Source organism: Procambarus clarkii, chromosome 33 (genome assembly GCF_040958095.1).
Source record: "Procambarus clarkii isolate CNS0578487 chromosome 33, FALCON_Pclarkii_2.0, whole genome shotgun sequence".
NCBI classification, from domain to species: Eukaryota; Metazoa; Arthropoda; class Malacostraca; order Decapoda; family Cambaridae; genus Procambarus; species Procambarus clarkii.
In genome coordinates this window covers 20,658,092-20,730,180 of record NC_091182.1, presented here as the reverse complement: position 1 = coordinate 20,730,180, position 72,089 = coordinate 20,658,092, and positions in this window count along the sequence as shown.

Here is a 72,089-nt window from a genome sequence, read left to right as displayed (position 1 = left end):
CTGGGTACTGTGGTATACCTGACACTCACTCTTGGTACTGTAGTATACCTGACACTCACTCTAGGTCCTGTAATATACCTGACACTCACTCTGGGTCCTGTAGTATACCTGACACTCACTCTGGGTACTGTAGTATACCTGACACTCACTCTGGGTAATGTATTATACCTGAAACTCACTCTGGGTAATGTAGTATACCTGACACTCTGGGTACTGCAGTATACCTGACACTCCCTCAAGGTACCGGAGTATACCTGACACTCTGGGTATTGTAGTATACCTAACACTCCCTCCGGGTACTGTAGTATACCTGACACTCACTTTGGGTACTGTAGTATACCTGACACTCACTCTGGGTACTGTAGTATACCTGACACTCACTCTGTGTCCTGTAGGATACCTGACACTCACTCTGGGTCCTGTACTATACCTGACACTCACTCTGGGTACTGTAGTATACATGACACTCTGGGTCCTGTAGTATACCTGACACTCACTCTGGGTACTGAAGTATACCTGACACTCACTCTGGGTACTGTAGTATACCTGACACTCATTCTGGGTACTGTAGTATACCTGATACTCACTCTATGTCCTGTAGTATACCTGACACTCACTCTGGGTACTGTAGTATACCTGACACTCTGGGTACTGTAGTATACCTGACACTCACTCTGGGTCCAGTAGCATACCTGAAACTCACTCTGGGTACTGTAGTATACCTGACACTCTGGGTACTGTACCATACCTGACACTCACTCTGGGTACTGCAGTATACCTGACACTCTGGGTACTGTAGTATACCTGACACCCACTCTGGGTCTTGTAGTATACCTGACACTCACTCTGGGTTCTGTAGTATACCAGACACTCACTCTGGGTCCTGCAGTATACCTGACACTCTGGGTACTGTAGCATACCTGACACTCACTCTGGGAACTGTAGTATACCTGACACTCTGGGTACTGTAGCATACCTGACACTCACTCTGGGTCCAGTAGCATACCTGAAACTCACTCTGGGTACTGTAGTATACCTGACACTCACTCTGGGTCTTGTAGTATACCTGACACTCTGGGTCCTGTAGTATACCTGACACTCTGGGTACTGTAGCATACCTGACACTCACTCTGGGTACTGTAGTATACCTGACACTCTGGGTACTGTAGTATACCTGACACCCACTCTGGGTCCTGTAGTATACCTGACACTCACTCTGGGTATTGTAGTATACGTGACACTCTGGGTACTGTAGTATACCTGACACTCACTCTGGGTACTGTAGTATACCTGACACTCACTCTGGGTCTTGTAGTATACCTGACACTCACTCTGGGTCCTGTAGTATACCTGACACTCACTCTGGGTCATGTAGTATACCTGACACTCACTCTGGGTCTTGTAGTATACCTGACACTCACTCTGGGTCCTGTTATCTTGAGGTTATCTTGAGATGATTTCGGGGCTTTAGTGTCCCCGCGGCTCGGTCCTCGACCAGGCCTCCACCCCCAGGAAGCAGCCCGTGACAGCTGACTAACACCCAGGTACCTATTTTACTGCTAGGTAACAGGGGCATAGGGTGAAAGAAACTCTGCCCAATGTTTCTCGCCGGCACCTGGGATCGAACCCCGGACCACAGGATCACAAGTCCAGCGTGCTGTCTGCTCGGCCGACCGGCTCCCCGGTACTATAGTATACCTGACACTCACTCTTGGTCCAGTAGCATACCTGAAACTCACTCTGGGTACTGTAGTATACCTGACACTCACTCTGGGTCTTGTAGTATACCTGACACTCTGGGTCCTGTAGTATACCTGACACTCTGGGTACTGTAGCATACCTGACAATCACTCTGGGTACTGTAGTATACCTGACACTCTGGGTACTGTATTATACCTGACACCCACTATGGGTCCTGTAGTATACCTGACACTCACTCTGGGTCCTGTAGTATACCTGACACTCACTCTGGTTACTGTAGTATACCTGACACTCACTCTCGGTACTGTAGTATACCTGACACTCACTCTGGGTACTGTAGTATACCTGACACTCTGGGTACTGTAGTATACCTGACACTCACTCTGGGTACTGTAGTATACATGACACTCTGGGTACTGTAGTATACCTGACACTCACTCTGGGTACTGTAGTATACCTGGCACTCTGGGTACTGTAGTATACCTGACACTCTGGGTACTGTAGTATACCTGACACTCTGGGTACTGTAGTATACCTGACACTCTGGGTACTGTAGTATACCTGACACTCTGGGTACTGTAGTATACCTGACACTCTGGGTACTGTAGTATACCTGACACTCTGGGTACTGTAGTATACCTGACACTCTGGGTACTGTAGAATACCTGACACTCTGGGTACTGTAGTATACCTGACACTCTGGGTACTGCAGTATACCTGACCTGAGCTTCCGCACAGGTCTTGACGTCATTAACTGTACTTCGCTCCATCACCCTCTCCTCCCTCTCACTAGCTTCTCTCACCTCCCTCTCACTAGCTTCCCTCACCTCCCTCTCACTAGCTTCCCTCACCTCCCTCTCTTTGCCTTCCATCGCGTCCCTCCGACTAGCTCTTTTCACTACCTACTATCACCACCACCACCCCTTCACTATAACCATCACCACCATCACCACCACCAACAGTATCACCATCACTTCCACAACCACCACCATCACTACCTTCACCACCATCATCACCCTCACTACCACCACCACCACCATTACCACCTCCACCATAACCACCATCATCACTCCCACAACCACCATCACCATCTCCACCACTATCATCACCTAAACAATGACCACCATCATCACCATCAACACCACTATCATCACCATCACCTCCTCCTCCATAACCACCATCATCACAATGACCACTATCATCACCATCACCTCCTCCACCATAACCACCATCATCACAATGACCACCATCATCACCATCAACACCACTATCATCACCATCACCACCTCCACCATAACCACTATCATCACAATGACCACTATCATCACCATCACCACCTCCACCATAACCCCCACTACCACCATCACCATCTCCACCACTATCATCACCTCCACAATGACCACTATCATCACCATCATCACCATCAACACCACTATCATCACCATCACCTCCTCCACCATAACCACCATCAACCATCACCACCACTATCACTATCACCACCTCCACCATAAACACCATCATCACAATGACCACCATCAACATCACTATCATCACCATCACCACCTCCACCATAACCACCATCATCACAATGACCACTATCATCACCATCACCAACACTATCACTATCACCATAACCACCATCATCTCAATGGCCACTATCATCACCACTATCATCACCATCACCTCCTCCACCATCATCACAATGACCACCATCATCACCATCAACACCACTATCATCACCATCACCACCTTCACCATAACCACCATCATCACATTGACCACCATCATCACCATCAACACCACTATCATCACCATCACCACCTCCACCATAACCACCATCATCACAATGACCACTATCATCACCATCACCACCTCCACCATAACCTCCATCATCACAATGACCACCATCATCACCACTATCATCACCATCACTATCTCCACCATAACCACCATCATCACAATGACCACCATCATCACCATCAACACCACTATCATCACCACCACTATCACCATCTCCTCCACCATAACCACCATCATCACAATGACCACCATCATCAACACCACCACCTCCACCATAACCACCATCATCCCAATGACCATCATCAACACCAACACAACTAACACCACTACTCTCACCTATACCCTCTACCATGACTGGTCAGTATTAATATATAACCAGTTAACTATTTTATTTGTTATCTAGGATATAATTATGGCTGGACAAGTTGGGTGTGCGTGGTAGGTTACACCAGACCGGCATCATGAGCAGTGTTCCTGTCACAAGCTCCTCCTCCCTCTCCTCTCCCTCCTCCATCGACATCAACTATGCCAAGGACATGAGGAGGATCGCAAAGGCACAGGCTACTATGACCGCAAAAATGGGAGAGAAGATGGTGATCAAAAACGCAATGAGGAAGTTACCCAAGCATAGAGCTGAGGCTGTGAAGCGAGCTGTTGCTGCCGAAGAGAGATTTAAGTGTGAGGCAGCAGCATACCTCAATAATGAGGATGTTCCCCTCCGCCACCACCCACCCCCCTCCCGCGCCCTCTACTCCTTCTGAGGAGAAAGATGTGTTATTGTTGTGTTGTGTATAGTAGCAGCTAGCCGTCACTTCCCTGGGGTTAGGGAGTTGTGCCCGGCGTGTCCAGTTAACTGCTCTTTGTATAAATGTTAAATGTTTCTTGAGTACGTAATAATAAAGTGTGTGTGTGTGTGTGAGTACTCACGTATTTGTGCCTGCTGGATCGAGCTCTAGCTCATGGACCCCTCATTTCTAGCCGATGATTGTCTAATGCAATGACTCCCGGCCTATTTCCTTATAAGAACACTGTTTTTCCCAAAAACGGTGGGTTTTCTGAGGGGAAGAGAAAACGTACGTCTGGAAGCTGATTGTAACCGCCCCAAGCTGCGCGCGCAACGAGCCGAGGTTATATAAACTCGGACGCAGACTGCGTGGCCCTCTTCCCGACAAGCCAACAGCTGCTCTCTTACAAAACGCTGCTCACTGCTGCTCAGCGAGTCGTAAACACAGAAGTTTAGCATGCTCAACTTTTCCCCCAGCATTGACCCTACACCAGTTCCTATCAACAACGACTCGGAGCAACCCGTCAGGGGCGTCCTACCCTTCTCAACATTTAAGGTAGTGTTTGTGTTGTTGGCGCGCCGGACCAGTGTTTGTGTTGTTGGCGCGCCTGACCAGTGTTTGTCTGTGTTGGCGCGCGCGCCCCTGAAGCACGCCTGTTGGTTCAGCCTTGGTGACCAATGCAGGTGCAGTGGACCTTGAGGGGGAGGTGACCCTCGGTGTTATAGGGCACTGGTTTTTCTCCAGTAGGTGGCTGTTATTTGAAGCACAATCGGGAGGAGGCCTGTCCACCCCCCATCACGATATGTGATTTGGCCTTCATATCTCAGAATTTCGCATAATATTGCATTTTAAGCAAGTTTTTTTGCATTTTGTTTCGTACTAAAAATCATCGAATTTAGCAATATTTTGACGTTTATCATCCCCTTTTCCATTATGTGATTTAATCAAAATATCATCGAATTAGGCAATATTTTGCCGTTTTTCCTCGTTTTTCTGAATTTTCAGTTTATTGTTATTAATTCATTAAATATACAATAAAAATGATGCAAACACATAATTGATTAGAAATTAACCTTAAACACTTAATTTTCAATCAACTATTTGTTTCTCGTTAAAATACCGAGTAAGATATTGAAAAGGGGAGAAGTTATGTTTATATTGCATATATCGACGTTTCAGCCAGATTAGAGCGGTTTTACGTGTACTTCTTCCATCGGTAATATAAACGGAAAATCAGGAACATTTTAGTTAATTGTAATGAAAACATATTGATTTTTATCATTTGTATTGGAAACAACATTGTCATATGTCTTTTTTTGGACCGAACTTTTCCTCTTTTCAATATCTTACTCAGTATTTCAACGAGAAACAAATAGATGATTGAAAATAAAGTATTTAAGGTTATCATCTAATCAATTATGTGTTTGTATCATTTTTATCGTAAATTTAATGAATTAGTAACAATAAACTGGAAATTCACAAAAATGTGGAAAAACAGCAAAATATTGCCTAATTCGATGATATTTTGTTTATATCACATAAAGGAAAAGGGGGATGATAAACGTCAAAATATTACTAAATTTGATGATTTATAGTACGAAACAAAATGCAAGAAAACTTGCTTAAAATGCAATATTATGCGAAATTCTGAGATTTGAAGGCCAAATCACATATCGTGATACTACATATAAAAGTATCGAAATATTGGTAAAAATGAATATATTTACGAAATATCAAACTACATGAAAAACGTGAAAAAAGTCACTATTAAACCAAATTTAAGAATTTGAACTTCGAATCATAAAGCGAGGTTTCGTATTATTTAGATCCAAGAAAAAACATATGACAATGTTGTTTCCAATACAAATGATAAAAATCAATGTGTTTTCATTAGAATGAACTAAAATGTTCCTGATTTTCCGTTTATATTACAGATGGAAGATGTACACGTAAAACCGCACAATTCCGGCTGTAACGTCGATATATGCAATAAAAACCGAATTTCTCCCCTTTTCAATATCTTACTCAGTATTTACACGAGAAACAAATAGATGACTGAAGATGAAGTTTTTAAGTTTATTATCTAATCAATTACGTGTTTGCATCAGTTTTATCGTATATTTAATGAATTAATACAAATAAACTGAAAATTCACAAAAACGTGGAAAAACGGCAAAATATTGCCTAATTCGATGATATTTTGTTTAAAGTACATAATGGAAAAGGGGATGATAAACGTCAAAATATTGCTAAATTCGATGATGTTTAGTACGACACAAAATGCAAGAAAATTTGCTTAAAATGCAATATTATGCGAAAATCTGAGATATGAAGGCCAAATCACATATCGTGATACTACATGAAATAGTATCGAAATATTGGTAAAAATGAATATATTTACGTAATATCAAACTACATGAAAAACGTGAAAAAAGTCAATATTATTCCAAATTTAAGGATTTTAACTACGAATCATAAGGCGAGGTTTCGTATTATTTAGATCCAAGAAAAGACATATGACAATGTTGTTTCCAATGAAAATGACAAAAATCAATGTGTTTTCATTAGAATTAACTAAAATGTTCCTGATTTTCGGTTTATATCACCGATGGATATAAATCTGAGATATGTACACGTAAAACCGCTCTAATCCGGCTGAAACGTCGATATATGCAATAAAAACAGAAATTATCCCCTTTTCAATATCTTATCAAGTATATTAACGAGAAATAAATAGTTGATTTAAAATGAAGTATTTAAGGTTAATTTCTAATCAATTATGTGTTTGCATCATTTTTATCGTATATTTATTGAATTAATACCAATAAACTGAAAATTCACAGACACGTGGAAAAACGGCAATAAATTGCCTAATTCGATGATATCTTGTTTATATCACATTAAGGAAAAGGGAGATGTTAAACGTCAAAATATTACTAAATTCGATGATTTTTAGTACGAAACAAAATGCAAGAAAACTTGCTTAAAATGCAGTATTATGCAATATTCTGATATATGAAGGCCAAATCACATATAGTGATACTACATGAAATAGCATCGAAATATTGGTGAAATGAATATATTTACGTAATATCAAACTACATGAAAAACGTGAAAAAAATCACTATTATGCCAAATTTGAGAATTTTAACTTCGAATCATAAAGCGAGGTTTGGTATTATTTAGATTCAAGAAAAGACATATGACAATGTTGTTTCCAATACAAATGATAAAAATCAAGGTGTTTTCGTTGGAATGAACTAAAATGTTCCTGATTTTCCGTTAATATTACCTACGGAGGATGTACACGTAAAAGCGCTCTAATCCGGCTGAAACGTCGATATATGCAATAAAAACAGAAATTCTCCCCTTTTCAATATCTTATCAAGTATTTTAACGAGAAATAAATGGTTGATTTAAAATGAAGTATTTAAGGTTAATTTCTAATCAATTATGTGTTTCATCATTTTTATCTTATATTTAATAAATTAATAACAATAAACTGAAAATTTACAATAACGTGGAAAAACAGCAAAATATTGCCTAATTCGATAATATTTTGTTTATATCACATAAAGGAAAAGGGAGATGATAAACGTCAAAATATTACTAAATTCGATGATTTTTAGTACGAAACAAAATGCAAGAAAACTTGCTTAAAATGCAATATTATGCGAAATTCTGAGATTTGAAGGCCAAATCACATATCGTGATACTACATGAAATAGCATCGAAATATTGGTGAAAATGAATATATTTACGTAATATCAAACTACATGAAAAAGGTGAAAAAAGTCACTATTGAACCACTAAGTCACTAAGGATTTTAACTTCGAATCATAAAGCGAGGTTTCGTATTATTTAGATCCAAGAAAAGACATATGACAATGTTGTTTCGAATGCAAATGATAAAAATCAATGTGTTTTCATTAGAATGAACTAAAATGTTCCTGATTTTCCGTTTATATTAATGATGGAAGATGTACACGTAAAACCGCACAATTCCGGCTGAAACGTCGATATATGCAATAAAAAGCGAACCTTCCACATTTTCAATATCTTACTCAGTATTTCAACGAGAAACAAATAGACGATTGAAGATGAAGTATTTAAGTTTATTATCTAATTAATTACGTGTTTGCATCATTTTTATCGTATATTTAATGAATTAATACCAATAAACTGAAAATTCACAAAAACGTGAAAACACGGCAAAATATTGCCTAATTCAATGGTATTTTGTTTATATCACATAAAGGAAAAGGGGATGATCAACGTCAAAATATTGCTAAATTCGATGATTTTTAGTTCGAAACAAAATGCAAGAAAACTTGCTTAAAATGCAATATTATGCGAAAATCTGGGATATGAAGGACAAATCACATATCGTGATACTACATGAAATAGTATTGAAATATTGATTACTATTGTATTAGATACTACATGAAATAGTATTGAAATATTGATAAACAAAATATCATCGAATTAGGCAATATTTTGATATAATTTTGTCATGTAATTTTAATAATATGTCATATGTCTTTTCTTGGATATATACGAAACCTCGAATTATATATCTAATTACGAAAATTACGAAAAATTACGAAAAATAATACGAAACCTCGCTTTATGATTCGAAGTTAAAATCCTCAAATTTGGTATAATACTGACTTTTTTCACGTTTTTCATGTAGTTTGGTATTACGTAAATATATTCATTTTCACCAATATTTCGATACTATTTCATGTAGTATCACGATATGTGATTTGGCCTTCATATATTTCAGAATATCACATAATATTGCATTTTAAGCATGTTTTCTTGCATTTTGTTTCGTACTAAAAATAATCGAATTTAGCAATATTTTGACGTTTATCATCCCCTTTTCATTTATGTGATTTAAACAAAATACCATCGAATTAGGCAATATTTTGCCGTTTTTCCACGTTTTTGTGAATTTTAAGTTTTTGGTATTAATTCATTAAATATTCGATAAAAATGATGCAAACACGTAATTGATTAGATAATGAACTTAATTACTTCATCTTCAATCATCTATATGTTTCTCGTTGGAATACTGAGTTAGATATTGAAAATGGGAGAAGTTCGCTTTTTATTGCATATATCGACGTTTCAGCCGGAAATGTGCGGTTTTACGTATACATCTTCCATCAGTAATATAAGCGGAAAATTAGGAACATTTTAGTTCATTCTAATGGAAACACATTGATTTTTATCATTTGTATTGAAAACAACATTGTCATATGTCTTTTCTTGGATCTAAATAATACGAAACCTCGCTTTATGATTCGAAGTTAAAATCCTTAGTGACTTAGTAGTTCAATAGTGACTTTTTTCACCTTTTTCATGTAGTTTGATATTACGTAAATATATTCATTTTCACCAATATTTCGATACTATTTCATGTAGTATCACGATATGTGATTTGGCCTTCAAATCTCAGATTTTTGCATAATATTACATTTTAAGCAAGTTTTCTTGCATTTTGTTTCGTACTAAAAATCATCGAATTTAGTAATATTTTGACGTTTATCATCTCCCTTTTCTTTTATGTGATACAAACAAAATATCATCGAATTAGGCAATATTTTGCCGTTTTTCCACGTTTCTGTGAATTTTCAGTTTATTGGTATTAATTCATTAAATATACGATAAAAATTATGCAAACAGATAATTGATTAGATAATAACCTTAAGTACTTCATTTTCAATCGCCTAATTGTTTCTCGTTGAAATACTCAGTAAGATATTGAAAACGGAAGAAGTTCGGTTTTTATTGCATATATCGACGTTTCAGCCGGAATAGAGCGGTTTTACGTGTACATCTTCCATCATTAATATAAACGGAAAATCAGGAACATATTAGTTCATTCTAATGAAAACACATTGATTTTTATCATTTGCATTCGAAACAACATTGTCATATGTCTTTTCTTTGATCTAAATAATACGAAACCTCGCTTTATGATTCGAAGTTAAAATCCTTAGTGACTTAGTGGTTCAATAGTGACTTTTTTCACCTTTTTCATGTAGTTTGATATTACGTAAATATATTCATTTTTTCCAATATTTCGATACTATTTCATGTAGTATCACGATATGTGATTTGGCCTTCATATCTCAGATTTTCGCATAATATTGCATTTTAAGCAAGTTTTCTTGCATTTTGTTTCGTACTAAACATCATCGAATTTAGCAATATTTTGACGTTGATCATCCCCTTTTCCTTTATGTGATTTAAACAAAATATCATTGAATTAGGCAATATTTTGCCGTGTTTTCACGTTTTTGTGAATTTTCAGTTTATTGGTATTAATTCATTAAATATACGATAAAAATGATGCAAACACGTAATTAATTAGATAATAAACTTAAATACTTCATCTTCAATCGTCTATTTGTTTCTCGTTGAAATACTGAGTAAGATATTGAAAATGTGGAAGGTTCGCTTTTTATTGCATATATCGACGTTTCAGCCGGAATTGTGCGGTTTTACGTGTACATCTTCCATCATTAATATAAACGGAAAATCAGGAACATATTAGTTCATTCTAATGAAAACACATTGATTTTTATCATTTGCATTCGAAACAACATTGTCATATGTCTTTTCTTTGATCTAAATAATACGAAACCTCGCTTTATGATTCGAAGTTAAAATCCTTAGTGACTTAGTGGTTCAATAGTGACTTTTTTCACCTTTTTCATGTAGTTTGATATTACGTAAATATATTCATTTTCACCAATATTTCGATACTATTTCATGTAGCATCACGATATGTGATTTGGCCTTCAAATCTCAGAATTTCGCATAATATTGCATTTTAAGCAAGTTTTCTTGCATTTTGTTTCGTACTAAAAATCATCGAATTTTGTAATATTTTGACGTTTATCATCTCCCTTTTCCTCTATGTGATATAAACAAAATATTATCGAATTAGGCAATATTTTGCTGTTTTTCCACGTTATTGTAAATTTTCAGTTTATTGTTATTAATTCATTAAATATACGATAAAAATGATGAAACACATAATTGATTTGAAATTAACCTTAAATACTTCATTTTAAATCAAGTATTTATTTCTCGTTAAAATACTTGATAAGATATTGAAAAGGGGAGAATTTCTGGTTTTATTGCATATATCGACGTTTCAGCTGGATTAGAGCGGTTTTACGTGTACATCCTCCGTAGGTAACATTAACGGAAAATCAGGAGCATTTTAGTTCATTCTAACGAAAACACCTTGATTTTTATCATTTGTATTGGAAACAACATTGTCATATGTCTTTTCTTGAATCTAAATAATGCCAAACCTCGCTTTATGATTCGAAGTTAAAATTCTCAAATTTGGCATAATAGTGATTTTTTTCACGTTTTTCATGTAGTTTCATATTACGTATATATATTCATTTCACCAATATTTTGATGCTATTTCATGTAGTATCACGATATGTGATTTGGCCTTCATATATCAGAATATTGCATAATACTGCATTTTAAGCAAGTTTTCTTGCAATTTGTTTCGTACTAAAAATCATCGAATTTAGTAATATTTTGACGTTTAACATCTCCCTTTTCCTTAATGTGATATAAACAAGATATCATCGAATTAGGCAATTTTTTGCCGTTTTTCCACGTTTCTGTAAATTTTCAGTTTATTGGTATTAATTCAATAAATATACGATAAAAATGATGCAAACACATAATTGATTAGAAATTAACCTTAAATACTTCATTTTAAATCAACTATTCATTTCTCGTTAAAATACTTGATAAAATATTGAAAAGGGGAGAATTTCTGTTTTTATTGCATATATCGACGTTTCAGCCGGATTAGAGCGGTTTTACGTGTACATATCTCAGATTTATATCCATCGGTGATATAAACCGAAAATCAGGAACATTTTAGTTAATTCTAATGAAAACACATTGATTTTTGTCATTTGTATTGGAAACAACAGTGTCATATGTCTTTTCTTGGATCTAAATAATACGAAACCTCGCCTTATGATTCGTAGTTAAAATCCTTAAATTTGGAATAATATTGACTTTTTTCACGTTTTTCTTGTAGTTTGATATTACGTAAATATATTCATTTTTACCAATATTTCGATACTATTTCATGTAGTATCACGATATGTGATTTGGCCTTCATATCTCAGATTTTCGCATAATATTGCATTTTAAGCAAGTTTTCTTGCATTTTGTGTCGTACTAAACATCATCGAATTTAGCAATATTTTGACGTTTATCATCCCCTTTTCCATTTTGTGATTTAAACAAAATATCATCGAATTAGGCAATATTTTGCCGTTTTTCCACGTTTTTGTGAATTTTCAGTTTATTTGTATTAATTCATTTAATATACGATAAAAATGATGCAAACACGTAATTGATTAGATAATAACCTTAAATACTTCATTTTCAATCGTCTATTTGTTTCTCGTTGAAATACTGAGTAAGACATTGAAAAGGGGAGAAGTTCGGTTTTTATTGCATATATTGACGTTTCAGCCGGAATAGAGCGGTTTTACGTGTACATCTTCCATCGGTAATATAAACGAAAAATCAAGAACATTTTACTTAATTTTTAATGAAAACACATTGATTTTTATCATTTGTATTGGAAACAACATTGTCATGTGTCTTTTCTTGGATCTAAATAATACGAAACCTCGCTCTATGATTGGAAGTTAAAATCCTCAAATTTGGAATAATATTGATTTTTTTCACGTTTTTCATTTAGTTTGTTATTACGTATATATATTCATTTTTACTAATATTTCGAAACTGTTTCATGTAGTATCACGATATGAGATTTGGCCTTCATATCTCAGATTTTCGCATAATATTGCATTTTAAGCAAGTTTTCTTGCATTTTGTTTCGTACTAAATTTCATCGAATTTAGCTTTTGACGTTTATCATCCCCTTTTCATTTATGTGATTTAAACAAAATACCATCGAATTAGGCAATATTTTGCCGTTTTTCAATGTTTCTGTAAATTTTCAGTTTATTGGTATATTCATTAAATATACGATAAAAATGATGCAAACACGTAATTGATTAGATAATAACCTTAAATACTTCATTTTCAATCATCTATTTGTTTCTCGTTGAAATACTGAGTAAGATATTAAAAAGGGGAGAAGTTCGGTTTTTATTGCATATATCGACGTTTCAGCCAGAATAGAGCGGTTTTACGTGTACATCTTCCATCGGTAATATAAACGAAAAATAAGGAACATTTTAGTTAATTCTAATGAAAACACATTGATTTTTATCATTTGTATTGGAAACAACATTGTCATATGTCTTTTCTTTAGTCTAAACAATACGAAACCTCGTTCTATGATTTGAAGTTAAAATCCTCAAATATGGTTAAATAGTGACGTTTTTCACGTTTTTCATGTGGTGTGATTTTACGTAAATATATTCGTTTTTACCAATATTTCAATACAACTTCAAGTTTTCTCACGGTATGTGATTTGGCCATCAAATCTCAGAATTTCGCATAATATTGCATTTTAAGCAAGATTTCTTGCATTTTGTTTCGTACTAAAAATCATCGAATTTAGTAATATTTTGACGTTTATCATCCCCTTTTCATTTATGTGATTTAAACAAAATACCATCGAATTAGGCAATATTTTGCCGTTTTTCCACGTTTTTGTGAATTTTAAGTTTTTGGTATTAATTCATTAAATATTCGATAAAAATGATGCAAACACGTAATTGATTAGATAATGAACTTAATTACTTCATCTTCAATCATCTATATGTTTCTCGTTGGAATACTGAGTAAGATATTGAAAATGGGAGAAGTTCGCTTTTTATTGCATATATCGACGTTTCAGCCGGAAATGTGCGGTTTTACGTATACTTCTTCCATCAGTAATATAAGCGGAAAATTAGGAACATTTTAGTTCATTCTAATGGAAACACATTGATTTTTATCATTTGTATTGAAAACAACATTGTCATATGTCTTTTCTTGGATCTAAATAATACGAAACCTCGCTTTATGATTCGAAGTTAAAATCCTTAGTGACTTAGTGGTTCAATAGTGACTTTTTTCACCTTTTTCATGTAGTTTGATATTACGTAAATATATTCATTTTCACCAATATTTCGATACTATTTCATGTAGTATCACGATATGTGATTTGGCCTTCAAATCTGAGATTTTTGCATAATATTACATTTTAAGCAAGTTTTCTTGCATTTTGTTTCGTACTAAAAATTATCGAATTTAGTAATATTTTGACGTTTATCATCTCCCTTTTCTTTTATGTGATACAAACAAAATATCATCGAATTAGGCAATATTTTGCCGTTTTTCCACGTTTCTGTGAATTTTCAGTTTATTGGTATTAATTCATTAAATATACGATAAAAATTATGTAAACACATAATTGATTAGATAATAACCTTAAATACTTCATTTTCAATCGCCTAATTGTTTCTCGTTGAAATACTCAGTAAGATATTGAAAAGGGAAGAAGTTCGGTTTTTATTGCATATATCGACGTTTCAGCCGGAAAAGAGCGGTTTTACGTGTACATCTTCCATCAGTAATATAAACGAAAAAAGAGGAACATTTAAGATAATTCTAATGAAAACATATTTATTTTTATCATTTGTATTGGAAACAACATTGTCATATGTCTTTTCTTGGATCTAAATAATACGAAACCTCGCTCTATGATTCGAAGTTAAAATCCTCAAATTTGGAATAATATTGACTTTTTTCACGTTTTTCATGTAGTTTAATATTACGTAAATATATTCATTTTTTCCAATATTACGATACTATTTCATGTAGTATCACGATATGTGATTTGGCCTTCATATCTCAGATTTTCGCATAATATTGCATTTTAAGCAAGTTTTCTTGCATTTTGTTTCGTACTAAACATCATCGAATTTAGCAATATTTTGACGTTGATCATCCCCTTTTCCTTTATGTGATTTAAACAAAATACCATTGAATTAGGCAATATTTTGCCGTGTTTTCACGTTTTGTGAATTTTCAGTTTATTGGTATTAATTCATTAAATATACGATAAAAATGATGCAAACACGTAATTAATTAGATAATAAACTTAAATACTTCAGCTTCAATCGTCTTTTTGTTTCTCGTTGAAATACTGAGTAAGATATTGAAAATGTGGAAGGTTCGCTTTTTATTGCATATATCGACGTTTCATCCGGAATTTTGCGGTTTTACGTGTACATCTTCCATCATTAATATAAACGGAAAATCAGGAACATATTAGTTCATTCTAATGAAAACACATTGATTTTTATCATTTGCATTCGAAACAACATTGTCATATGTCTTTTCTTTGATCTAAATAATACGAAACCTCGCTTTATGATTCGAAGTTAAAATCCTTAGTGACTTAGTGGTTCAATAGTGACTTTTTTCACCTTTTTCATGTAGTTTGATATTACGTAAATATATTCATTTTCACCAATATTTCGATACTATTTCATGTAGCATCACGATATGTGATTTGGCCTTCAAATCTCAGAATTTCGCATAATATTGCATTTTAAGCAAGTTTTCTTGCATTTTGTTTCGTACTAAAAATCATCGAATTCATTAAATATACGATAAAAATGATGAAACACATAATTGATTTGAAATTAACCTTAAATACTTCATTTTAAATCAAGTATTTATTTCTCGTTAAAATACTTGATAAGATATTGAAAAGGGGAGAATTTCTGGTTTTATTGCATATATCGACGTTTCAGCCGGATTAGAGCGGTTTTACGTGACCATCCTCCGTAGGTAACATTAACGGAAAATCAGGAACATTTTAGTTCATTCTAACGAAAACACCTTGATTTTTATCATTTGTATTGGAAACAACATTGTCATATGTCTTTTCTTGAATCTAAATAATGCCAAACCTCGCTTTATGATTCGAAGTTAAAATTCTCAAATTTGGCATAATAGTGATTTTTTTCACGTTTTTCATGTAGTTTCATATTACGTAAATATATTCATTTCACCAATATTTTGATGCTATTTCATGTAGTATCACGATATGTGATTTGGCCTTCATATATCAGAATATTGCATAATACTGCATTTTAAGCAAATTTTCTTGCAATTTGTTTCGTACTAAAAATCATCGAATTTAGTAATATTTTGACGTTTAACATCTCCCTTTTCCTTAATGTGATATAAACAAGATATCATCGAATTAGACAATTTTTTGCCGTTTTTCCACGTTTCTGTAAATTTTCAGTTTATTGGTATTAATTCAATAAATATACGATAAAAATGATGCAAACACATAATTGATTAGAAATTAACCTTAAATACTTCATTTTAAATCAACTATTTATTTCTCGTTAAAATACTTGATAAAATATTGAAAAGGGGAGAATTTCTGTTTTTATTGCATATATCGACGTTTCAGCCGGATTAGAGCGGTTTTACGTGTACATATCTCAGATTTATATCCATCGGTGATATAAACCGAAAATCAGGAACATTTTAGTTAATTCTAATGAAAACACATTGATTTTTGTCATTTGTATTGGAAACAACAGTGTCATATGTCTTTTCTTGGATCTAAATAATACGAAACCTCGCCTTATGATTCGTAGTTAAAATCCTTAAATTTTGAATAATATTGACTTTTTTCACGTTTTTCTTGTAGTTTGATATTACGTAAATATATTCATTTTTACCAATATTTCGATACTATTTCATGTAGTATCACGATATGTGATATGGCCTTCATATCTCAGATTTTCGCATAATATTGCATTTTAAGCAAGTTTTCTTGCATTTTGTGTCGTACTAAACATCATCGAATTTAGCAATATTTTGACGTTTATCATCCCCTTTTCCATTTTGTGATTTAAACAAAATATCATCGAATTAGGCAATATTTTGCCGTTTTTCCACGTTTTTGTGAATTTTCAGTTTATTTGTATTAATTCATTTAATATACGATAAAAATGATGCAAACACGTAATTGATTAGATAATAACCTTAAATACTTCATTTTCAATCGTCTATTTGTTTCTCGTTGAAATACTGAGTAAGATATTGAAAAGGGGAGAAGTTCGGTTTTTATTGCATATATTGACGTTTCAGCCGGAATAGAGCGATTTTACGTGTACATCTTCCATCGGTAATATAAACGAAAAATCAAGAACATTTTACTTAATTTTTAATGAAAACACATTGATTTTTATCATTTGTATTGGAAACAACATTGTCATGTGTCTTTTCTTGGATCTAAATAATACGAAACCTCGCTCTATGATTGGAAGTTAAAATCCTCAAATTTGGAATAATATTGACTTTTTTCATGTATTTCATTTAGTTTGATATTACGTATATATATTCATTTTTACTAATATTTCGAAACTGTTTCATGTAGTATCACGATATGAGATTTGGCCTTCATATCTCAGATTTTCGAATAATATTGCATTTTAAGCAAGTTTTCTTGCATTTTGTTTCGTACTAAATTTCATCGAATTTAGCTTTTGACGTTTATCATCCCCTTTTCATTTATGTGATTTAAACAAAATACCATCGAATTAGGCAATATTTTGCCGTTTTTCAATGTTTCTGTAAATTTTCAGTTTATTGGTATATTCATTAAATATACGATAAAAATGATGCAAACACGTAATTGATTAGATAATAACCTTAAATACTTCATTTTCAATCGTCTATTTGTTTCTCGTTGAAATACTGAGTAAGATATTAAAAAGGGGAGAAGTTCGGTTTTTATTGCATATATCGACGTTTCAGCCAGAATAGAGCGGTTTTACGTGTACATCTTCCATCGGTAATATAAACGAAAAATAAGGAACATTTTAGTTAATTCTAATGAAAACACATTGATTTTTATCATTTGTATTGGAAACAACATTGTCATATGTCTTTTCTTTAGTCTAAACAATACGAAACCTCGTTCTATGATTTGAAGTTAAAATCCTCAAATATGGTTAAATAGTGACGTTTTTCACGTTTTTCATGTGGTGTGATTTTACGTAAATATAATCGTTTTACCAATATTTCGATACTACTTCATTTTTTCTCACGATATGTGATTTGGCTTTCATATCTCAGATTTTCGCATAATATTGCATTTTAAGCAAGTTTTCTTGCATTTTGTTTCGTACTAAACATCATCGAATTTAGCAATATTTTGACGTTTATCATCCCCTTTTCCTTTATGTGATTTAAACAAAATACCATTGAATTAGGCAATATTTTGCTGTTTTTCAACGTTTTTGTGAAATTTCAGTTTAATGGTGTTAATTCATTAAATATACGATAAAAATGATGCAACCACGTAATTAATTAGATAATAAACTTAAATACGTCATCTTTAATCATCTATTTGTTTCTCGTTGAAATACTGAGTAAGATATTGAAAATGGGGAAGGTTTGCTTTTTATGGCATATATCGACGTTTCAGCCGGAATTGTGCGGTTTTACGTGTACATCATCCATCTATAATATAAACGGAAAATCAGGAACATTTTAGTTCATTCTAATGAAAACACATTGATTTTTATCATTTGTATTGGAAACAACATTGTCATATGTCTTTTCTTTGGTCTAAACAATACGAGACCTCGCTCTATGATTTGAAGTTAAAATCCTCAAATATGGTAAAATATTGACTTTTTTCACGTTTTTCATGTGGTGTGATTTTACTCGATTTTACTAATATTTCGATACTACTTCATGTTTTCTCACGATATGTGATTTGGCCTTCATATCTCAGATTTTCGCATAATATTGCATTTTAAGCAAGTTTTCTTGCATTTTGTTTCGAACTAAAAATCATCGAATTTAGTAATATTTTGACGTTTATCATCTCCCTTTTCCTTTATGTGATAAAAATAAAATATCATCGAATTAGACAATATTTTCCCGTTTTTCTTGTTTCTGTGAATTTTCAGTTTATTGGTATTAATTCATTAAATATACGATACAAATGATACAAACACATAATTGATTAGATAATAACCTTAAATACCCCATTTTTAATCGTCTATTTGTTTCTCGTTGAAATACTGAGTAAGATATTGAAAATGGAGAAGGTTTGCATTTTATTGCATATATCAACGTTTCAGCCGGATTTGTGCGGTTTTACGTGTCATCTTCCATCTCTAATATAAACGGAAATTCAGGACCATTTTAGTTCATTCTAATGAAAACACATTGATTTTTATCATTTGTATTGGAAACAACATTTTCATATGTTTTTTCTTGGATCTAAATAATACGAAACCTCGCTTTATGATTCGAAGTTAAAATCCTTAACTTTGGTTTAATAGTGACTTTTTTCACCTTTTTCATGTAGTTTGATATTACGTAAATATATTCATTTTCACCAATATTTCGATACTATTTCATGTAGTATCACGAAATGTGATTTGGCCTTCATATCTCAGAATATCGCATAATATATCATTTTAAGCAAGTTTTCTTGCATTTTGTTTCGAACTAAAAATCATTGAATTTAGTAATATTTTGACGTTTTTCATCTCCCTTTTCATTTATGTGATATAAACAATATATCATCGAATTAGGCAATAATTTGCCGTTTTTCTTGTTTCTGTGAATTTTCAGTTTATTGGTATTAATTCATTAAATATACGATAAAAATGATACAAACACATAATTGATTAGATAATAACCTTAAATACCTCATTTTCAATCGTCTATTTGTTTCTCGTCGAAATACTGAGTAAGATATTAAAAATGGGGAAGGTTTACTTTTTATGGCATATATCGACGTTTCATCCGGAATTGTGCGGTTTTACGTATACATCTTCCATCTATAATATAAACGGAAAATCAGGAACATTTTAGTTCATTCTAATGAAAACACATTGATTTTTATCATTTGTATTGGAAACAACATTGTCATATGTCTTTTCTTGGATCTAAATAATACGAAACTTTGCTTTATGATTCGAAGTTAAACTCCTTAAATTTGGTTTAATAGTTACTTTTTTCATCTTTTTCATGTAGTTTGATATTACGTAAATATATTCATTTTCACCAATATTTCGATACTACTTCATGTAGTATCACGATATGTGATTTGGCCTTCATATCTCAGAATATCGCATAATATTGCATTTTAAGCAAGTTTTCTTGCATTTTGTTTCGAACTAAAAATCATCGAATTTAGTAATATTTTGACGTTTATCATCTCCCTTTTCCTTTATTTGATATAAACAAAATATCATCGAATTAGGCAATATTTTGCTGTTTTTCCTCGTTATAGTAAATTTTCATTTTATTGTTATTAATTCATTAAATCTACAATAAAAATGATGAAACACATAATTGATTAGAAATTAACCTTAAATACTTCATTTTAAATCAACTATTTATTTCTCGTTAAAATACTTGATAAGATATTGAAAAGGGGAGAAGTTCGGTTTTTATTGCATATATCGACGTTTCAGCCGGATTAGAGCGGTTTTACGTGTACATCTTCCGTCGGTAATATAAACGGAAAATCAGGAACATTTTAGTTAATTCTAATGAAAACACATTGATTTTTATCATTTGTATTGGAAACAACATTGTCATATGTCTTTTCTTTGGTCTAAACAATACGAAACCTCGCTCTATGATTCGAAGTTAAAATCCTCAAATTTGATATTACGTAAATATATATTTATTTTCTCCAATATTTCGATAATATTTCATGTAGTATCACGATATGTGATTTGGCCTTCATATATCAGAATATCGCATAATATTGCATTTTAAACAAGTTTTCTTGCATTTTGTTTCGAACTAAAAATCATCGAATTTAGTAATATTTTGACGTTTATCATCTCCCTTTTCCTTTATGTGATATAAACAAAATACCATTGAATTAGGCAATATTTTGCCGTGTTTCCACGTTTTTGTGAATTTTCAGTTTATTGGTATTAATTCATTAAATATACGATAAAAATGTTGCAAACATATAATTGATTAGAAATTAACGTTAAATACTTCATTTTCAATCAACTATTTGTTTCTCGTTAAAATACTGAGTAAGATATTGAAAAGGGGAGAATTTCTGTTTTTATTGCATATATCGACGTTTCAGCCGGATTAGAGCGGTTTTACGTGTACATCCTCCGTCGGTAATATTAACGGAAAATCAGGAACATTTTAGTTCATTCTAATGAAAACACATTGATTTTAATCATTTGTATTGGAAACAACATTACATATGTCTTTTCTTGAAACTAAATAATACGAAACCTCGCTTTATGAATCGGAGTTAAAATATTCAAATTTGGCATAATAGTGACTTTTTTCACGTTTTTCATGTAGTTTGATATATTCATTTTCACCAATATTTCAATACTATTTCATGTAGTATCACGATATGTGATTTGTCCTTCATATCCCAGATTTTCGCATAATATTGCATTTTAAGCAAGTTTTCTTTCATTTTGTTTCGAACTAAAAATCATCGAATTTAGTAATATTTTGACGTTTATCATCTCCCTTTTCCTTTATGTGATATAAACAAAATATCATCGAATTAAGCAATATTTTGCTGTTTTTCCACGTTTTTGTAAATTTTCAGTTCATGGTTATTAATTATATAATTATACGATAAAAATGTTGCAAACATTTAATTGATTTGAAATTAACCTTAAATACTTCATTTTCAATCAACTATTTGTTTCTCGTTAAAATAATGAGTAAGAAAGGGGAGAATTTCTGTTTTTATTGCATATATTGACGTTTCAGCAGGATTAGAACGGTTTTACGTTTACATCCTCTGTCGGTAATATTAACGGAAAATCAAGAACATTTTAGTTCATTCTAATGAAAACACATTGATTTTTATCATTTGTATTGGAAACAACATTGTCATATGTCTTTTCTTGAATCTAAATTATACGAAACCTCGCTCTATGATTCGGAGTTAAAATTCTCAAATTTGGCATAATAGTGACTTTTTTCACGTTTTTCATGTAGTTTGATATTACGTAAATATATTCATTTTCACTAATATTTCGATACTATTTCATGTAGTATCACGATATGTGATTTGGCCTTCATATATCAGAATATTGAATAATACTGCATTTTAAGCAAGTTTTCTTGCATTTTGTTTCGAACTAAAAAACATCGAATTTAGTAATATTTTGACGTTTATCATCTACCTTTTCCTTTATGTGATACAAACAAAATATCATCGAATTAGGCAATATTTTGCCGTTTTTCCACGTTTCTGTGAATTTTCAGTTTATTGGTATTAATTCATACGATAAAATTTATGCAAACACATAATTGATTAGATAATAACCTTAAATACTTCATTTTCAATCGCCTATTTGTTTCTCGTTCAAATACTCCGCAAGATATTGAAAAGGGGAGAAGTTCGGTTTTTATTGCATATATCGACGTTTCTGTCGGAATAGAGCGGTTTTACGTGTACATCTTCCATCAATAATATAAACGAAAAAAGAGGAACATTTAAGATAATTCTAATGAAAACATATTTATTTTTATCATTTGTATTGGAAACAACATTGTCATATGTCATTTCTTGGATCTAAATAATACGAAACCTCGCTCTATGATTCGAAGTTAAAATCCTCAAATTTGGAATAATATTGACTTTTTTCACGTTTTTCATGTAGTTTAATATTACGTTAATATATTCATTTTTACCAATATTTCGACACTATTTCATGTAGTATCACGATATGTGATTTGGCCTTCATATCTCAGATTTTCGCATAATATTGCATTTTAAGCAAGTTTTCTTGCATTTTGTTTCGTACTAAACATTATCGAATTTAGCAATATTTTGACGTTGATCATCCCCTTTTCCTTTATGTGATTTAAACAAAATACCATTGAATTAGGCAATATTTTGCCGTGTTTTCACGTTTTTGTGAATTTTCAGTTTATTGGTATTAATTCATTAAATATACGATAAAAATGATGCAAACACGTAATTAATTAGATAATAAACTTAAATACTTCATCTTCAATCGTCTATTTGTTTCTCGTTGAAATACTGAGTAAGATATTGAAAATGTGGAAGGTTCGCTTTTTATTGCATATATCGACGTTTCAACCGGAATTGTGCGGTTATACGTGTACATCTTCCATCATTAATATAAACGGAAAATCAGGAACATTTTAGTTAATTCTAATGAAAACACATTGATTTTTATCATTTGCATTCGAAACAACATTGTCATATGTCTTTTCTTGGATCTAAATAATACGAAACCTCGCTTTATGATTCGAAGTTAAAATCCTTAGTGACTTAGTGGTTCAATAGTGACTTTTTTCACCTTTTTCATGTAGTTTGATATTACGTAAATATATTCATTTTCACCAATATTTCGATGCTATTTCATGTAGTATCACGATATGTGATTTGGCCTTCAAATCTCAGAATTTCGCATAATATTGCATTTTAAGCAAGTTTTCTTGCATTTTGTTTCGTACTAAAAATCATCGAATTTAGTAATATTTTGACGTTTATCATCCCCCTTTTCCTTTATGTGATATAAACAAAATATTATCGAATTAGGCAATATTTTGCTGTTTTTCCACGTTATTGTAAATTTTCAGTTTATTGTTATTAATTCATTAAATATACGATAAAAATGATGAAACACATAATTGATTAGAAATTGACCTTTTATACTTCATTTTAAATCAACTATTTATTTCTCGTTAAAATACTTGATAAGATATTGAAAAGGGGAGAATTTCTGTTTTTATTGCATATATCGACGTCTCAGCCGGATTAGAGCGGTTTTACGTGTACATCCTCCGTAGGTAATTTTAACGGAAAATCAGGAAGATTTTAGTTCATTCCAACGAAAACACCTTGATTTTTATCTTTTGTATTGGAAACAACATTGTCATATGTCTTTTCTTGAATCTAAATAATACCAAACCTCGCTTTATGATTCGAAGTTAAAGTTCTCAAATTTGGCATAATAGTGATTTTTTTCACGTTTTTCATGTAGTTTGATATTACGTAAATATATTCATTTCACCAATATTTCGATGCTATTTCATGTAGTATCACGATATGTGATTTGGCCTTCAAATCTCAGATTTTTGCATAATATTACATTTTAAGCAAGTTTTCTTGCATTTTGTTTCGTACTAAAAATCATCGAATTTAGTAATATGTTGACGTTTATCATCTCCCTTTTCCTTTATGTGATACAAACAAAATATCATCGAATTAGGCAATATTTTGCCGTTTTTCCACGTTTCTGTGAATTTTCAGTTTATTGGTATTAATTCAATAAATATACGATAAAAATTATGCAAACACATAATTGATTAGAAATTAACCTTAAATACTTCATTTTAAATCAACTATTTATTTCTCGTTAAAATACTTGATAAGATATTGAAAAGGGGATAATTTCTGTTTTTATTGCATATATCGACGTTTCAGCCGGATTAGAGCGGTTTTACGTGTACATATCTCAGATTTATATCCATCGGTGATATAAACCGAAAATCAGGAACATTTTAGTTAATTCTAATGAAAACACATTGATTTTTGTCATTTCTATTGGAAACAACATTGTCATATGTCTATTCTTGGATCTAAATAATACGAAACCTCGCCTTATGATTCGTAGTTAAAATCCTTAAATTTGGAATAATATTGACTTTTTTCACGTTTTTCATGTAGTTTGATATTACGTAAATATATTCATTTTTACCAATATTTCGATACTATTTCATGTAGTATCACGATATGTGATTTGGCCTTCATATCTCAGATTTTCGCATAATATTGCATTTTAAGCAAGTTTTCTTGCATTTTGTGTCGTACTAAACATCATCGAATTTAGCAATATTTTGACGTTTATCATCCCCTTTTCCTTTATATGATTTAAACAAAATATCGAATTAGGAAATATTTTGCCGTTTTTCCACGTTTTTGTGAATTTTCAGTTTATTTGTATTAATTCATTAAATATACGATAAAAATGATGCAAACACGTAATTGATTAGATAATAAACTTAAAAACTTCATCTTCAGTCATCTATTTGTTTCTCGTTGAAATACTGAGTAAGATATTGAAAAGGGGAGAAATTCGGTTTTTATTGCATATATCGACGTTAGAGCCGGAATTGTGCGGTTTTACGTGTACATCTTCCATCTGTAACATAAACGGAAAATCAGGAACATTTTAGTTCATTCTAATGAAAACACATTGATTTTTATCATTTGTATTGGAAACAACATTGTCATATGTTTTTTCTTGGATCTAAATAATACGAAACCTCGCTTTATGATTCGAAGTTAAAATTCTTAAATTTGGTTTAATAGTGACTTTTTTCACGTTTTTCATGTAGTTTGATATTTCGTAAATATATTCATTTTTACCAATATTTCGATACTTTTACATGTAGTATCACGATATGTGATTTGGCCTTCAAATCTCAAAATTTCGCATAATATTGCATTTTAAGCATGTTTTCTTGCATTTTGTTTCGTACTATAAATCATCAAATTTAGTAATATTTTGACGTTTATCATCCCCCTTTTCCTTTATGTGATATAAACAAAATATCATCGAATTAGGCAATATTTTGCTGTTTTTCCACGTTTTTGTGAATTTCCAGTTTATTGTTACTAATTCATTAAATTTACGATAAAAATTATACAAACACATAATTGATTAGATGATAACCTTAAATACTTTATTTTCAATCATCTATTTGTTTCTCGTTGAAATACTGAGTAAGATATTGAAAAGAGGAGAAGTTCGGTTTTTAATGCATATATCGACGTCTTAGCCGGAATAGAGCGGTTTTACGTGTACATCTTCCATCGGTAATATAAACGGAAAATCAGAAAAATTTAATTAATTCTATTGAAAACACATTGATTTTTATCATTTGTATCGGAAACAACATTGTCAAATGTCTTTTCTTGGATCTAAATAATACGAAACCTCGCTTTATGATTCGAAGGTAAAATCCTCAAATTTGGAATAATATTGACTTTTTTCACGTTTTTCATGTAGTTTGATATTACGTATATATATTCATTTTTACCAATATTTCGATACTATTTCATGTAGTATCACGGTATGTGATTTTGCCTTCATATTTCAGATTTTCGCATAATATTGCATTTTAAGCAAGTTTTCTTGCATTTTGTTTCGTACTAAACATCATCGAATTTATCAATATTTTGACGTTTATCATCCCCTTTTCCTTTATATGATTTAAACAAAATATCGAATTAGGCAATATTTTGCCGTTTTTCCACGTTTTTGTGAATTTTCAGTTTATTGGTATTAATTCATTAAATATACGATAAAAATGATGCAAACACGTAATTGATTAGATAATAAACTTAAAAACTTCATCTTTAATCATCTATTTGTTTCTCGTTGAAATACTGAGTAAGATATTGAAAAGGGGAGAAGTTCGGTTTTTATTGCATATATCGACGTTTCAGCCAAAATTGTGCGGTTTTACGTGTACATCTTCCATCGGTAATATAAACCGAAAATCAGGAACATTTTAGGCAATTCTAATGTAAAACACATTGATTTATATCATTTGTATTGGAAACAACATTGTCATATGTCTTTTCTTGGATCTAAATTATACGAAACCTCGCTTTATGATTCGAAGTTAAAATCCTTAGTGACTTAGTGGTTCAATAGTGACTTTTTTCACCTTTTTCATGTAGTTTGATATTACGTAAATATATTCATTTTCACCAATATTTCGATACTATTTCATGTAGTATCACGATATGTGATTTGGCCTTCAAATCTCAGATTTTTGCATAATATTACATTTTAAGCAAGTTTTCTTGCATTTTGTTTCGTACTAAAAATCATCGAATTTAGTAATATTTTGACGTTTATCATCTCCCTTTTCCTTTATGTGATACAAACAAAATATCATCGAATTAGGCAATATTTTGCCGTTTTCCACGTTTCTGTGAATTTTCAGTTTATTGGTATTAATTCATTAAATATACGATAAAAATTATGCAAACACATAATTGATTAGAAATTAACCTTAAATACTTCATTTTAAATCAACTATTTATTTCTCGTTAAAATACTTACTTGATAAGATATTGAAAAGGGGAGAATTTCTGTTTTTATTGCATATATCGACGTCTCAGCTGGATTAGAGCGGTTTTACGTGTACATCCTCCGTAGGTAATATTAACGGAAAATCAGGAACATTTTAGTTCATTCCAACGAAAACACCTTGATTTTTATCTTTTGTATTGGAAACAACATTGTCATATGTCTTTTCTTGAATCTAAATAATACCAAACCTCGCTTTATGATTCGAAGTTAAAATTCTCAAATGTGGCATAATAGTGATTTTTTTCACGTTTTTCATGTAGTTTGATATTACGGAAATATATTCATTTCACCAATATTTCGATGCTATTTCATGTAGTATCACGATATGTGATTTGGCCTTCAAATCTCAGAATTTCGCATAATATTGCATTTTATGCAAGTTTTCTTGCATTTTGTTTCGTACTAAAAATCATCGAATTTACTAATATTTTGACGTTTAACATCTCCCTTTTCCTTAATGTGATATAAACAAGATATCATCGAATTAGGCAATTTTTTGCCGTTTTTCCACGTTTCTGTGAATTTTCAGTTTATTGGTATTAATTCAATAAATATACAATAAAAATTATGCAAACACATAATTGATTAGAAATTAACCTTAAATACTTCATTTTAAATCAACTATTTATTTCTCGTTAAAATACTTGATAAGATATTGAAAAGGGGATAATTTCTGTTTTTATTGCATATATCGACGTTTCAGCCGGATTAGAGTGGTTTTACGTGTACATATCTCAGATTTATATCCATCGGTGATATAAACCGAAAATCAGGATCATTTTAGTTAATTCTAATGAAAACACATTGATTTTTGTCATTTGTATTGGAAACAACATTGTCATATGTCTTTTCTTGGATCTAAATAATACGAAACCTCGCCTTATGATTCGTAGTTAAAATCCTTAAATTTTTTAATAATATTGACTTTTTTCACGTCTTTCATGTAGTTTGATATTACGTAAATATATTCATTTTTACCAATATTTCGATACTCTTTCATGTAGTATCACGATATGTGATTTGGGCTTCATATCTCAGATTTTCGCATAATATTGCATTTTAAGCAAGTTTTCTTGCATTTTGTGTCGTACTAAACATCATCGAATTTAGCAATATTTTGACGTTTATCATCCCCTTTTCCTTTATATGATTTAAACAAAATATCGAATTAGGCAATATTTTGCCGTTTTTCCACGTTTATGTGAATTTTCAGTTTATTGGTATTAATTCATTAAATATACGATAAAAATGATGCAAACACGTAATTGATTAGATAATAAACTTAAAAACTTCATCTTTAATCATCTATTTGTTTCTCGTTGAAATACTGAGTAAGATATTGAAAAGGGGAGAAGTTCGGTTTTTATTGCATATATCGACGTTTCAGCCAAAATTGTGCGGTTTTACGTGTACATCTTCCATCGGTAATATAAACCGAAAATCAGGAACATTTTAGGCAATTCTAATGTAAAACACATTGATTTATATCATTTGTATTGGAAACAACATTGTCATATGTCTTTTCTTGGATCTAAATTATACGAAACCTCGCTTTATGATTCGAAGTTAAAATCCTTAGTGACTTAGTGGTTCAATAGTGACTTTTTTCACCTTTTTCATGTAGTTTGATATTACGTAAATATATTCATTTTCACCAATATTTCGATACTATTTCATGTAGTATCACGATATGTGATTTGGCCTTCAAATCTCAGATTTTTGCATAATATTACATTTTAAGCAAGTTTTCTTGCATTTTGTTTCGTACTAAAAATCATCGAATTTAGTAATATTTTGACGTTTATCATCTCCCTTTTCCTTTATGTGATACAAACAAAATATCATCGAATTAGGCAATATTTTGCCGTTTTCCACGTTTCTGTGAATTTTCAGTTTATTGGTATTAATTCATTAAATATACGATAAAAATTATGCAAACACATAATTGATTAGAAATTAACCTTAAATACTTCATTTTAAATCAACTATTTATTTCTCGTTAAAATACTTACTTGATAAGATATTGAAAAGGGGAGAATTTCTGTTTTTATTGCATATATCGACGTCTCAGCTGGATTAGAGCGGTTTTACGTGTACATCCTCCGTAGGTAATATTAACGGAAAATCAGGAACATTTTAGTTCATTCCAACGAAAACACCTTGATTTTTATCTTTTGTATTGGAAACAACATTGTCATATGTCTTTTCTTGAATCTAAATAATACCAAACCTCGCTTTATGATTCGAAGTTAAAATTCTCAAATGTGGCATAATAGTGATTTTTTTCACGTTTTTCATGTAGTTTGATATTACGGAAATATATTCATTTCACCAATATTTCGATGCTATTTCATGTAGTATCACGATATGTGATTTGGCCTTCAAATCTCAGAATTTCGCATAATATTGCATTTTATGCAAGTTTTCTTGCATTTTGTTTCGTACTAAAAATCATCGAATTTACTAATATTTTGACGTTTAACATCTCCCTTTTCCTTAATGTGATATAAACAAGATATCATCGAATTAGGCAATTTTTTGCCGTTTTTCCACGTTTCTGTGAATTTTCAGTTTATTGGTATTAATTCAATAAATATACAATAAAAATTATGCAAACACATAATTGATTAGAAATTAACCTTAAATACTTCATTTTAAATCAACTATTTATTTCTCGTTAAAATACTTGATAAGATATTGAAAAGGGGATAATTTCTGTTTTTATTGCATATATCGACGTTTCAGCCGGATTAGAGTGGTTTTACGTGTACATATCTCAGATTTATATCCATCGGTGATATAAACCGAAAATCAGGATCATTTTAGTTAATTCTAATGAAAACACATTGATTTTTGTCATTTGTATTGGAAACAACATTGTCATATGTCTTTTCTTGGATCTAAATAATACGAAACCTCGCCTTATGATTCGTAGTTAAAATCCTTAAATTTTTTAATAATATTGACTTTTTTCACGTCTTTCATGTAGTTTGATATTACGTAAATATATTCATTTTTACCAATATTTCGATACTCTTTCATGTAGTATCACGATATGTGATTTGGGCTTCATATCTCAGATTTTCGCATAATATTGCATTTTAAGCAAGTTTTCTTGCATTTTGTGTCGTACTAAACATCATCGAATTTAGCAATATTTTGACGTTTATCATCCCCTTTTCCTTTATATGATTTAAACAAAATATCGAATTAGGCAATATTTTGCCGTTTTTCCACGTTTATGTGAATTTTCAGTTTATTTGTATTAATTCATTAAATATACGATAAAAATGATGCAAACACGTAATTGATTAGATAATAAACTTAAAAACTTCATCTTCAGTCATCTATTTGTTTCTCGTTGAAATACTGAGTAAGATATTGAAAAGGGGAGAAATTCGGTTTTTATTGCATATATCGACGTTACAGCCGGAATTGTGCGGTTTTACGTGTACATCTTCCATCTGTAATATAAACGGAAAATCAGGAACATTTTAGTTCATTCTAATGAAAACACATTGATTTTTATCATTTGTATTGGAAACAACATTGTCATATGTTTTTTCTTGGATCTAAATAATACGAAACCTCGCTTTATGATTCGAAGTTAAAATTCTTAAATTTGGTTTAATAGTGACTTTTTTCACGTTTTTCATGTAGTTTGATATTTCGTAAATATATTCATTTTTACCAATATTTCGATACTTTTACATGTAGTATCACGATATGTGATTTGGCCTTCAAATCTCAGAATTTCGCATAATATTGCCTTTTAAGCAAGTTTTTTTGCATTTTGTTTCGTACTATAAATCATCAAATTTAGTAATATTTTGACGTTTATCATCCCCCTTTTCCTTTATGTGATATAAACAAAATATCATCGAATTAGGCAATATTTTGCTGTTTTTCCACGTTTTTGTGAATTTCCAGTTTATTGTTACTAATTCATTAAATTTACGATAAAAATTATACAAACACATAATTGACTAGATGATAACCTTAAATACTTTATTTTCAATCATCTATTTGTTTCTCGTTGAAATACTGAGTAAGATATTGAAAAGAGGAGAAGTTCGGTTTTTAATGCATATATCGACGTCTTAGCCGGAATAGAGCGCTTTTACGTGTACATCTTCCATCGGTAATATAAACGGAAAATCAGAAACATTTAATTAATTCTATTGAAAACACATTGATTTTTATCATTTGTATTGGAAACAACATTGTCATATGTCTTTTCTTGGATCTAAATAATACGAAACCTCGCTTTATGATTCGAAGGTAAAATCCTCAAATTTGGAATAATATTGACTTTTTTCACGTTTTTCATGTAGTTTGATGTTACGTATATATATTCATTTTTACCAATATTTCGATACTATTTCATGTAGTATCACGATATGTGATTTTGCCTTCATATTTCAGATTTTCGCATAATATTGCATTTTAAGCAAGTTTTCTTGCATTTTGTTTCGTACTAAACATCATCGAATTTAGCAATATTTTGACGTTAATCATCCCCTTTTCCTTTATATGATTTAAACAAAATATCGAATTAGGCAATATTTTGCCGTTTTTCGCCGTTTTTGTGAATTTTCAGTTTATTGGTATTAATTCATTAAATATTCGATAAAAATGATGCAAACACGTAATTGATTAGATAATAAACTTAAAAACTTCATCTTTAATCATCTATTTGTTTCTCGTTGAAATACTGAGTAAGATATTGAAAAGGGGAGAAGTTCGGTTTTTATTGCATATATCGACGTTTCAGCCGGAATAGAGCGGTTTTACGTGTACATCTTCCATCAGTAATATAAACGAAAAAAGAGGAACATTTAAGATAATTCTAATGAAAACATATTTATTTTTATCATTTGTATTGGAAACAACATTGTCATATGTCTTTTCTTGGATCTAAATAATACGAAACCTCGCTCTATGATTCGAAGTTAAAATCCTATATTGGAATAATATTGACTTTTTTCACGTTTTTGATGTAGTTTAATATTACGTAAATATATTCATTTTTACCAATATTTCGATACTATTTCATGTAGTATCACGATATGTGATTTGGCCTTCATAACTCAGATTTTCGCATAATATTGCATTTTAAGCAAGTTTTCTTGCATTTTGTTTCGTACTAAACATCATCGAATTTAGCAATATTTTGACGTTGATCATCCCCTTTTCCTTTATGTGATTTAAACAAAATACCATTGAATTAGGCAATATTTTGCCGTGTTTTCACGTTTTTGTGAATTTTCAGTTTATTGGTATTAATTCATTAAATATACGATAAAAATGATGCAAACACGTAATTAATTAGATAATAAACTTAAATACTTCATCTTCAATCGTCTATTTGTTTCTCGTTGAAATACTGAGTAAGATATTGAAAATGTGGAAGGTTCGCTTTTTATTGCATATATCGACGTTTCAGCTGGAATTGTGCGGTTTTACGTGTACATCTTCCATCATTAATATAAACGGAAAATCAGGAACATTTTAGTTCATTCTACTGAAAACACATTGATTTTTATCATTTGCATTCGAAACAACATTGTCATATGTCTTTTCTTGGATCTAAATAATACGAAACCTCGCTTTATGATTCGAAGTTAAAATCCTTAGTGACTTAGTGATTCAATAGTGACTTTTTTCACATTTTTCATGTAGTTTGATATTTCGTAAATATATTCATTTTCACCAATATTTCGATACTATTTCATGTAGTATCACGATATGTGATTTGGCCTTCATATCTCAGAATATCGCATAATATTGCATTTTAAGCAAGTTTTCTTGCATTTTGTTTCGAACTAAAAATCATTGAATTCAGTAATATTTTGACGTTTTTCATCTCCCTTTTCATTTATGTGATATAAACAAAATATCATCGAATTAGGCAATAATTTGCCGTTTTTCTTGTTTCTGTGAATTTTCAGTTTATTGGTATTAATTCATTAAATATACGATAAAAATGATACAAACACATAATTGATTAGATAATAACCTTAAATACCTCATTTTCAATCGTCTATTTGTTTCTCGTTGAAATACTGAGTAAGATATTAAAAATGGGGAAGGTTCGCTTTTTATTGCATATATCGACGTTTCAGCCGGAATATTGTAAATTTTCCGTTTTACGTGTACATCTTCCATCGGTAATATAAACGAAAATCGGGAACATTTTAGTTAACTCTAGTGAAAACACATTGATTTTTATCATTTGTATTGGAAACAACATTGTCATATGTCTTTTCTTGGATTTAAATAATACGAAACCTCGCTCTATCATGCGAAGTTAAAATCCTTTAAATTTGGAATAATATTGACTTTTTTCACGTTTTTCATGTAGTTTGATATTACGTAAATATATTAATTTTTCCCAATATCTCGATACTATTTCATGTCGTATCACGATATGTGATTTGGCCTTCATATCTCAGAATATCGCATAATATTGCATTTTAAGCAAGTTTTCTTGCATTTTGTTTCGAACTAAAAATCATCGAATTTAGTAATATTTTGACGTTTATCATCTCCCTTTTCCTTTATGTGATATAAATAAAATATCATCGAATTAGGCAATATTTTCCCGTTTTTCTTGTTTCTGTGAATTTTCAGTTTATTGGTATTAATTCATTAAATATACGATAAAAATGATACAAACACATAATTGATTAGATAATAACCTTAAATACCTCATTTTCAATCGTCTATTTGTTTCTCGTCGAAATACTGAGTAAGATATTAAAAATGGGGAAGGTTTGCTTTTTATGGCATATATCGACGTTTCATCCGGAATTGTGCGGTTTTGCGTATACATCTTCCATCTATAATATAAACGGAAAATCAGGAACATTTTAGTTCATTCTAATGAAAACACATTCATTTTTATCATTTGTATTGGAAACAACATTGTCATATGTCTTTTCTTGGATCTAAATAATACGAAACTTTGCTTTATGATTCGAAGTTAAAATCCTTAAATTTGGTTTAATAGTGACTTTTTTCATCTTTTTCATGTAGTTTGATATTACGTAAATATATTCATTTGCACCAATATTTCGATACTACTTCATGTAGTATCACGATATGTGATTTGGCCTTCATATCTCAGAATATCGCATAATATTGCATTTTAAGCAAGTTTTCTTGCATTTTGTTTCGAACTAAAAATCATCGAATTTAGTAATATTTTGACGTTTATAATCTCCCTTTTCCTTTATGTGATATAAACAAAATATCATCGAATTAGGCAATATTTTGCTGTTTTTCCACGTTATTGTAAATTTTCATTTTATTGTTATTAATTCATTAAATCTACGATAAAAATGATGAAACATATAATTGATTAGAAATTAACCTTAAATACTTCATTTTAAATCAACTATTTATTTCTCGTTAAAATACTTGATAAGATATTGAAAAGGGGAGAAGTTCGGTTTTTATTGCATATATCGACGTTTCAGCCGGATTAGAGCGGTTTTACGTATACATCTTCCGTCGGTAATATAAACGGAAAATCAGGAACATTTTAGTTAATTCTTATGAAAACACATTGATTTTTATCATTTGTATTGGAAACAACATTGTCATATGTCTTTTCTTATCTCTAAATAATACGAAACCTCGCTCAATGATTCGAAGTTAATATCCTCAAATTTGTATTAATATTGATTTTTTCACGTTTTTCATGTAGTTTGATATTACGTAAATATATTCATTTTTACCAATTTTTCGATACTATTTCATGTAGTATCACGATATGTGATTTGGCCTTCAAATATCAGAATATCGCATAATATTGCATTTTAAGCAAGTTTTCTTGCATTTTGTTTCGTACTAAAAATCATCGTATTTAGTAATATTTTGACGTTTATCATCTCCCTTTTCCTTTATATGATATAAACAAAATATCATCGAATTAGGCAATATTTTTGCTGTTTTTCCACGTTATTGTAAATTTTCAGTTTATTGTTATTAGTTCATTAAATATAGGATAAAAATGATGAAACACATAATTGATTAGAAATTAACCTTAAATACTTAATTTTAAATCAACTATTTATTTCTCGTTAAAATACTTGATAAGATAATGAAAAGGGGAGAATTTCTGTTTTTATTGCATATATCGACGTTTCAGCCGGATTAGAGCGGTTTTACGTGTACATCTTCCGTCGGTAATATAAACGGAAAATCAGGAACATTTTTAGTTAATTCTAATGAAAACACATTGATTTTTATCATTTGTATTGGAAACAACTTTCTCATATGTCTTTTCTTTGGTCTAAACAATACGAAACTTCGCTCTATGATTTGAAGTTAAAATCCTCAAATATGGTAAAATTGTGACCTTTTTCACGTTTTTCATGTGGTGTGATTTTACGTAAATATATTCGTTTTTACCAATATTTCGATACTACTTCATGTTTTCTCACGATATGTGATTTGGCCTTCATATCTCAGATTTTCGCATAATATTGCATTTTAAGCAAGTTTTCTTGCATTTTGTTTCGTACTAAACATCATCGAACTTAGCAATATTTTGAAGTTTATCATCCCCTTTTCTTTTATGTGATTTAAACAAAATACCATCGAATTAGACAATATTTTGCTGTTTTTGAATGTTTTTGTGAATTTTCAGTTTATTGGTATTAATTCATTAAATATACGATAAAAATGATGCAAACACGTAATTAATTAGATAATAAACTTAAATACTTCATCTTCAATCATCTATTTGTTTTTCGTTGAAATACTGAGTAAGATATTAAAAATGGGGAAGGTTCGCTTTTTATTGCATATATCGACGTTTCAGCCGGAATAGAGCGGTTTTACGTGTACATCTTCCATCAGTAATATAAACGAAAAATCAGGAACATTTTAGTTTACTCTAGTGAAAACGCATTGGTTTTTATCATTTTTATTGGAAACAACATTGTCATATGTCTTTTCTTGGATCTAAATAATACGAAACTTCGCTCTATGATTTGAAGTTAAAATCCTCAAATTTGGAACAATATTAACTTTTTTCACGTTTTTCATGTAGTTTGATATTACGTAAATATATTAATTTTAACCAATATCTCGATACTATTTCCTGTCGTATCACGATATGTGATTTGGCCTTCATATCTCAGAATACCGCATAATATTGCATTTTAAGCAAGTTTTCTTGCATTTTGTTTCGAACTAAAAATCATCGAATTTAGTAATATTTTGACGTTTATCATCTCCCTTTTCATTTATGTGATATAAACAAAATACCAACAAATTAGGCATTATTTTGCCGTTTTTCTTGTTTCTGTGAATTTTCAGTTTATTGGTATTAATTCATTAAATATACGATAAAAATTATACAAACACATAATTGATTAGATAATAACCTTAAATACCTCATTTTCAATCGTCTATTTGTTTCTCGTTGAAATACTGAGTAAGATATTGAAAATGGGAAAGGTTTGCTTTTTATGGCATATATCGACGTTTCAGTCGGAATTGTGCGGTTTTACGTGTACATCTTCCATCTATAATATAAACGGAAAATCAGGAACATTTTAGTTCATTCTAATGAAAACACATTGATTTTTATCATTTGTATTAGAAACAACATTGTCATATGTCTTTTCGTGGATCTAAATAATACGAAACCTCGCTTTATGATTCGGAGTTAAAATCCTTAAATTTGGTTTAATAGTGACTTTTTTCACCTTTTTCATGTAGTTTGATATTACGTAAATATATTCATTTTCACCAATATTTCGATACTATTTCATGTAGTATCACGATATGTGATTTGGCCTTCATATCTCAGAATATCGCATAATATTGCATTTTAAGCAAGTTTTCTTGCATTTTGTTTCGAACTAAAAATCATCGAATTTAGTAATATTTTGACGTTTTTCATCTCCCTTTTCTTTTAAGGGATATAAACAAAATATCATCGAATTAGGCAATATTTTGCTGTTTTTCCACGTTATTGTAAATTTTCATGTTATTGTTATTAATTCATTAAATCTACGATAAAAGTGATGAAACATAGCATTGATTAGAAATTAACCTTAAATACTTCATTTTAAATCAACTATTTATTTCTCGTTAAAATACTTGATAAGAGTTTGAAATGGGGAGAAGTTCGGTTTTTATTGCATATATCGACGTTTCAGCCGGATTAAAGCGGTTTTACGTGTACAGCTTCCGTCGGTAATATAAACGGAAAATCAGGAACATTTTAGTTAATTCTAATGAAAACACATTGATTTTTATCATTTGTATTGGAAACAACATTGTCATATTTCTTTTCTTTGGTCTAAACAATACGAAACCTCGCTCTATGATTTGAAGTTAAAATCCTCAAATATGGTAAAATATTGACTTTTTTCACGTTTTTCATGTGGTGTGATTTTACGTAAATATACTCGATTTTACCAATATTTCGATACTACTTCATGTTTTCTCACGATATGTGATTTGGCCTTCATATCTCAGATTTTCGCATAATATTGCATTTTAAGCAAGTTTTCTTGCATTTTGTTTCGAACTAAAAATCATCGAATTTAGTAATATTTTGACGTTTAACATCTCCCTTTTCCTTTATGTGATATAAACAAAATATCATCAAATTAGGCATTATTTTGCCGTTTTTCTTGTTTCTGTGAATTTTCAGTTTATTGGTATTAATTCATTAAATATACGATAAAAATGATACAAACACATAATTGATTAGATAATAACCTTAAATACCTCATTTTCAATCGTCTATTTGTTTCTCGTTGAAATACTGAGTAAGATATTGAAAATGGGGAAGGTTTGCTTTTTATGGCATATATCGACGTTTCAGCCGGAATTGTGCGGTTTTACGTGTACATCTTCCATCTGTAATATAAACGAAAAATCAGGAACATTTTAGTTCATTCTAAAGAAAACACATTGGTTTTTATCATTTGTATTGGAAACAACATTGTCATATGTCTTTTCGTGGATCTAAATAATACGAAACCTTGCTTTATGATTCGAAGCTAAAATCCTTAAATTTGGTTTAATAGTGACATTTTTCACCTTTTTCATGTAGTTTGATATTACGTAAATATATTCATTTTCACCAATATTTCGATACTATTTCATGTAGTATCACGATATGTGATTTGGCCTTCATATCTCAGAATATCGCATAATATTGCATTTTAAGCAAGTTTTCTTGCATTTTGTTTCGAACTAAAAACCATCGAATTTAGTAATATTTTGACTTTTATCATCTCCCTTTTCCTTTATGTGATATAAACAAAATATTATCGAATTAGACAATATTTTGCAGTTTTTCTTGTTTCTGTGAATTTTCAGTTTATTGGTATTAATTCATTAAATCTACGATAAAAATAATGAAACACATAATTGATTAGAAAATAACCTTAAATACTTCATTTTAAATCAACTATTTATTTCTCGTTAAAATACTTGATAAGATATTGAAAAGGGGAGAAGTTCGGTTTTTATTGCATATATCGACGCTTCAGCCGGATTAGAGCGGTTTTACGTGTACATCTTCCGTCGGTAATATAAACGAAAAATCCAGAACATTTTAGTTAATTCTAATGAAAACACATTGATTTTTATCATTTGTATTGGAAACAACATTGCCATATGTCTTTTCTTGGATCTAAATAATACGAAACCTCGCTCTATGATTTGAAGTTAAAATCCTCAAATTTGGAACAATATTGACTTTTTTCACGTTTTTCATGTAGTTTGATATTACGTAAATATATTAATTTTAACCAATATCTCGATACTATTTCCTGTCGTATCACGATATGTGATTTGGCCTTCATATCCCAGAATACCGCATAATATTGCATTTTAAGCAAGTTTTCTTGCATTTTGTTTCGAACTAAAAATCATCGTATTTAGTAATATTTTGACGTTTATCATCTCCCTTTTCCTTTATGTGATATAAACAAAATACCAACAAATTAGGCATTATTTTGCCGTTTTTCTTGTTTCTGTGAATTTTCAGTTTATTGGTATTAATTCATTAAATATACGATAAAAATGATACAAACACATAATTGATTAGATAATAACCTTAAATACCTCACTTTCAATCGTCTATTTGTTTCTCGTTAAATACTGAGTAAGATATTGAAAATGGGAAAGGTTTGCTTTTTATGGCATATATCGACGTTTCAGCCGGAATTGTGCGGTTTTACGTGTACATCTTCCATCTATAATATAAACGGAAAATCAGGAACATTTTAGTTCATTCTAATGAAAACACATTGATTTTTATCATTTGAATTAGAAACAACATTGTCATATGTCTTTTCGTGGATCTAAATAATACGAAACCTTGCTTTATGATTCGAAGCTAAAATCCTTAAATACGGTTTAATAGTGACATTTATCACCTTTTTCATGTAGTTTGATATTACGTAAATATATTCATTTTCACCAATATTTCGATACTATTTCATGTAGTATCACGATATGTGATTTGGCCTTCATATCTCAGAATATCGCATAATATTGCATTTTAAGCAAGTTTTCTTGCATTTTGTTTCGAACTAAAAATCATCGAATTTAGTAATATTTTGACGTTTATCATCTCCCTTTTCCTTTATGTGATATAAACAAAATATCATCGAATTAGGCAATATTTTGCTGTTTTTCCACGTTATTGTAAATTTTCTTTTTATTGTTATTAATTCATTAAATCTACGATAAAAATGATGAAACATATAATTGATTAGAAATTAACCTTAAATACTTCATTTTAAATCAACTATTTATTTCTCGTTAAAATACTTGATAAGAGTTTGAAAAGGGGAGAAGTTCGTTTTTTATTGCATATATCGACGTTTCAGCCGGATTAAAGCGGTTTTACGTGTACAGCTTCCGTCGGTAATATAAACGGAAAATCAGGAACATTTTAGTTAATTCTAATGAAAACACATTGATTTTTATCATTTGTATTGGAAACAACATTGTCATATTTCTTTTCTTTGGTCTAAACAATACGAAACCTCGCTCTATGATTTGAAGTTAAAATCCTCAAATATGGTAAAATATTGACTTTTTTCACGTTTTTCATGTGGTGTGATTTTACTCGATTTTACTAATATTTCGATACTACTTCATGTTTTCTCACGATATGTGATTTGGCCTTCATATCTCAGATTTTCGCATAATATTGCATTTTAAGCAAGTTTTCTATCATTTTTGTATCGTACTAAACATCTTCGAATTTAGGAATATTTTGACGTTTTTCATCCCCTTTTCCTTTATGTGATTTAAACAAAATACTATCGAATTAGGCAATATTTTGCTGTTTTTCAACGTTTTTGTGAATTTTCAGTTTATTGGTATTAATTCATTAAATATACGATAAAAATGATGCAAACACGTAATTAATAAGATAATAAACTTAAATACTTCATCTTCAATCATCTATTTGTTTCTCGTTGAAATACTGAGTAAGATATTAAACATGGGGAAGGTTCGCTTTTTATTGCATATATCGACGTTTCAGCCGGAATAGAGCGGTTTTACGTGTACATCTTCCATCGGTAATATAAACGAAAAATCGGGAACATTTTAGTTAACTCTAGTGAAAACACATTGATTTTTATCATTTGTATTGGAAACAACATTGTCATATGTCTTTTCTTGGATCTAAATAATACGAAACCTCGCTCTATCATGCGAAGTTAAAATCCTCAAATTTGGAATAATATTGACTTTTTTCACGTTTTTCATGTAGTTTGATATTACGTAAATATATTAATTTTTACCAATATCTCGATACTATTTCATGTCGTATCACGATATGTGATTTGGCCTTCATATCTCAGAATATCGCATAATATTGCATTTTAAGCAAGTTTTCTTGCATTTTGTTTCGAACTAAAAATCATCGAATTTAGTAATATTTTGACATTTATCATCTCCCTTTTCCTTTATGTGATATAAACAAAATATCATCGAATTAGGCAATGTTTTCCCGTTTTTCTTGTTTCTGTGAATTTTCAGTTTATTGGTATTAATTCATTAAATATACGATAAAAATGATACAAACACATAATTGATTAGATAATTACCTTAAATACCCCATTTTTAATCGTCTATTTGTTTCTCGTTGAAATACTGAGTAAGATATTGAAAATGGAGAAGGTTTGCATTTTATTGCATATATCAACGTTTCAGCCGGAATTGTGCGGTTTTACGTGTCATCTTCCATCTATAATATAAACGGAAAATCAGGAACATTTTAGTTCATTCTAATGAAAACACATTGATTTTTATCATTTGTATTGGAAACAACATTGTCATATGTCTTTTCTTGGATCTAAATAATACGAAACCTTGCTTTATGATTCGAAGTTAAAATCCTTAAATTTGGTTTAATGGTGACTTTTTTCATCTTTTTCATGTAGTTTGATATTACGTAAATATATTCATTTTCACCAATATTTCGATACTACTTCATGTAGTATCACGATATATGATTTGGCCTTCATATCTCAGAATATCGCATAATATTGCATTTTAATCAAGTTTTCTTGCAATTTGTTTCGAACTAAAAATCATCGAATTTAGTAATATTTTGACGTTTATCATCTCCCTTTTCCTTTATGTGATATAAACAAAATATAATCGAATTAGGCAATATTTTCCCGTTTTTCCACGTTTCTATGAATTTTCAGTTTATTGGTTCTAATTCAATAAATATACGATAAAAATGATGCAAACACGAAATTGATTAGAAATTAACCTTAAATACTTCATTTTCAATCAACTATTTGTTTCCCGTTAAAATACTGAGTAAGATATTGAAAAGGGGAGAATTTTGGTTTTTATTGCATATATCGACGTTTCAGCCGGAATAGAGCTGTTTTACGTGTACATCTTCCATCGGTAATATAAACGGAAAATCAAGAACATTTTAGTTAATTGAAATGAAAACACATTGATTTTTATCATTTGTATTGGAAACAACATTGTCATATGTGTTTTCTTATCTCTAAATAATACGAAACCTCGCTCAATGATTCGAAGATTTATATATATATATATATATGATTTGATTCAATGATTATATATATATATGATTTATATATATATATATGATTTGATTCAATGATTTGATTCAATGATTGACTCAATGATTTGATTCAATGATTCAAATATCCTCAAATTTGTATTAATATTGATTTTTTCACGTTTTTCATGTAGTTTGATATTACGTAAATATATTCATTTTTACCAATTTTTCGATACTATTTCATGTAGTATCACGATATGTGATTTGGCCTTCAAATATCAGAATTTCGCATAATATTGCATTTTAAGCAAGTTTTCTTGCATTTTGTTTCGTACTAAAAATCATCGAATTTAGTAATATTTTGACGTTTATCATCTCCCTTTTCCTTTATATGATATAAACAAAATATCATCGAATTAGGCAATATTTTTGCTGTTTTTCCACGTTATTGTAAATTTTCAGTTTATTGTTATTAGTTCATTAAATATACGATAAAAATGATGAAACACATAATTGATTAGAAATTAACCTTAAATACTTCATTTAAAATCAACTATTTATTTTCGTTAAAATACTTCATAAGATAATGAAAAGGGGAGAATTTCTGTTTTTATTGCATATATCGACGTTTCAGCCGGATTAGAGCGGTTTTACGTGTACATCTTCCGTCGGTAATATGAACGGTAAATCAGGAACATTTTTAGTTAATTCTAATGAAAACACATTGATTTTTATCATTTGTATTGGAAACAACATTGTCATATGTCTTTTCTTGGATCTAAATAATACGAAACTTTGCTTTATGATTCGAAGTTAAAATCCTTAAATTTGGTTTAATAGTGACTTTTTTCACCTTTTTCATGTAGTTTGATATTACGTAAATATATTCATTTTCACCAATATTTCGATACTATTTCATGTAGTATCACGATATGTGATTTGGCCTTCATATCTCAGAATATCGCATAATATTGCATTTTAAGCAAGTTTTCTTGCATTTTGTTTCGAACTAAAAATCATTGAATTTAGTAATATTTTGACGTTTTTCATCTCCCTTTTCATTTATGTGATATAAACAAAATATCATCGAATTAGGCAATAATTTGCCGTTTTTCTTGTTTCTGTGAATTTTTAAGTTTATTGGTATTAATTCATTAAATATACGATAAAAATGATACAAACACATAATTGATTAGATAATAACCTTAAATACCTCATTTTCAATCGTCTATTTGTTTCTCGTTGAAATACTGAGTAAGATATTAAAAATGGGGAAGGTTTGCTTTTTATGGCATATATCGACGTTTCATCCGGAATTGTGCGGTTTTACGTATACATCTTCCATCTATAATATAAACGGAAAATCAGGAACATTTTAGTTCATTCTAATGAAAACACATTGATTTTTATCATTTGTATTGGAAACAACATTGTCATATGTCTTTTCTTGGATCTAAATAATACGAAACTTTGCTTTATGATTCGAAGTTAAAATCCTTAAATTTGGTTTAATAGTGACTTTTTTCATCTTTTTCATGTAGTTTGATATTACGTAAATATATTCATTTGCACCAATATTTCGATACTACTTCATGTAGTATCACGATATGTGATTTGGCCTTCATATCTCAGAATATCGCATAATATTGCATTTTAAGCAAGTTTTCTTGCATTTTGTTTCGAACTAAAAATCATCGAATTTAGTAATATTTTGACGTTTATAATCTCCCTTTTCCTTTATGTGATATAAACAAAATATCATCGAATTAGGCAATATTTTGCTGTTTTTCCACGTTATTGTAAATTTTCATTTTATTGTTATTAATTCATTAAATCTACGATAAAAATGATGAAACATATAATTGATAAGAAATTAACCTTAAATACTTCATTTTAAATCAACTATTTATTTCTCGTTAAAATACTTGATAAGATATTTAAAAGGGGAGAAGTTCGGTTTTTATTGCATATATCGACGTTTCAGCCGGATTAGAGCGGTTTTACGTGTACATCTTCCGTCGGGAATATAAACGGAAAATCAGGAACATTTTAGTTAATTCTAAAAATTTTAGAAAAACACATTGATTTTTATCATTTGTGTTGGAAACAACATTGTCATATGTCTTTTCTTTGGTCTAAACAATACGAAACCTCGCTCTATGATTTGAAGTTAAAATCCTCAAATTTGATATTACGTAAATATATTCATTTTCTCCAATATTACGATACTATTTTATGTAGTATCACGATATGTGATTTGGCCTTCATATCTCAGAATATCGCATAATATTGCATTTTAAGCAAGTTTTCTTGCATTTTGTTTCGAACTAAAAATCATCGAATTTAGTAATATTTTGACGTTTATCATCTCCCTTTTCCTTTATGTGATATAAACAAAATATAATCGAATTAGGCAATATTTTCCCGTTTTTCCACGTTTCTATGAATTTTCAGTTTATTGGTTCTAATTCAATAAATTTACGAAAAAATGATGCAAACACGAAATTGATTAGAAATTAACCTTAAATACTTCATTTTTAATCAACTATTTGTTTCCCGTTAAAATACTGAGTAAGATATTGAAAAGGGGAGAATTTTGGTTTTTATTGCATATATCGACGTTTCAGCCGGAATAGAGCGGTTTTACGTGTCCATCTTCCATCGGTAATATAAACGGAAAATCAAGAACATTTTAGTTAATTCTAATGAAAACACATTGATTTTTATCATTTGTATTGGAAACAACATTGTCATATGTCTTTTCTTATCTCTAAATAATACGAAACCTCGCTCAATGATTCGAAGTTAATATCCTCAAATTTTTATTAATATTGATTTTTTCACGTTTTTCATGTAGTTTGATATTACGTAAATATATTCACTTTTACCAATTTTTCGATACTATTTCATGTAGTATCACGATATGTGATTTGGCCTTCAAATCTCAGAATTTCGCATAATATTGCATTTTAAGCAAGTTTTCTTGCATTTTGTTTCGTACTAAAAATCATCGAATTTAGTAATATTTTGACGTTTATCATCTCCCTTTTCCTTTATATGATATAAACAAAATATCATCGAATTAGGCAATATTTTTGCTGTTTTTCTACGTTATTGTAAATTTTCAGTTTATTGTTATTAGTTCATTAAATATACGATAAAAATGATGAAACACATAATTGATTAGAAATTAACCTTAAATACTTCATTTTAAATCAACTATTTATTTCTCGTTAAAATACTTGATAAGATAATGAAAAGGGGAGAATTTCTGTTTTTATTGCATATATCGACGTTTCAGCCGGATTAGAGCGGTTTTACGTGTACATCTTCCGTCGGTAATATAAACGGAAAATCAGGAACATTTTTAGTTAATTCTAATGAAAACACATTGATTTTTATCATTTGTATTCTAAACAACTTTCTCATATGTCTTTTCTTTGGTCTAAACAATACGAAACCTCGCTCTATGATTTGAAGTTAAAATCCTCAAATATGGTAAAATTGTGACCTTTTTCACGTTTTTCATGTGGTGTGATTTTACGTAAATATATTCGTTTTTACCAATATTTCGATACTACTTCATGTTTTCTCACGATATGTGATTTGGCCTTCATATCTCAGATTTTCGCATAATATTGCATTTTAAGCAAGTTTTCTTGCATTTTGTTTCGTACTAAACATCATCGAACTTAGCAATATTTTGACGTTTATCATCCCCTTTTCTTTTATGTGATTTAAACAAAATACCATCGAATTAGACAATATTTTGCTGTTTTTTAATGTTTTTGTGAATTTTCAGTTTATTGGTATTAATTCATTAAATATACGATAAAAATGATGCAAACACGTAATTAATTAGATAATAACCTTAAATACCTCATTTTCAATCGTCTATTTGTTTCTCGTTGAAATACTGAGCAAGATATTGAAAATGGGGAAGGTTTGCTTTTTATGGCATATATCGACGTTTCAGCCGGAATTGTGCGGTTTTACGTGTACATCTTCCATCTATAATATAAACGGAAAATCAGGAACATTTTAGTTCATTCTAATGAAAACACATTGATTTTTATCATTTGTATTGGAAACAACATTGTCATATGTCTTTTCGTGGATCTAAATAATACGAAACCTTGCTTTATGATTCGAAGCTAAAATCCTTAAATTTGGTTTAATAGTGACATTTTTCACCTTTTTCATGTAGTTTGATATTACGTAAATATATTCATTTTCACAAATAGTTCGATACTATTTCATGTAGTATCACGATATGTGATTTGGCCTTCATATCTCAGAATATCGCATAATATTGCATTTTAAGCAAGTTTTCTTGCATTTTGTTTCGAACTAAAAATCATCGAATTTAGTAATATTTTGACGTTTATCATCTCCCTTTTCCTTTAAGTGATATAAACAAAATATCATCGAATTAGGCAATATTTTCCCGTTTTTCTTGTTTCTGTGAATTTTCAGTTTATTGGTATTAATTCATTAAATATACGATAAAATGATAAAAACACATAATTGATTAGATAATAACCTTAAATACCCCATTTTTAATCGTCTATTTGTTTCTCGTTGAAATACTGAGTAAGATATTGAAAATGGAGAAGGTTTGCTTTTTATTGCATATATCAACGTTTCAGCCGGAGTTGTGTGGTTTTACGTGTACATCTTCCATCGGTAATATAAACGGAAAATCAGGAACATTTTAGTTCATTCTAATGAAAACACATTGATTTTTTTCATTTGTATTGGAAACAACATTGTCATATGTCTTTTCTTGGATCTAAATAATACGAAACCTACCTCTATGATTCGAAGTTAAAAATCTTCAAATTTGAAATACTATTGACTTTTTTCACGTTTTTCATGTTGTTGGATATTACGTATATATATTCATTTGTACCAATATTTCGATACTGTTTCATGTAGTATTACGATATGTGATTTGGCCTTTATATCTCAGATTTTCACATAATATTGCATTTTAAGCAAGTTTTCTGGCATTTTGTTTCGTACTAAATATCATCGAATTTAGCAATATTTTGACGTTTATCATCCCCTTTTCCTTTATGTGATTTAAACAAAATACCATCGAATTAGGCAATATTTTGCCGTTTTTCCACGTTTTTGTAAATTTTCAGTTTATTGGTATTAATTCATTAAATATACGATAAAAATGATGCAAACACGTAATTAATTAGATAATAAATTTAAATACTTCATCTTCAATCATCTATCTGTTTCTCGTTGAAATACTGAGTAAGATATTGAAAATGGGTAAGGTTTCCCTTTTTTTTATATATTTCGACTTTTCAGCCGGAATTGTGCGGTTTTACGTGTGCATCTTCCATCTATAATATAAAAGGAAAATCAGGAACATTTTAGTTCATTCTAATGAAAACACATTGATTTTTATCATTTGTATTGGAAACAACATTGTCATATGTCTTTTCTTGGATCTAAATAATACGCAACCTCGCTTTACGATTCGAAGTTAAAATTCTAAAATTTGGTTTAATAGTGACTTTTTTCACCTTTTTCATGTTTTTCATGTCCTTTTGATATTACGTAAATATATTCATTTTCACCAATATTTCGATACTATTTCATGTAGTATCACGATATGTGATTTGGCCTTCATATCTCAGAATATCGCATAATATTGCATTTTAAGCAAGTTTTCTTGCATTTTGTTTCGAACTAAAAACCATCGAATTTAGTAATATTTTGACTTTTATCATCTCCCTTTTCCTTTATGTGATATAAACAAAATATCATCGAATTAGACAATATTTTGCAGTTTTTCTTGTTTCTGTGAATTTTCAGTTTATTGGTATTAATTCATTAAATCTACGATAAAAATAATGAAACACATAATTGATTAGAAATTAACCTTAAATACTTCATTTTAAATCAACTATTTATTTCTCGTTAAAATACTTGATAAGATATTGAAAAGGGGAGGAGTTCGGTTTTTATTGCATATATCGACGCTTCAGCCGGATTAGAGCGGTTTTACGTGTACATCTTCCGTCGGTAATATAAACGAAAAATCCAGAACATTTTAGTTAATTCTAATGAAAACACATTGATTTTTATGATTTGTATTGGAAACAACATTGTCATATGTCTTTTCTTGGATCTAAATAATACGAAACCTCGCTCTATAATTTGAAGTTAAAATCCTCAAATTTGGAACAATATTGACTTTTTTCACGTTTTTCATGTAGTTTGATATTACGTAAATATATTAATTTTAACCAATATCTCGATACTATTTCCAGTCGTATCACGATATGTGATTTGGCCTTCATATCTCAGAATATCGCATAATATTGCATTTTATGCAAGTTTTCTTGCATTTTGTTTCGAACTAAAAATCATCGAATTTAGTAATATTTTGACGTTTATCATCTCCCTTTTCCTTTATGTGATATAAACAAAATATCATCAAATTAGGCATTATTTTGCCGTTTTTCTTGTTTCTGTGAATTTTCAGTTTATTGGTATTAATTCATTAAATATACGATAAAAATGATACAAACACATAATTGATTAGATAATAACCTTAAATACCTCATTTTCAATCGTCTATTTGTTTCTCGTTGAAATACTGAGTATGATATTGAAAATGGGAAAGGTTTGCTTTTTATGGCATATATCGACGTTTCAGCCGGAATTGTGCGGTTTTACGTGTACATCTTCCATCTATAATATAAACGGAAAATCAGGAACATTTTAGTTCATTCTAATGAAAACACATTGATTTTTATCATTTGTATTGGAAACAATATTGTCATATGTCTTTTCTTGGATCTAAATAATACGAAACCTCGCTCTATGATTCGAAGTTAAAATTCTCAAATTTGGAATTATATTTACTTTATTCACATTTTTCATGTAGTTTGATATTACGTAAATATCGTATCATTTTTACCAATATTTCGATACTATTATATGTTGTATCACGATATGTGATTTGGCCTTCAAATCTCAGAATTTTGCAAATTATTGCATTTTACGCAAGTTTTCTTGCAGTTTGTTTCGTACTAAAAATCATCGAATTTAGTAATAATTTGACGTTTATCATCTCCCTTTTCCTTTATGTGATATAAACAAAATATCATCGAATTAGGCAATATTTTGCTGTTTTTCCACGTTATTGTAAATTTTCAGTTTATTGGTATTAATTCATTAAATATACGATAAAAATTATACAAACACGTAATTGATTAGATAATAACCTTAAATACCTCATTTTCAATCGTCTATTTGTTTCTCGTTGAAATACTGAGTAAGATATTGAAAATGGGAAAGGTTTGCTTTTTATGGCATATATCGACGTTTCAGCCGGAATTGTGCGGTTTTACGTGTACATCTTCCATCAATAATATAAATGGAAAACCAGGAACATTTTAGTTCATTCTCATGAAAACACATTGATTTTTATCATTTGTATTAGAAACAACATTGTCATATGTTTTTTCGTGGATCTAAATAACACGAAACCTTGCTTTATGATTCGAAGCTAAAATCCTTAAATATGGTTTAATAGTAACATTTATCAATTTTTTAATGTAGTTTGATATTACGTAAATATATTAATTTTCACCAATATCTCGATACTATTTACTGTCGTATCACGATATGTGATTTGGCCTTCATATCTCAGAATATCGCATAATATTGCATTTTAAGCAAGTTTTCTTGCATTTTGTTTCGAACTAAAAATCATCGAATTTAGTAATATTTTGACGTTTTTCATCTCCCTTTTCTTTTAAGTGAAATAAACAAAATATCATCGAATTAGGCAATATTTTGCTGTTTTTCCACGTTATTGTAAATTTTCATGTTATTGTTATTAATTCATTAAATCTACGATAAAAGTGATGAAACATATAATTGATTAGAAATTAACCTTAAATATTTCATTTTAAATCAACTATTTATTTCTCGTTAAAATACTTGATAAGAGTTTGAAATGGGGAGAAGTTCGGTTTTTATTGCATATATCGACGTTTCAGCCGGATTAAAGCGGTTTTACGTGTACAGCTTCCGTCGGTAATATAAACGGAAAATCAGGAACATTTTAGTTAATTCTAATGAAAACACATTGATTTTTATCATTTGTATTGGAAACAACATTGTCATATTTCTTTTCTTTGGTCTAAAAAATACGAAACCTCGCTCTATGATTTGAAGTTAAAATCCTCAAATATGGTAAAATATTGACTTTTTTCACGTTTTTCATGTGGTGTGATTTTACGTAAATATACTCGATTTTACCAATATTTCGATACTACTTCATGTTTTCTCACGATATGTGATTTGGCCTTCATATCTCAGATTTTTGCATAATATTGCATTTTAAGCAAGTTTTCTTGCATTTTGTTTCGAACTAAAAATCATCGAATTTAGTAATATTTTGACGTTTAACATCTCCCTTTTCCTTTATGTGATATAAACAAAATATCATCAAATTAGGCATTATTTTGCCGTTTTTCTTGTTTCTGTGAATTTTCAGTTTATTGGTATTAATTCATTAAATATACGATAAAAATGATACAAACACATAATTGATTAGATAATAACCTTAAATACCTCATTTTCAATCGTCTATTTGTTTCTCGTTGAAATACTGAGTAAGATATTGAAAATGGGGAAGGTTTGCTTTTTATGGCATATATCGACGTTTCAGCCGGAATTGTGCGGTTTTACGTGTACATCTTCCATTTATAATATAAACGAAAAACCAGGAACATTTTAGTTCATTCTAAAGAAAACACATTGGTTTTTATCATTTGTATTGGAAACAACATTGTCATATGTCTTTTCGTGGATCTAAATAATATGAAACCTTGCTTTATGATTCGAAGCTAAAATCCTTAAATTTGGTTTAATAGTGACATTTTTCACCTTTTTCATGTAGTTTGATATTACGTAAATATATTAATTTTCACAAATATTTCGATACTATTTCATGTAGTATCACGATATGTGATTTGGCCTTCATATCTCAGAATATCGCATAATATTGCATTTTAAGCAAGTTTTCTTGCATTTTGTTTCGAACTAAAAATCATCGAATTTAGTAATATTTTGACGTTTATCATCTCCCTTTTCCTTTATGTGATATAAACAAAATATCATCGAATTAGGCAATATTTTCCCGTTTTTCTTGTTTCTGTGAATTTTCAGTTTATTGGTATTAATTCATTAAATATACGATAAAATGATAAAAACACATAATTGATTAGATAATAACCTTAAATACCCCCATTTTTAATCGTCTATTTGTTTCTCGTTGAAATACTGAGTAAGATATTGAAAATGGAGAAGGTTTGCATTTTATTGCATATATCAACGTTTCAGCCGGAGTTGTGTGGTTTTACGTGTACATCTTCCATCGGTAATATAAACGGAAAATCAGGAACATTTTAGTTCATTCTAATGAAAACACATTGATTTTTTTTATTTGTATTGGAAACAACATTGTCATATGTCTTTTCTTGGATCTAAATAATACGAAACCTACCTCTATGATTCGAAGTTAAAAATCTTAAAATTTGAAATACTATTGACTTTTTTCACGTTTTTCATGTTGTTGGATATTACGTATATATATTCATTTGTACCAATATTTCGATACTGTTTCATGTAGTATTACGATATGTGATTTGGCCTTTATATCTCAGATTTTCACATAATATTGCATTTTAAGCAAGTTTTCTGGCATTTTGTTTCGTACTAAATATCATCGAATTTAGCAATATTTTGACGTTTATCATCCCCTTTTCCTTTATGTGATTTAAACAAAATACCATCGAATTAGGCAATATTTTGCCGTTTTTCTTTTTTCTGTGAATTTTCAGTTTATTGGTATTAATTCATAAAATCTACGATAAAAATAATGAAACACATAATTGATTAGAAATTAACCTTAAATACTTCATTTTAAATCAACTATTTATTTCTCGTTAAAATACTTGATAAGATATTGAAAAGGGTGAGAAGTTCGGTTTTTATTGCATATATCGACGCTTCAGCCGGATTAGAGCGGTTTTACGTGTACATCTTCCGTCGGTAATATAAACGAAAAATCCAGAACATTTTAGTTAATTCTAATGAAAACACATTGATTTTTATCATTTGTATTGGAAACAACATTGTCATATGTCTTTTCTTGGATCTAAATAATACGAAACCTCGCTCTATGATTTGAAGTTAAAATCCTCAAATTTGGAACAATATTGACTTTTTTCACGTTTTTCATGTAGTTTGATATTACGTACATATATTAATTTTAACCAATATCTCGATACTATTTCCAGTCGTATCACGATATGTGATTTGGCCTTCATATCTCAGAATATCGCATAATATTGCATTTTAAGCAAGTTTTCTTGCATTTTGTTTCGAACTAAAAATCATCGAATTTAGTAATATTTTGACGTTTATCATCTCCCTTTTCCTTTATGTGATATAAACAAAATATCATCAAATTAGTCATTATTTTGCCGTTTTTCTCGTTTCTGTGAATTTTCAGTTTATTGGTATTAATTCATTAAATATACGATAAAAATGATACAAACACATAATTGATTAGATAATAACCTTAAATACCTCATTTTCAATCGTCTATTTGTTTCTCGTTGAAATACTGAGTATGATATTGAAAATAGGAAAGGTTTGCTTTTTATGGCATATATCGACGTTTCAGCCGGAATTGTGCGGTTTTACGTGTACATCTTCCATCTATAATATAAACGGAAAATCAGGAACATTTTAGTTCATTCTAATGAAAACACATTGATTTTTATCATTTGTATTGGAAACAATATTGTCATATGTCTTTTCTTGGATCTAAATAATACGAAACCTCGCTCTATGATTCGAAGTTAAAATTCTCAAATTTGGAATTATATTTACTTTTTTCACATTTTTCATGTAGTTTGATATTACGTAAATATCGTATCATTTTTACCAATATTTCGATACTATTATATGTTGTATCACGATATGTGATTTGGCCTTCAAATCTCACAATTTTGCAAATTATTGCATTTTACGCAAGTTTTCTTGCAGTTTGTTTCGTACTAAAAATCATCGAATTTAGTAATAATTTGACGTTTATCATCTCCCTTTTCCTTTATGTGATATAAACAAAATATCATCGAATTAGGCAATATTTTGCTGTTTTTCCACGTTATTGTAAATTTTCATTTTATTGTTATTAATTCATTAAATCTACGATAAAAATGATGAAACACATAATTGATTAGAAATTAACCTTAAATACTTCATTTTAAATCAACTATTTATTTCTCGTTAAAATACTTGATAAGATAATGAAAAGGGGAGAATTTCTGTTTTTATTGCATATATCGACGTTTCAGCCGGATTAGAGCGGTTTTACGTGTACATCTTCCGTCGGTAATATAAACGGAAAATCAGAAACATTTTTAGATAATTCTAATGAAAACACATTGATTTTTATCATTTGTATTGGAAACAACTTTCTCATATGTCTTTTCTTTGGTCTAAACAATACGAAACCTCGCTCTATGATTTGAAGTTAAAATCCTCAAATATGGTAAAATTGTGACCTTTTTCACGTTTTTCATGTGGTGTGATTTTACGTAAATATATTCGTTTTTACCAATATTTCGATACTACTTCATGTTTTCTCACGATATGTGATTTGGCCTTCATATCTCAGATATTCGCATAATATTGCATTTTAAGCAAGTTTTCTTGCATTTTGTTTCGTACTAAACATCATCGAACTTAGCAATATTTTGACGTTTATCATCCCCTTTTCTTTTATGTGATTTAAACAAAATACCATCGAATTAGACAATATTTTGCTGTTTTTGAATGTTTTTGTGAATTTTCAGTTTATTGGAATTAATTCATTAAATATACGATAAAAATGATGCAAACACGTAATTAATTAGATAATAAACTTAAATACTTCATCTTCAATCATCTATTTGTTTTTCGTTGAAATACTGAGTAAGATATTAAAAATGGGGAAGGTTCGCTTTTTATTGCATATATCGACGTTTCAGCCAGAATAGAGCGGTTTTACGTGTACATCTTCCATCAGTAATATAAACGAAAAATCAGGAACATTTTAGTTTACTCTAGTGAAAACGCATTGGTTTTTATCATTTGTATTGGAAACAACATTGTCATATGTCTTTTCTTGGATCTAAATAATACGAAACTTCGCTCTATGATTTGAAGTTAAAATCCTCAAATTTGGAACAATATTGACTTTTTTCACGTTTTTCATGTAGTTTGATATTACGTAAATATATTAATTTTAACCAATATCTCGATACTATTTCCTGTCGTATCACGATATGTGATTTGGCCTTCATATCTCAGAATACCGCATAATATTGCATTTTAAGCAAGTTTTCTTGCATTTTGTTTCGAACTAAAAATCATCGAATTTAGTAATATTTTGACGTTTATCATCTCCCTTTTCCTTTATGTGATATAAACAAAATACCAACAAATTAGGCATTATTTTGCCGTTTTTCTTGTTTCTGTGAATTTTCAGTTAATTGGTATTAATTCATTATATATACGATAAAAATTATACAAACACATAATTGATTAGATAATAACCTTAAATACCTCATTTTCAATCGTCTATTTGTTTCTCGTTGAAATACTGAGTAAGATATTGAAAATGGGAAAGGTTTGCTTTTTATGGCATATATCGACGTTTCAGCCGGAATTGTGCGGTTTTACGTGCACATCTTCCATCTATAATATAAACGGAAAATCAGGAACATTTTAGTTCATTCTAATGAAAACACATTGATTTTTATCATTTGTATTAGAAACAACATTGTCATATGTCTTTTCGTGGATCTAAATAACACGAAACCTTGCTTTATGATTCGAAGCTAAAATCCTTAAATATGGTTTAATAGTGACATTTATCACCTTTTTCATGTAGTTTGATATTACGTAAATATATTCATTTTCACCAATATTTCGATACTATTTCATGTAGTATCACGATATGTGATTTGGCCTTCATATCTCAGAATATCGCATAATATTGCATTTTAAGCAAGTTTTCTTGCATTTTGTTTCGAACTAAAAATCATCGAATTTAGTAATATTTTGACGTTTATCATCTCCCTTTTCCTTTATGTGATATAAACAAAATATCATCGAATTAGGCAATATTTTCCCGTTTTTCTTGTTTCTGTGAATTTTCAGTTTATTGGTATTAATTCATTAAATATACGATAAAATGATAAAAACACATAATTGATTAGATAATAACCTTAAATACCCCATTTTTAATCGTCTATTTGTTTGTCGTTGAAATACTGAGTAAGATATTGAAAATGGAGAAGGTTTGCATTTTATTGCATATATCAACGTTTCAGCCGGAGTTGTGTGGTTTTACGTGTACATCTTCCATCGGTAATATAAACGGAAAATCAGGAACATTTTAGTTCATTCTAATAAAAACACATTGATTTTTTTTATTTGTATTGGAAACAACATTGTCATATGTCTTTTCTTGGATTTAAATAATACGAAACCTACCTCTATGATTCGAAGTTAAAAATCTTAAAATTTGAAATACTATTGACTTTTTTCACGTTTTTCATGTTGTTGGATATTACGTATATATATTCATTTGTACCAATATTTCGATACTGTTTCATGTAGTATTACGATATGTGATTTGGCCTTTATATCTCAGATTTTCACATAATATTGCATTTTAAGCAAGTTTTCTGGCATTTTGTTTCGTACTAAATATCATCGAATTTAGCAATATTTTGACGTTTACCATCCCCTTTTCCTTTATGTGATTTAAACAAAATTCCATCGAATTAGGCAATATTTTGCCGTTTTTCTTGTTTCTGTGAATTTTCAGTTTATTGGTATTAATTCATTAAATCTACGATAAAAATAATGAAACACATAATTGATTAGAAATAACCTTAAATACTTCATTTTAAATCAACTATTTATTTCTCGTTAAAATACTTGATAAGATATTGAAAAGGGGAGAAGTTCGGTTTTTATTGCATATATCGACGCTTCAGCCGGATTAGAGCGGTTTTACGTGTACATCTTCCGTCGGTAATATAAACGAAAAATCCAGAACATTTTAGTTAATTCTAATGAAAACACATTGATTTTTATCATTTGTATTGGAAACAACATTGTCATATGTCTTTTCTTGGATCTAAATAATACGAAACCTCGCTCTATGATTTGAAGTTAAAATCCTCAAATTTTGAACAATATTGACTTTTTTCACGTTTTTCATGTAGTTTGATATTACGTACATATATTAATTTTAACCAATATCTCGATACTATTTCCAGTCGTATCACGATATGTGATTTGGCCTTCATATCTCAGAATATCGCATAATATTGCATTTTAAGCAAGTTTTCTTGCATTTTGTTTCGAACTAAAAATCATCGAATTTAGTAATATTTTGACGTTTATCATCTCCCTTTTCCTTTATGTGATATAAACAAAATATCATCAAATTAGGCATTATTTTGCCGTTTTTCTTGTTTCTGTGAATTTTCAGTTTATTGGTATTAATTCATTAAATATACGATAAAAATGATACAAACACATAATTGATTAGATAATAACCTTAAATACCTCATTTTCAATCGTCTATTTGTTTCTCGTTGAAATACTGAGTATGATATTGAAAATGGGAAAGGTTTGCTTTTTATGGCATATATCGACGTTTCAGCCGGAATTGTGCGGTTTTACGTGTACATCTTCCATCTATAATATAAACGGAAAATCAGGAACATTTTAGTTCATTCTAATGAAAACACATTGATTTTTATCATTTGTATTGGAAACAATATTGTCATATGTCTTTTCTTGGATCTAAATAATACGAAACCTCGCTCTATGATTCGAAATTAAAATTCTCAAATTTGGAATTATATTTACTTTTTTCACATATTTCATGTAGTTTGATATTACGTAAATATCGTATCATTTTTACCAATATTTCGATACTATTATATGTTGTATCACGATATGTGATTTGGCCTTCAAATCTCAGAATTTTGCAAATTATTGCATTTTACGCAAGTTTTCTTGCAGTTTGTTTCGTACTAAAAATCATCGAATTTAGTAATAATTTGACGTTTATCATCTCCCTTTTCCTTTATGTGATATAAACAAAATATCATCGAATTAGGCAATATTTTGCTGTTTTTCCACGTTATTGTAAATTTTCATTTTATTGTTATTAATTCATTAAATCTACGATAAAAATGATGAAACACATAATTGATTAGAAATTAACCTTAAATACTTCATTTTAAATCAACTATTTATTTCTCGGTAAAATACTTGATAAGATAATGAAAAGGGGAGAATTTCTGTTTTTATTGCATATATCGACGTTTCAGCCGGATTAGAGCGGTTTTACGTGTACATCTTCCGTCGGTAATATAAACGGAAAATCAGGAACATTTTTAGATAATTCTAATGAAAACACATTGATTTTTATCATTTGTATTGGAAACAACATTCTCATATGTCTTTTCTTTGGTCTAAACAATACGAAACCTCGCTCTATGATTTGAAGTTAAAATCCTCAAATATGGTAAAATTGTGACCTTTTTCACGTTTTTCATGTGGTGTGATTTTACGTAAATATATTCGTTTTTACCAATATTTCGATACTACTTCATGTTTTCTCAAGATATGTGATTTGGCCTTCATATCTCAGATATTCGCATAATATTGCATTTTAAGCAAGTTTTCTTGCATTTTGTTTCGTACTAAACATCATCGAACTTAGCAATATTTTGACGTTTATCATCCCCTTTTCTTTTATGTGATTTAAACAAAATACCATCGAATTAGACAATATTTTGCTGTTTTTGAATGTTTTTGTGAATGTTCAGTTTATTGGTATTAATTCATTAAATATACGATAAAAATGATGCAAACACGTAATTAATTAGATAATAAACTTAAATACTTCATCTTCAATCATCTATTTGTTTTTCGTTGAAATACTGAGTAAGATATTAAAAATGGGGAAGGTTCGCTTTTTATTGCATATATCGACGTTTCAGCCAGAATAGAGCGGTTTTACGTGTACATCTTCCATCAGTAATATAAACGAAAAATCAGGAACATTTTAGTTTACTCTAGTGAAAACGCATTGGTTTTTATCATTTGTATTGGAAACAACATTGTCATATGTCTTTTCTTGGATCTAAATAATACGAAACTTCGCTCTATGATTTGAAGTTAAAATCCTCAAATTTGGAACAATATTGACTTTTTTCACGTTTTTCATGTAGTTTGATATTACGTAAATATATTAATTTTAACCAATATCTCGATACTATTTCCTGTCGTATCACGATATGTGATTTGGCCTTCATATCTCAGAGTACCGCATAATATTGCATTTTAAGCAAGTTTTCTTGCATTTTGTTTCGAACTAAAAATCATCGAATTTAGTAATATTTTGACGTTTATCATCTCCCTTTTCCTTTATGTGATATAAACAAAATACCAACAAATTAGGCATTATTTTGCCGTTTTTCTTGTTTCTGTGAATTTTCAGTTTATTGGTATTAATTCATTAAATATACGATAAAAATTATACAAACACATAATTGATTAGATAATAACCTTAAATACCTCATTTTCAATCGTCTATTTGTTTCTCGTTGAAATACTGAGTAAGATATTGAAAATGGGAAAGGTTTGCTTTTTATGGCATATATCGACGTTTCAGCCGGAATTGTGCGGTTTTACGTGTACATCTTCCATCTATAATATAAACGGAAAATCAGGAACATTTTAGTTCATTCTAATGAAAACACATTGATTTTTATCATTTGTATTAGAAACAACATTGTCATATGTCTTTTCGTGGATCTAAATAACACGAAACCTTGCTTTATGATTCGAAGCTAAAATCCTTAAATATGGTTTAATAGTGACATTTATCACCTTTTTCATGTAGTTTGATATTACGTAAATATATTCATTTTCACCAATATTTCGATACTATTTCATGTAGTATCACGATATGTGATTTGGCCTTCATATCTCAGAATATCGCATAATATTGCATTTTAAGCAAGTTTTCTTGCATTTTGTTTCGAATTAAAATCATCGAATTTAGTAATATTTTGACGTTTATCATCTCCCTTTTCCTTTATGTGATATAAACAAAATATAATCGAATTAGGCAATATTTTCCCGTTTTTCCACGTTTCTATGAATTTTCAGTTTATTGCTTCTAATTCAATAAATATACGATAAAAATGATGCAAACACGAAATTGATTAGAAATTAACCTTAAATACTTCATTTTCAATCAACTATTTGTTTCCCGTTAAAATACTGAGTAAGATATTGAAAAGGGGAGAATTTTGGTTTTTATTGCATATATCGACGTTTCAGCCGGAATAGAGCGGTTTTACGTGCACATCTTCCATCGGTAATATAAACGAAAAATCAAGAACATTTTAGTTAATTCAAATGAAAACACATTGATTTTTATCATTTGTATTGGAAACAACATTGTCATATGTCTTTTCTTATCTCTAAATAATACGAAACCTCCCTCAATGATTCGAAGTTAATATCCTCAAATTTGTATTAATATTGATTTTTTCACGTTTTTCATGTAGTTTGATATTACGTAAATATATTAATTTTAACCAATATCTCGATACTATTTCATGTCGTATCACGATATGTGATTTGGCCTTCATATCTCAGAATATCGCATAATATTGCATTTTAAGCCAGTTTTCTTGCATTTTGTTTCGAACTAAAAATCATCGAATTTAGTAATATTTTGACGTTTATCATCTCCCTTTTCCTTTATGTGATATAAACAAAATACCAACAAATTAGGCATTATTTTGCCGTTTTTCTTGTTTCTGTGAATTTTCAGTTTATTGGTATTAATTCATTAAATATACGATAAAAATGATACAAACACATAATTGATTAGATAATAACCTTAAATACCTCATTTTCAATCGTCTATTTGTTTCTCGTTGAAATACTGAGTAAGATATTGAAAATGGGAAAGGTTTGCTTTTTATGGCATATATCGACGTTTCAGCCGGAATTGTGCGGTTTTACGTGTACATCTTCCATCTATAATATAAACGGAAAATCAGGAACATTTTAGTTCATTCTAATGAAAACACATTGATTTTTATCATTTGTATTAGAAACAACATTGTCATATGTCTTTTCGTGGATCTAAATAACACGAAACCTTGCTTTATGATTCGAAGCTAAAATCCTTAAATATGGTTTAATAGTGACATTTATCACCTTTTTCATGTAGTTTGATATTACGTAAATATATTCATTTTCACCAATATTTCGATACTATTTCATGTAGTATCACGATATGTGATTTGGCCTTCATATCTCAGAATATCGCATAATATTGCATTTTAAGCAAGTTTTCTTGCATTTTGTTTCGAACTAAAAATCATCGAATTTAGTAATATTTTGACGTTTATCATCTCCCTTTTCCTTTATGTGATATAAACAAAATATCATCAAATTAGGCATTATTTTGCCGTTTTTCTTGTTTCTGTGAATTTTCAGTTTATTGGTATTAATTCATTAAATATACGATAAAAATGATACAAACACATAATTGATTAGATAATAACCTTAAATACCTCATTTTCAATCGTCTATTTGTTTCTCGTTGAAATACTGAGTATGATATTGAAAATGGGAAAGGTTTGCTTTTTATGGCATATATCGACGTTTCAGCCGGAATTGTGCGGTTTTACGTGTACATCTTCCATCTATAATATAAACGGAAAATCAGGAACATTTTAGTTCATTCTAATGAAAACACATTGATTTTTATCATTTGTATTGGAAACAATATTGTCATATGTCTTTTCTTGGATCTAAATAATACGAAACCTCGCTCTATGATTCGAAGTTAAAATTCTCAAATTTGGAATTATATTTACTTTTTTCACATTTTTCATGTAGTTTGATATTACGTAAATATCGTATCATTTTTACCAATATTTCGATACTATTATATGTTGTATCACGATATGTGATTTGGCCTTCAAATCTCAGAATTTTGCAAATTATTGCATTTTACGCAAGTTTTCTTGCAGTTTGTTTCGTACTAAAAATCATCGAATTTAGTAATAATTTGACGTTTATCATCTCCCTTTTCCTTTATGTGATATAAACAAAATATCATCGAATTAGGCAATATTTTGCTGTTTTTCCACGTTATTGTAAATTTTCATTTTATTGTTATTAATTCATTAAATCTACGATAAAAATGATGAAACACATAATTGATTAGAAATTAACCTTAAATACTTCATTTTAAATCAACTGTATATTTCTCGTTAAAATACTTGATAAGATAATGAAAAGGGGAGAATTTCTGTTTTTATTGCATATATCGACGTTTCAGCCGGATTAGAGCGGTTTTACGTGTACATCTTCCGTCGGTAATATAAACGGAAAATCAGGAACATTTTTAGTTAATTCTAATGAAAACACATTGATTTTTATCATTTGTATTGGAAACAACTTTCTCATATGTCTTTTCTTTGGTCTAAACAATACGAAACCTCGCTCTATGATTTGAAGTTAAAATCCTCAAATTTGATATTACATAAATATATTCATTTTCTCCAATATTTCGATACTATTTCATGTAGTATCACGATATGTAATTTGGCCTTCATATCTCAGAATATCGCATAATATTGCATTTTAAGCAAGTTTTCTTGCATTTTGTTTCGAACTAAAAATCATCGAATTTAGTAATATTTTGACGTTTATCATCTCCCTTTTCCTTTATATGATATAAACAAAATATCATCGAATTAGGCAATATTTTGCTGTTTTTCCACGTTATTGTAAATTTTCATTTTATTGTTATTAATTCATTAAATCTACGATAAAAATGATGAAACATATAATTCATTAGAAACTAACCTTAAATACTTCATTTTAAATCAACTATTTATTTCTCGTTAAAATACTTGATAAGAGTTTGAAAAGGGGAGAAGTTCGTTTTTTATTGCATATATCGACGTTTCAGCCGGATTAAAGTGGTTTTACGTGTACAGCTTCCGTCGGTAATATAAACGGAAAATCAGGAACATTTTAGTTCATTCTAATGAAAACACATTGATTTTTATCATTTGTATTGGAAACAACATTGTCATATTTCTTTTCTTTGGTCTAAGCAATACGAAACCTCGCTCTATGATTTGAAGTTAAAATCCTCAAATATGGTAAAATATTGACTTTTTTCACGTTTTTCATGTGGTGTGATTTCACTCGATTTTACTAATATTCCGATACTACTTCATGTTTTCTCACGATATGTGATTTGGCCTTCATATCTCAGATTTTCGCATAATATTGCATTTTAAGCAAGTTTTCTATCATTTTTGTATCGTACTAAACATCATCGAATTTAGGAATATTTTGACGTTTTTCATCCCCTTTTCTTTTATGTGATTTAAACAAAATACCATCGAATTAGAAAATATTTTGCTGTTTTTGAATGTTTTTGTGAATTTTCAGTTTATTGGTATTAATTCATTAAATATACGATAAAAATGATGCAAACACGTAATTAATAAGATAATAAACTTAAATACTTCATCTTCAATCATCTATTTGTTTCTCGTTGAAATACTAAGATATTAAACATGGGGAAGGTTCGCTTTTTATTGCATATATCGACGTTTCAGCCGGAATAGAGCGGTTTTACGTGTACATCTTCCATCGGTAATATAAACGAAAAATCGGGAACATTTTAGTTAACTCTAGTGAAAACACATTGATTTTTATCATTTGTATTGGAAACAACATTGTCATATGTCTTTTCTTGGATCTAAATAATACGAAACCTCGCTCTATCATGCGAAGTTAAAATCCTCAAATTTGGAATAATATTGACTTTTTTCACGTTTTTCATGTAGTTTGATATTACGTAAATATATTAATTTTTACCAATATCTCGATACTATTTCATGTCGTATCACGATATGTGATTTGGCCTTCATATCTCAGATTTTCGCATAATATTGCATTTTAAGCAAGTTTTCTTGCATTTTTGTATCGTACTAAACATCATCGAATTTAGGAATATTTTGACGTTTTTCATCCCTTTTTCCGTTATGTGATTTAAACAAAATACCATCGAATTAGGCAATATTTTGCTGTTTTTCAACGTTTTTGTGAATTATCAGTTTATTGGTATTAATTCATTAAATATACGATAAAAATGATGCAAACACGTAATTAATAAGATAATAAACTTAAATACTTCATCTTCAATCATCTATTTGTTTCTCGTTGAGATACTGAGTAAGATATTAAAAATGGGGAAAGTTCGCTTTTTATTGCATATATCGACGTTTCAGCTGGAATAGAGCGGTTTTACGTGTACATCTTCCATCGGTAATATAAACGAAAAATCGGGAACATTTTAGTTAACTCTAGTGAAAACACATTGATTTTTATCATTTGTATTGGAAACAACATTGTCATATGTTTTTTCTTGGATCTAAATAATACGAAACCTCGCTTTATGATTCGAAGTTAAAATCCTTAAATTTGGTTTAATAGTGACTTTTTTCACCTTTTTCATGCAGTTTGATATTACGTAAATATATTCATTTTCACCAATATTTCGATACTATTTCATGTAGTATCACGATATGTGATTTGGCCTTCATATCTCAGAATATCGCATAATATTGCATTTTAAGCAAGTTTTCTTGCATTTTGTTTCGAACTAAAATCATTGAATTTAGTAATATTTTGACGTTTTTCATCTCCCTTTTCATTTATGTGATATAAACAAAATATCATCGAATTAGGCAATATTTTGCAGTTTTTCTTGTTTCTGTGAATTTATAGTTTATTGGTATTAATTCATTAAATCTACGATAAAAATGATGAAACACATAATTGATTATAAATTAACCTTAAATACTTCATTTTAAATCAACTATTTATTTCTCGTTAAAATCCTTGATAAGATATTGAAAAGGGGAGAAGTTCGGTTTTTATTGCATATATCGACGCTTCAGCTGGATTAGAGTGGTTTTACGTGTACATCTTCCGTCGGTAATATAAACGAAAAATCCAGAACATTTTAGTTAATTCTAATGAAAACACATTGATTTTTATCATTTGTATTGGAAACAACATTGTCATATGTCTTTTCTTGGATCTAAATAATACGAAACCTCGCTCTATGATTTGAAGTTAAAATCCTCAAATTTGGAACAATATTGACTTTTTTCACGTTTTTCATGTAGTTTGATATTACGTAAATATATTAATTTTAACCAATATCTCGATACTATTTCCTGTCGTATCACGATATGTGATTTGGCCTTCATATCTCAGAATACCGCATAATATTGCATTTTAAGCAAGTTTTCTTGCATTTTGTTTCGAACTAAAAATCATCGAATTTAGTAATATTTTGACGTTTATCATCTCCCTTTTCCTTTATGTGATATAAACAAAATATCATCAAATTAGGCATTATTTTACCGTTTTTCTTGTTTCTGTGAATTTTCAGTTTATTGGTATTAATTCATTAAATATACGATAAAAATGATACAAACACATAATTGATTAGATAATAACCTTAAATACCTCATTTTCAATCGTCTATTTGTTTCTCGTTGAAATACTGAGTAAGATATTGAAAATGGGGAAGGTTTGCTTTTTATGGCATATATCGACGTTTCAGCCGGAATTGTGCGGTTTTACGTGTACTTCTTCCATCTATAATATAAACGAAAAATCAGGAACATTTTAGTTCATTCTAAAGAAAACACATTGGTTTTTATCATTTGTATTGGAAACAACATTGTCATATGTCTTTTCGTGGATCTAAATAATACGAAACCTTGCTTTATGATTCGAAGCTAAAATCCTTAAATTTGGTTTAATAGTGACATTTTTCACCTTTTTCATGTAGTTTCATATTACGTAAATATATTCATTTTCACTAATATTTCGATACTATTTCATGTAGTATCACGATATGTGATTTGGCCTTCATATCTCAGAATATCGCATAATATTGCATTTTAAGCAAGTTTTCTTGCATTTTGTTTCGAACTAAAAATCATCGAATTTAGTAATATTTTGACGTTTATCATCTCCCTTTTCCTTTATGTGATATAAACAAAATATCATCGAATTAGGCAATATTTTCCCGTTTTTCTTGTTTCTGTGAATTTTCAGTTTATTCGTATTAATTTATTAAATATACGATAAAATGATAAAAACACATAATTGATTAGATAATAACCTTAAATACCCCATTTTTAATCGTCTATTTGTTTCTCGTTGAAATACTGAGTAAGATATTGAAAATGGAGAAGGTTTGCATTTTATTGCATATATCAACGTTTCAGCCGGAGTTGTGTGGTTTTACGTGTACATCTTCCATCGGTAATATAAACGGAAAATCAGGAACATTTTATTTCATTCTAATGAAAACACATTGATTTTTTTCATTTGTATTGGAAACAACATTGTCATATGTCTTTTCTTGGATCTAAATAATACGAAACCTACCTCTATGATTCGAAGTTAAAAATCTTCAAATTTGAAATACTATTGACTTTTTTCACGTTTTTTATGTTGTTGGATATTACGTATATATATTCATTTGTACCAATATTTCGATAATTTTTCATGTAGTATTACGATATGTGATTTGGCCTTTATATCTCAGATTTTCACATAATATTGCAATTTAAGCAAGTTTTCTGGCATTTTGTTTCGTACTAAATATCATCGAATTTAGCAATATTTTGACGTTTATCATCCCCTTTTCCTTTATGTGATTTAAACAAAATACCATCGAATTAGGCAATATTTTGCCGTTTTTCCACGTTTTTGTAAATTTTCAGTTTATTGGTATTAATTCATTAAATATACGATAAAAATGATGCAAACACGTAATTAATTAGATAATAAATTTAAATACTTCATCTTCAATCATCTATCTGTTTCTCGTTGAAATACTGAGTAAGATATTGAAAATGGGTAAGGTTTCCCTTTTTTTTATATATTACGACTTTTCAGCCGGAATTGTGCGGTTTTACGTGTGCATCTTCCATCTATAATATAAAAGGAAAATCAGGAACATTTTAGTTCATTCTAATGAAAACACATTGATTTTTATCATTTGTATTGGAAACAACATTGTCATATGTCTTTTCTTGGAACTAAATAATACGAAACCTCGCTTTATGATTCGAAGTTAAAATTCTAAAATTTGGTTTAATAGTGACTTTTTCACCTTTTTCATGTTTTTCATGTCCTTTTGATATTACGTAAATATATTCATTTTCACCAATATTTCGATACTATTTCATGTAGTATCACGATATGTGATTTGGCCTTCATATCTCAGAATATCGCATAATATTGCATTTTAAGCAAGTTTTCTTGCATTTTGTTTCGAACTAAAAACCATCGAATTTAGTAATATTTTGACTTTTATCATCTCCCTTTTCCTTTATGTGATATAAACAAAATATCATCGAATTAGACAATATTTTGCAGTTTTTCTTGTTTCTCTGAATTTTCAGTTTATTGGAATTAATTCATTAAATCTACGATAAAAATGATGAAACACATAATTGATTAGAAATTAACCTTAAATACTTCATTTTAAATCAACTATTTATTTCTCGTTAAAATACTTGATAAGATATTGAAAAGGGGAGAAGTTCGGTTTTTATTGCATATATCGACGCTTCAGCCGGATTAGAGTGGTTTTACGTGTACATCTTCCGTCGGTAATATAAACGAAAAATCCAGAACATTTTAGTTAATTCTAATGAAAACACATTGATTTTTATCATTTGTATTGGAAACAACATTGTCATATGTCTTTTCTTGGATCTAAATAATACGAAACCTCGCTCTATGATTCGAAGTTAAAATTCTCAAATTTGGAATTATATTTACTTTTTTCACATTTTTCATGTAGTTTGATATTACGTAAATATCGAATCATTTTTACCAATATTTCGATACTATTATATGTTGTATCACGATATGTGATTTGGCCTTTAAATCTCAGAATTTTCCAAATTATTGCATTTTACGCAAGTTTTCTTGCAGTTTGTTTCGTACTAAAAATCATCGAATTTAGTAATTATTTGACGTTTATCATCTCCCTTTTCCTTTATGTGATATAAACAAAATATCATCGAATTAGGCAATATTTTGCTGTTTTTCCACGTTATTGTAAATTTTCATTTTATTGTTATTAATTCATTAAATCTACGATAAAAATGATGAAACACATAATTGATTAGAAATTAACCTTAAATACTTCATTTTAAATCAACTATTTATTTCTCGTTAAAATACTTGATAAGATAATGAAAAGGGGAGAATTTCTGTTTTTATTGCATATATCGACGTTTCAGCCGGATTAGAGCGGTTTTACGTGTACATCTTCCGTCGGTAATATAAACGGAAAATCAGGAACATTTTTAGTTAATTCTAATGAAAACACATTGATTTTTATCATTTGTATTGGAAACAACTTTCTCATATGTCTTTTCTTTGGTCTAAACAATACGAAACCTCGCTCTATGATTTGAAGTTAAAATCCTCAAATATGGTAAAATTGTGACCTTTTTCACGTTTTTCATGTGGTGTGATTTTACGTAAATATATTCGTTTTTACCAATATTTCGATACTACTTCATGTTTTCTCACGATATGTGATTTGGCCTTCATATCTCAGATTTTCGCATAATATTGCATTTTAAGCAAGTTTTCTTGTATTTTGTTTCGTACTAAACATCATCGAACTTAGCAATATTTTGACGTTTATCATCCCCTTTTCTTTTATGTGATTTAAACAAAATACCATCGAATTAGACAATATTTTGCTGTTTTTGAATGTTTTTGTGAATTTTCAGTTTATTGGTATTAATTCATTAAATATACGATAAAAATTATGCAAACACGTAATTAATTAGATAATAAACTTATATACTTCATCTTCAATCATCTATTTGTTTTTCGTTGAAATACTGAGAAAGATTTAAAAAATGGGGAAGGTTCGCTTTTTATTGCATATATCGACGTTTCAGCCGGAATAGAGCGGTTTTACGTGTACATCTTCCATCAGTAATATAAACGAAAAATCACGAACATTTTAGTTTACTCTAGTGAAAACGCATTGGTTTTTATCATTTGTATTGGAAACAACATTGTCATATGTCTTTTCTTGGATCTAAATAATACGAAACTTCGCTCTATGATTTGAAGTTAAAATCCTCAAATTTGGAACAATATTGACTTTTTCACGTTTTTCATGTAGTTTGATATTACGTAAATATATTAGTTTTAACCAATATCTCGATACTATTTCCTGTCGTATCACGATATTTGATTTGGCCTTCATATCTCAGAATACCGCATAATATTGCATTTTAAGCAAGTTTTCTTGCATTTTGTTTCGAACTAAAAATCATCGAATTTAGTAATATTTTGACGTTTATCATCTCCCTTTTCCTTTATGTGATATAAACAAAATACCAACAAATTAGGCATTATTTTGCCGTTTTTCTTGTTTCTGTGAATTTTCAGTTTATTGGTATTAATTCATTAAATATACGATAAAAATTATACAAACACATAATTGATTAGATAATAACCTTAAATACCTCATTTTCAATCGTCTATTTGTTTCTCGTTGAAATACTGAGTAAGATATTGAAAATGGGAAAGGTTTGCTTTTTATGGCATATATCGACGTTTCAGCCGGAATTGTGCGGTTTTACGTGTACATCTTCCATCTATAATATAAACGGAAAATCAGGAACATTTTAGTTCATTCTAATGAAAACACATTGATTTTTATCATTTGTATTAGAAACAACATTGTCATATGTCTTTTCGTGGATCTAAATAATACGAAACCTTGCTTTATGATTCGAAGCTAAAATCCTTAAATATGGTTTAATAGTGACATTTATCACCTTTTTCATGTAGTTTGATATTACGTAAATATATTCATTTTCACCAATATTTCGATACTATTTCATGTAGTATCACGATATGTGATTTGGCCTTCATATCTCAGAATATCGCATAATATTGCATTTTAAGCAAGTTTTCTTGCATTTTGTTTCGAACTAAAAATCATCGAATTTAGTAATATTTTGACGTTTATCATCTCCCTTTTCCTTTATGTGATATAAACAAAATATCATCGAATTAGGCAATATTTTGCTGTTTTTCCACGTTATTGTAAATTTTCTTTTTATTGTTATTAATTCATTAAATCTACGATAAAAATGATGAAACATATAATTGATTAGAAATTAACCTTAAATACTTCATTTTAAATCAACTATTTATTTCTCGTTAAAATATTTGATAAGAGTTTGAAAAGGGGAGAAGTTCGTTTTTTATTGCATATATCGACGTTTCAGCCGGATTAAAGCGGTTTTACGTGTACAGCTTCTGTCGGTAATATAAACGGAAAATCAGGAACATTTTTGTTAATTCTAATGAAAACACATTGATTTTTATCATTTGTATTGGAAACAACATTGTCATATTTCTTTTCTTTGGTCTAAACAATACGAAACCTCGCTCTATGATTTGAAGTTAAAATCCTCAAATATGGTAAAATATTGACTTTTTTCACGTTTTTCATGTGGTGTGATTTTACTCGATTTTACTAATATTTCGATACTACTTCATGTTTTCTCACGATATGTGATTTGGCCTTCATATCTCAAATTTTCGCATAATATTACATTTTAAGCAAGTTTTCTTGCATTTTTGTATCGTACTAAACATCATCGAATTTAGGAATATTTTGACGTTTTTCATCCCCTTTTCCTTTATGTGATTTAAACAAAATACTATCGAATTAGGCAATATTTTGCTGTTTTTCAACGTTTTTGTGAATTTTCAGTTTATTGGTATTAATTCATTAATTATACGATAAAAATGATGCAAACACGTAATTAATAAGATAATAAACTTAAATACTTCATCTTCAATCATCTATTTGTTTCTCGTTGAAATACTGAGTAAGATATTAAAAATGGGGAAGGTTCGCTTTTTATTGCATATATCGACGTTTCAGCCGGATTAGAGCGGTTTTACGTGTACATCTTCCATCGGTATTATAAACGAAAAATCGGGAACATTTTAGTTAACTCTAGTGAAAACACATTGATTTTTATCATTTGTATTGGAAACAGCATTTTCATATGTCTTTTCTTGGATCTAAATAATACAAAACCTCGCTCTATCATGCGAAGTTAAAATCCTCAAATTTGGAATAATATTGACTTTTTTCACGTTTTTCATGTAGTTTGATATTACGTAAATATAATAATTTTTACCAATATCTCGATACTATTTCATGTCGTATCACGATATGTGATTTGGCCTTCATATCTCAGAATATCGCATAATATTGCATTTTAAGCAAGTTTTCTTGCATTTTGTTTCGAACTAAAAATCATCGAATTTAGTAATATTTTGACGTTTATCATCTCCCTTTTCCTTTATGTGATATAAACAAAATATCATCGAATTAGGCAATGTTTTCCCGTTTTTATTGTTTCTGTGAATTTTCAGTTTATTGGTATTAATTCATTAAATATACGATAAAAATGATACAAACACATAATTGGTTAGATAATTACCTTAAATACCCCATTTTTAATCGTCTATTTGTTTCTCGTTGAAATACTGAGTAAGATATTGAAAATGGAGAAGGTTTGCATTTTATTGCATATATCAACGTTTCTGCCGGAATTGTGCGGTTTTACGTGTCATCTTCCATCTATAATATAAACGGAAAATCAGGAACATTTTAGTTCATTCTAATGAAAACACATTGATTTTTATCATTTGTATTGGAAACAACATTGTCATATGTCTTTTCTTGGTTCTAAATAATACGAAACCTTGCTTTATGATTCGAAGTTAAAATCCTTAAATTTGGTTTAATGGTGACTTTTTTCATCTTTTTCATGTAGTTTGATATTACGTAAATATATTCATTTTCACCAATATTTCGATACTACTTCATGTAGTATCACGATATGTGATTTGGCCTTCATATCTCAGAATATCGCATAATATTGCATTTTAAGCAAGTTTTCTTGCATTTTGTTTCGAACTAAAAATCATCGAATTTAGTAATATTTTGACGTTTATCATCTCCCTTTTCCTTTATGTGATATAAACAAAATATAATCGAATTAGGCAATATTTTCCCGTTTTTCCACGTTTCTATGAATTTTCAGTTTATTGCTTCTAATTCAATAAATATACGATAAAAATGATGCAAACACGAAATTGATTAGAAATTAACCTTAAATACTTCATTTTCAATCAACTATTTGTTTCCCGTTAAAATACTGAGTAAGATATTGAAAAGGGGAGAATTTTGGTTTTTATTGCATATATCGACGTTTCAGCCGGAATAGAGCGGTTTTACGTGTACATCTT